Here is a 72,089-nt window from a genome sequence, read left to right on the forward strand (position 1 = left end):
AGGACACATGAGGTTAAGCAGAGATCAGATAAGTTACCCACAGCCTTTCTAGACTAGCTCATAGAGACATTCTGTCAGTGTAGACAAGGCTCCAGAGGCTACAGAGACTACAAGATAAGTCATTGAAAGATTTAGGAAGTATACTACATATTAATATTATTGATGGTAATAGCAAGTGAGAGAAGATTTAAAAGAAAGGAATAGAGAAGAGGAATAGAGAAGGTTTAGTGTAAGTCTAGGTGAGTCCAGAGGAATCGAGAGGAATAGAGGAGACTAGAGAGAGGTGAAGAAAGAGAAAGGTGACAGGAAAGAATTTACAGAAAGCAGAAAAAAGGGACTCCAATCAAAGAGAGATAAAACTCTTTGAAAAAGACCAGTGTGCGCATTGCAAGTAAAGGAGCCAGCTTCAGGGTCCAAGAGGGCCCTAACAAATAGAAGCCAGGGCCAGAAAATCCCAGGCCTTGAAAAACACCCCAAGTGGCGAAGATAACAGCTCTGTGTGAAGACGGCTATTGAGATAGATGGGGCAGCTTGGAGCCACCCAACTTTTGATAGACACAGGGACTTCCTCCAGGCCAATGGGTCAAAACGTATTCATGGACTACCCGAAAATGGTGGACTAAGAGATGGGCTGGGTATCCCATTCATTTATGGTCATCCTAGGCTGCTCCTATCCCCTGTCTGGTTGAGGGGATACTCCCTAGGATGGTCATCCAGATACAACACTTCCTGGGCTGCAACTAGCTGACAAGAATTCAACGGATAGAAGACTGACTTCAGCCAGGAGCCAAGGTAACCTGCTTTACAGACGGGAGCAGTTTTCTCCATGCTGGTCAGAGACAAGCCAGCGCTACTGTGGTGGACACATGCCATCTGGACTGACTCCCCACCCCTGAGATCATCAGTGCAGAGAACAACCTTGGAACTTGGGGCTGACAAGAAAGCCAACATCTGCATGGACAACAGGTATGCTTTTGCTACAGCCCATGTCTGCAGGACTATATACCAAGAAAGGAAACCCTGATGAAGCCAGGAACTGTGAGTATTCGTTACCCAGGACACCAAAAAGGGAGGAGACTCAGTGGCCTGAGGCAATAACTGGACAAATCAAGTGTCTTGATATGGGAGCCTGTTCCAGTTGTGGGCCTAAGAGATGGCCTCTCTTAAAGCACAGAATAAGAGAAAGAACTCAGATTGCTAGCCATCCTGCCAGATACTATCTAGAGAAAAAGAGAAAATGGTGCACACAAGAAGGGAGAACTAAACTCCCCAGAAAGCAAAGGATTTACCAGGCTAAATACACAGATGGACTCTTAAGATATGAGTGCAACCAAGCAGCCAAGAGACTTAAAGCGTATAAGGGACCTTAGGTTTTGAGCCAGAGAAATAATAAGACTTAGAATAAATAAGAAATACCTAGGAGAAAACAGCCTAGAATAGGGACCTTCTCGAGGTTTCAAGTGTCCTAGGTAATTAGATCAGAGAGCAGTTTTAAGGTAAGTCAGGAATTGTCAGAGATATTAGAAGATCCACTGTTTATACTGTCTCCAAAGCTCAGGACAGGTAGAGAGAATATACAGGACCCTAAAATTAAACTACCCTTGGGAACTGGCACTGGCTAGAGTGTCCCTTGCCCTTGCTCCATACCCAGAATGTCCCTTTTGTGTGAGAAATGATTTTTCAGGATGCTAAGAGACTTCCTGGTGCTGCTGACCATCCGACCTCCTTGAAATCCACCAACACATGCCTGAACATCCAGACACCAGAGCAACCTCCTGCTGTTTAGCTCAAGGTCGTCTGCTATTCTACAAGGCCAAAGAGCAGGCCCTGACTCCTGAGACATCCCACCCCAGAGGCACAGGGAAAATGCTGCCTTGGAGGGTGGGACTTAGTGTGTGTACACCCAAGGTTAAAAGCTTGTGATTACAAGATTGAAGTTGAAATGTGAATCTAGAGTTATATAGATTTGTTCCTTTTGCAATTTCTCTTTATTATATATGTGATTTTATATATATGTAGACAGCTATGTGCCACAAAATGTGGAAAAGTCAGAAGACAACTTTGAAAATGTGTTACAAAGAAAAAGAAATGTTTTGAAACCCCTAGTCAATAGAATAGAGCCCAAGAACCCCTGCTAACAGATACCTAGTGCCTAAAAATTGATAAATGGCAGACTTACAGCTCCGGGTTAACACCATGTGTTTCCACTGCTATCTTTGATGAGAACAAAGATTATTATATACTTGTCCAGCTAGTTCCCGCAGGTACTCTTGAACTGAGTTTGAGATACACCCTAGATGATTCTGCAGAGAGCCTATTTTCCTTGACTCTAGCTGTTACATTGTGGCTAGGAGTGGCCATAGGTATAGAGACAGGTGTAACTACATTGATACAGACACCTCATTATTTTCATCAGCTGAGAGCTGCCACTGATGTAGATTTGAGAGCCCTAGAACAGTCAGCAACAAACTTGTTACTAGACTTGCTGTTTCTTAAAGGAGAAACTCTGTGTGCTGCTCTAAGAAAAAATGTTACTATTATGTAGACCATTCAAGAGTGACCAGAGAGTAAATTCAGAAAAAGGTTAGACCAGAGACAAGATAGAGAGGCACAGCAACGTTGATTTGAGAGTTGGTTCAATCCTCCCTTGCTGAACCCCTTGTGATTTTACTTTTGCTTTTAACCATAGGCCCCTACATTTTAAATAGATTAGTAGCTTTTGTTAGAGAAAGGATAAATGCTGTTCAGCTTTTTGTGTTGCGTCACCAATATAAGACTTTGGGTCAAGAAAATGGTAATTATTATGACACTGGAGTTTAAACTTCTCTAAAGATCCAAATTGGAAAAAGTGGGGTGAAAATAGACTTATTAATAATTGAGTTTTTATGATTAAAAACATAAGCAAATTGGAAGAAGTGGGGATGTAGAGTGAAAAATTATAAAGGCCATTTTATGAAATATGTGTAGATTTTTCGCCTTACAGAACTGAAAATAAGATTTCAGGCCTTCACATTCCAGGTGAAGGACACTTGCTGGATTACATTCCCCAAGCCTTGCCCAAGGCAGGAAGGCATTCCTGACTACAGATAAAGATGCTATCATTTGGGCTAGATTCTCTGAAATGTTCCACTGTTCTTGGTTACCCCTCCCTTGGTCTTCCCAGTGCTATGTTCAAAATTTGTAAAACAACCAATCATGTGTAAGCGTGCGAAAATGCCTTCCTCCCCCGACCCCATGCTATAAAAGACCCTTTAACCCACCGCACGTGGCCAAAACCCTGCTCTTGGAGCTAAAGAGCTTGTCGTTTTTGACCGCCAGCTCCTCCCCTAATAAACCTCTGCTGATTGCATCCAGGTATGGTTTCTTGTGATTTTTGGGTGGTCGCAATTCCGGAGGCTTGAGGAAGGGTCTCCCGAGTATGGGGGTCTTCAGGTGCACGTGGGGAAGGACTGTTTTCTTTAAGTGGTTGGCCACTGGAACTTTGACCATGCTCCAGTGAGTATATGGACATCTTTCTTCTTTTCTGGGGGAGGGGGTCACAAGGGTGGGAGTGAACCTAGGGATCTAGGAAGTGACTGTGATTGGGATGCATGATATGAAATCCACAAGTAATAAAAATATTATGTGGGGGAAAATTATTTTGGGGTTATTTGCTATGGTGTCTCAGTGAGGATGTCACATTATAGATACATGCTAGACTGTTGTTTCATGAACCCTCACTTTATTGTACAACAGGCTCTTCATCTTTTGTCCTGAATTTTAATAATTCTCACTTAAGGACCCCCTAATATATAAAGCCTGTCTATTGAGGTTTTTTTGTTTGTTTTTTTAAATCCTATTTCTTTTTCTCTAAGTTCTACTTTGGCCTTTCAAACATGTGATGCTTTATTTCCTACAGGCATTTTAACTACCTTTTACTTGGAGATGTTCATTCTATATTGCCCATATGCTAATCCCAACGCCTGAGCTTCCATGTGGTCTGTCTCTGTTGTCTTATTTATGGGGCTAATTTACCCTATGGGTTTATTTAAACTTAAGGCGTTCCCTAGAACAATTATTTGCAGCTCTAGTATCTTCCCAAATGGTTTACATTTCTCAGGTACTTACAGGAGACCACTTCATACAAACTTTACAGTATGAAAGTTTTGTTTTAGCAACAAATTGAATCTGAAATGGCCCACATCTCTGGCCAAGTATTCAAAGGGTTTTCTTCTACTTTACTCTAACCGTTAGTGTATAGTCATAATGGTACTGGCTTCACGAAAAACCAAGTTCCTTGAGCTTTTCCACTTCAGCTTTGTGTTTGGCACACACTGTGTTCAGGGACAATCAAAATCACACCTGAAACACCCTCGGGCAGAAGCTTCAGCATTTCTACTTGTAGAAGTTGGCTTTCAAGTTCCTTCATCCCTTAGGATACCAGCCACTCACTGCTCCTTTCTATTCTACCTAAAAGTTTGAGTCTCCAGTAGGAAAGGTGATCAGCTGAATAGAATCCACCATGTAACTGAAAAGACAATCTAATGCTTTATGGAAATTCTATTTCAAAGCATCTTTTCTTGGCTACTAATAACACCAGAGGTTTTTCCATGCCTCAAAATGTCTTTGTAAGCCAAAATTTCAGTGGTCTTACTTATGGATCTGCTGCTGGCTGAGCTGGGCGGTTCAATCTCCCTCACAGGCTTGGGTCCTCTGGTAGGATAGCCCATGTGGGAGCCAGGAGAGCAAGTTTCTAATGACACTGGTGGAAGTGTGCCAGGCTTTAAAGTCTGGACCATACGTTTGTTCTTTTGAGCAAATCGAGTTCTTTCTTAAAGAAAAAGACACCTTTCTTTAGTCCATAAGTTAAATTCCACAAACTACATTCCACACCGCAAATAAATATGTCATTGCAATGGTGACATAGTGTGCCATTGTGGTCTTGATGCATATATCGTTCATACTGTCCAAAAATAAGAGACTATTCCATTAAAGCTGAAAGAATATATTTCAGAGAGTCGATGGTGGATGAGGTAACAGGTTATACATGTTGGCCACTGTGTTAAGACTGTTGTATCACAGCTGTGGTTTTGTAGACTCGGTGATACTAAACTGCCGATTGGGTTTAGTAGCTTCTTGCACCAGCTAGATGGATGAGGGAGGAAGGAGCTACATACTTACAGACAGAAATGGCTATCAAGGAGAGCAGAGAGCTAGTGCTACTGTGCAATCTACCACATGGTGTTATCTGAACTCTGTACAAGGAGGCCTGTAGGGAAATGTAACATATAAGCTGAATTGCAGATTAACTGATGAACTAGTATGTTAATATGATTCAGTTATTGAGAAGGGAGAAAATTAAGTTTAATTTTTACTATAGAAAGATCACATATAATTTGAAAAACAGGCATGAGTTTTAGAAATAAGGTTTAGTTCAGTGTAGGAGGTATGGAGATCCTTGTGCTCACAGAGAAGCACTAGGCAAACCTGGAATGTTAAACACACACGGCTGTTCCTTTGAAGGGATGCACACTCGCTGCTGCAGCTACACTGGCTGCTGAGCCGCAAGGATGCGCCTGTCTCTGCTTTCTCATCACTAGGATTAAAGACCTGAATCTCCATGGCTGCTTTTCATGTGGGTACCAGAAATCTGAACTCGGGTCCTCATGCTCTTGCTGCAAACACTTTACCAGTTGAGTTAGCTGCCCGTGTCACTTCTGTATCCAACAGGTTCCCCAACATAGATACAGGCTTTGATAGATAATTTATTTTTAAATGTATGAGAAATGTTGGAGAATCACAATACGTCCAATAATAAACTTACTGGAACTCCACATCTTCTGTTATTATGTTTACTTAACTGGGGAAGCTAGAGACAAATCAGGAGGCTAGTGCTTGATGGGAATAGAATTTAAAACACATTCAGATACAAAAAAAAAAAAAAATTCAGCATAATTCCAAAGTGTATCCTTTTTAACACCTTTCTTTAGTCCATAAGTTAAATTCCACAAACTACATTCCACACCGCAAATAAATACGTCATTGCAATGGTGACATAGTGTGCCATTGTGGTCTTGATGCATATATCGTTCATACTGTCCAAAAAATAAGAGACTATTCCATTAAAGCTGAAAGAATATATTTTAGAGAGTCGATGGTGGATGAGGTAACAGGTTATACATGTTGGCCACTGTGTTAAGACTGTTGTATCACAGCTGTGGTTTTGTAGACTCGGTGATACTAAACTGCCGATTGAGTTTAGTAGCTTCTTGCATCAGCTCTCGCAACTGTCCAATTTGCTCATCACGAAAGTCATTGAGTTTTTCTTCTGGGAGAGAGGTGCCAAAACATGCTTTTTCGGTTGAGCTCTGTCTGCTGTCCTTAGCTTGTTCCCACAACACTGCTGCGTATGTCTGGTAAAGACACACAGAGAAAGGAATGGTTAGATTAAAAACATTGATGCACACTTCCTGAGTCACTGAGTACTGCAGCTTCTCAATCCCAAGTCACCAGCTGGGCTCCATCACTAAATTTTCTGCAGTTGATTAAGAAAGATACAAACAGTCATGGTTTTAGTCTTCAGACATGATTTCAAGTGGATCTTACTTTAGGATTCTAAAGTGTTTTTTTTGTTTTATTTTGTTTTTTGTTTTTCTTGCAGAGATCAGGAAAGTCCTTAATCTGCAAGCGAGTGGTACAGCTCTGCTTTAGAAGTGTGCATGGCCACCAGCCAGACTGTGTGCAAAACCAGGGACACCTAAGTACACACATGTGTCTGGGGCTATGAATTTTCATCAGGTTTTCAAAAGGGAACCAACCATAGGTCTTAAAAGCTTAAAAGTGGGCCTCGGAATCCAGGAAGTGGTCCATTCCTCTCTCTGTCTTCACCTAAACATTGTAATCACTACACAGACAAACGCTTTAAACCCCTTAACATTTAACTTTCCTCATTGTGAAGAACTCTATGTTTAATAGTGTATTCAGCTCTTAGTTGCTGGCCTAGTATTCTGACCGTCACTGTCTGCACTGCTCTAAAGGGAGGCAGATGCACACACAGTTTCCACTTCACAAAGCTGACTGTCTGGTAATCATAGTAAGTGAATGAACTAGCTAAATCTGGGGCTGCTCAGCCTGGACTGGACATTTGAGTTGTTCACAACTGCTAGACTTGCCAACTCTTGGGGTCTGGAATTAGCTGTGCACTGGCCACTGAGACACCAGTCTCAGATATAATGAAAATGTATTGACTGCTGCATTCAGACTGCTCGATCGGGACCACAAAAAAGACTCAGAGCCTAAGTGCGGTACCAATCTTACAGAAATGTTAGAGGAAAAATCAGGTTCAAAAGTTTAAAAGGCAGGCAGGGAAGTGGCACAGCATGTTTGGCTAACTAGACAAAGTATCATCAGCTAACTTTTAAGCTGATAGTCACGATAGTCTTACTATGTGAAGTAAGAGGGGCAGTGCATAGATAGTAAATGGGGGGTGGGGGGGCTTCCCGTACCTTGAAATAACAGAGTATCAGTAATTCAACTGTAAGTTTTTGGGTTATTAGTAACATTCTTTAGTGTCAGCCAAAGTGATAACTCCTAAAGTGGATGAACTTAAATCCATCTGATGAGCAACACAGAAGTTACATACACAATGGCTGCAGTTATGTCAGACCGTATCACCAACTCTGAAGGAACTTTGGTTTTAATTCCATACATATCCTTACATTAGAAATATTTTTTTCTAGCCAGGCAGTGGTGGCACACGCCTTTAATCTCAGCACTTGGGAGGCAGAGGCAGGCGGATTTCTGAGTTTGAGGCCAGCCTGGTCTACAGAGTGAGTTCCAGGACAGCCAGGACTACACAGAGAAACCCTGTCTTGAAAAACAAAAAACAAAAAAAAAAAAAAAAAACAAAAAAAAATTGCTATACTTTACCAAAATTCATCTTATAAAATGCCACATACCATAAGCTTCATTAACTCTGCTTCTAAGTTTAGGCCACTAAACAGGATTTCTCAATTTGGGCAAAACTGAGGTTTTTGATAATTTGGTTAATTCTTTTGCTATGGGTAAGAGCTTTTTTATGTTGTTGGGTGCTTAGAACATCTCTGATTTCTAACCACTAATGTTAGTGGCACCCATCCCCCAATCAAAAATCTCTCTAAATACTACCTGTATCTTCTGGCAGGCAAAACAAATTCATGGTTGAAAACTGTTCCCGAGGATGCATAAGTAAATAGCGCACACATACATTTCCACAGAGACATCATTGGCTAAAGAAAAACACTAGAAATGGCCTATTTCTACTTCAAGAGAAGAAAAGTTCACTGAAACCATGTATTATAAAGAAGTAACAGCAATCAGGTAAGCAAAGAAGTACAGCTGTTACACACAAGGCTGTGTACAACTTGGACTAATCGCTTTAAGGGGGGGGGAGGGGACTCTGAAAAAAAGTCTGCCTAAGGAACTTAATCTGGAGGTTCCTCAAAAAAAATGGAAATAGATCTACCTGAAGACCCAGCTATATCACTCTTGGGCATATACCCAAAAGACGCCCCACCATACCACAGGGGCATGCTCCACTATGTTCATAGAGGCTTTGTCTGTGATAGCCAGAAGCTGGAAACAACCCAGATGTCCCACAATGGAAGAATGGATACAGGAAATGTGGTTCATTTACACAGTGGAATACTACTCAGCTATTAAGAACGAGGACATCATGAGTTTTGCAGGCAAATGGATGGAACTCGAAGGTATCATCCTGAGTGAGGTAACTCAGACAGACCCCAAAGGACATGCATAGTATGTACTCACTAATAAGTAGATATTAGCCAAAAAAGTACAGAATACCCAGGATACATCCCACAGAACTCAAAAAGGTTAACAAGCTGAAGGGCCCAAGTAAAGATGCCTCAATCCACTTGAGAAAACAATCATGGGGCAGAGGGAGGGACCTGGGTGGGAAAGAAAGAACATGCTCAGGGCGGGAAGGGAAACAGGACTGAAGCCCTGAGGGTCAGCAGAAAGAATGGAAACAGGCAACTTTGGGAGGTAGGAGGTGGGGGGACCCTCTAGAATGCACCAGAGACCTGGGAGGTGAGAGACTCTCAGGACCCAAAGGGAGGGACCTTAGATGAAATGCCTTACAGTGGGAAGAGAAAACTTGTGGAGGCCACTTACAGCAGAAAGACAGGACATCAAGTAGAGGGATGGGGTTGCCATCCCACAGTCAAAAACTCTGACTCTGAATTGTTCCTGTCTGAAAGAACTGCAGGGACAAAACTGGGGAAGAGCCTGAGGGAAAGGAGGTCTAGTGACAAGGCCCAAATTGAAATCTAGCTCAGGGGGAGGGCCCAAGGCCTGACACTATTACTGATGCTATGGTGGGCTTACAAACAGGGGCCTATCATGACTGCCCTCTGAAAGGCCCAACAAGCAGCTGAAAGAGTCAGATGCATATTCTTACACCCAACAATAGACAGAAGCTGATGACCCCTGTGGCTGAATTAGGGAAGGCTGGAAGAAGCTGAGGAGGAGGGCCACCCGATAGGAAGACCAGTAGTCTCAACTAACCTGGAACCCCAAGATGAGTGCAATCCTAGAATGCCTGAATACATTTTAGGGAGAGGCATTTTGCTCTAGATCCAATACTTTTCTTTCTGGCTGAGAGTAAAAGGAATCCAAACTATCAAAACTACTGAGAAATTGCTGGTATTTTAGCTTGCCAACAAACTGTGAGAGTGGTAGTACAATCTGTACTATGTTTTTGTCTTTTAAGGAAATTAGTAATGTGAGTACAGAACTCAAAAAAGAAAAAAAAATCGGAGCTGACTAAAAACCCAATGCAGAAAAACTGTGGAGCTGGGTGTAGTTGTGCACACCTTTAATTCCAGCACTTGGAAGGCAGAGACAGGCGGATCTCTGTGAGTTCCAGGACAACCAAGGCTACATACACAGAGAAACTCACAGAGCAGTACCACACCTCCATGAGGAGCAAAATCAATAGAAACATCTCTCCCCACAAGTTTGAAAGCCACCAGAATAGAATTACCATAACTATTCAAACACACCTTGGGGATTTAGAGCTCCTTGGTGATGTCACTTAGACAGACCAGTTCAGAAGAACACAAGGGGTCGTTGGTACTATGATAAATTTGAGTTTTGGTTCTTTCTGACCAGATTTTCAGTACTGTATGAATCAATAGTTATTTTTATAACCAAACAACATGCCAAGATATGTTAATATACTCCTAAGGGTTAATATACTCTTAAATATTTAAGTTGTTTCAAGTTCAAGTTATTACCAATAAAGCCACTGTGAATTTTAAATGTCATCCATAAATCAAAACAATGTTCCTTCTTCCATTGTGATTTGTTTGGTTTTTTTTTTTTTTTTCTTGGTTGTTCTGTCTAGGTTTTTTACTCTTTAAAGAAAGTGGTGAGAATGGCATTCTGTTCTTAGAGGAAGCACTGAGTTCTGGCATTGAGAAGCATTCCCTTTTGCGTACATGACCTACGTTATTAAGGGAAATTGAAGCTTTAAACAGATGGAAATGAGAACCACAGCAGACACTAAGTCTCAGATTCCTCCAATAACAACCCAAAGATGGCACAGGCTGGACTGCACGCATGAGCCCCAGAGTCCCAAGTGGAACCCCATCCCATTTCCTCATGGTCATGGTCCTGTAAGACAAGAACATCCAGGAATAGAGTACTAGAGTAAAGAGGGTTTATGCTGACCTAGCCCACAGCAAGTTTCTGTTTCATGCAGTTTAATGTACAGTGAGTGCAGGCACTGTTTTACTATCAGTCATAACGGCATAAGAATATTTTGAATACTATTAAATATTAAATACTCAGCCATAAGTAGAATTTTCTTAAAAATCGCTATTCTTCATTAGTAGTCATACGGATTATTAATGTTCTCTAAACCATGTGCTGGGAAACGTACTCACCATATCTTTCCTTGCAATGAATAGTCTACTCAGTGTCTTCCTTTTATATATGTTACTTGGTAAAATACTCTTAGGGAGCAATTAAAGTACTTTGATCACATCCTTCTTTTTCAAGTCCAATTATGGACAGATATTTAAAAGGATAATAATTTACAGATCACTAGATAAAATATTTTCAAATTGCCAAGAGGGCTACATTTTAAAACACACATTTTGAAACTGTATTTTAAAATATGGTGGGATATTTTTCCAGAGTTACAAATAACGATAGGCTTTGGTATGGAAATCAGCAGCACACGTGACGTTTAGCTACATTTCACCTCACCACTGGCCTCAGAATGTCTGCAAACCTGGACATGCACTGTTAAATATGTGAGGTGTGAAGGCCGAAGCGGAACAGGACTAAGAGGAGAAAGAGTGACAGAGGGTTAAGACAGCTTATTTTAAGGACTACACAGCAGGAATTTAATGCGGATCAAAGGGACTTGAACTGAATATGTTCAAGCTGACTCAGCAAAGATGAAAAACTCTAGTCCTGTGGTGACTGGAAAATAATCTGCCTGAGTGGGAGAGTAAGCTTTAGCAAATGGATAAGGACAGAATAATGGCCATGCTGAATACAGCCCTACCTGTGGGAATATAGAGATATAGAGGGAGGGGGAGGGAGGGAGGGAGGGAGGGAGGGAGGAAAGGAGAGAAGGAGGAGAAGGAGGAGGAGGAAGAAGAGAAAGAGGAGAGGGAGATGGAGAAGAAGAGGTAGAGGGGAGAGGGGAGAGGGGAGAGGGGGGGGAGGGGGGAGGGAGGGGAGGGGGAGATATCCCTGCATCTAACTTATTTCCTTTTGTTTCTTCTTTGACTGTGGCTTCTAACAAACTGCATCCAACCTCCCTAAATGACCAAAAACCACCCACCCGGGCTCCAGCACTTATGTACCTTCTGAAAAGTTCCCAGAATTCCAAACACTACGCAATTGCAGAAACTATCTGCAGCTGGCCAAACCATGCCTCAGCTACAGCACCAGACAAATCATAGTCCAGCTGCTGTGGACAGTCTGAAGCAAGCCCAAATCCCCACACCTGGGATTAAAACGAAAACACATTCTTATAATATTTCTGTGCTTTTTAAAGAAACCAAAATTCCAGGATTCTTAAAGCTTGTCACCATATATACCATTAGTGACAGGAACACTTCAGTGATTTCAGTGTTCTGCAAAGACCACCAATGCATTCACACCAACTAAGAGATTAGTCTCAACTAAAATGTCATTATGTAATACATAATTAGACTCAGTCCTTTCTTGTTTATTACATATATACATATCCATGGCATCCTATACTTATACTTTTTAAGATGGACTCTGACTATGTAGTCTTGACTGATCTGGAACTTACTATATATATAAGGCTGACCTCAAAGTCATTAGACATCTTCCTGTCTCTGCCTCCAAAGTGCTAAGATTAAAGGCATGTGCCACAACACCTGTCCTGTCATTTATTTAGAACATATTATTAGTTTTCTAATAAAACTTAAGTTTAAAAAATCAGTATGTTAATTATTCCTTCTTCTAAGCCAGACTAAAGTTGAGTCACACAGACTAAACACTTGGGTTTTTTTTTTTCCTAAAGAAATTATGAATTCAGGTGGGGGTATAGAAGATTATGTAGAATGTACCAGGCCCTGGGAGAAAGGAAGGGAGAGAAGGAAGTAAGGATAAAAAGAAGGAATGGAGGAATGGAGAGAGAAAGGGAGAAAGGGAGAAAGGGAAGGAGGTAGAGAAAGGGAGGGAAGGAGGTGGGGGAAGGGAGAGAGGGAGGTAGGGGAAGGGAGGGAGAAGGGAGGATAGAGGGATCCAGGGAGGGAGGAAGGGAGAAGAAACATCCCAGGGAGCAGCAGCAGTCACCGAACATTCTACAGAGTGACTGGTTAGAGCATCAGTCACAGTGGAAAGGGTGGAAGGCTGCAGGTCCATGTCATTATCTCCAGCTATCTCGGCTCTACTTAACAACCAGTGACTGAGTACTGGTGCCTGAACTAACACGCTCACAACTAGGGAATAGTTCCTCAACAGATTCCTAGCTCCCACCAACTCAAAAGCTAAACTTATGTCAACACTGAGGCCTTAGCAGACACTCCCCCTGCTCTGCTGCAACGCCTTTACCTGGTGGCTCAACCACTGTGTATGACGTGTCTTCACTTCTGACTTTCGCTCTTCTGTGTTCTAGGCTGTGTTCTGTGATGAAGATAAAACCCTGACCAGACTACAGAATGTCCAGACTCCATGGAACACAAATTACATGCCCCTTCTTCTAAAGCAGTGGTTTCTCAACCTTCCTAATGCTGAGACCCTTTAATACAGTTCTTCATCTTGTGGTGACCCCCAACCATAAAATTATTTTTCCTGCTACTTTATAACTGCAATTTCACTATTATGGATCATAATGCAAATATCTGCATTTTCCAATGGTCTTAGGTGATCCCTACAGAAGGGTCATTCAACCCCCCCCCCCCCAAAAAGGGGTCACCACCCATGGATTGAGAGCTGCTGCTCTAAGGGCTCAGAGAGCACTGCAGAAGAGGAGGCAGTGGGTAACTACACGGAAACAGTGTCTTCAGGACACAGTTGGACAGCTGCACATATGCACAACAGCTGTGACACTGGCACAAGACCTGTACAAGCATAAACCATATTAATTCCCAGCATGGAGAGGTGATTGAGACACAAAGTTCTACCCCTAGCTGAGGACCTACTGACAATTCTCACTCCTGGGAGAAAGGGTCTGTAGGACCGTGAAAGGCAGCCTGGTTTCTGGTTGAGCATAGGCTAGAAACCATCAGTGGCCCCAGGTGGGACCACGTGATCCTAGGGGACAGCAGGCATTTCACCACACCCCAGACTATAGGCTCCTAACTGGAGGCCATAGCCCTCCATATAATTGTGTCCTTTAGTCACTTAGAGCAACGCCCCTACCAGCCCCTCCACAGGTAGAGGGCGTGGCTACAGGCCACAGAGCCTCAAGACAGATCTCCATATTAATGAGGTACCTAAAGGCCAGAAGGGCTTAGCCAATTAAGTTTTCCTTCCCAACACCTCCTCCCTGCAAAAGATATTTACTCTCAGGCCTGCCCTGTGGAAAGGGGTGGGGGTGGGGGGGAGGGTGTACAGTTTCTCATCTTCTTTCCATCATGACAACAAATATCTTAAAACCATGGACTGTTTCTTTTCATCGGGATCCGCAGTGGGGAACAATGGAGCAGGCCTTCGCCTACCGAGCCACCATATAATGTCCCGCAGAAGACCTCCCTGCGATTCCAACCACAGTGACCACCAACCCAAGCAAGCCTACCACCACCACAGACCAAGGACTCTCCTCCCCGCCGGGTGCAGCCAGAGTTTCTCTCCCTTTCTCTCCCCTTCCTCTGCGGGCCAATCCAGCCCGTATGCCCCCACTTGGTTCTCAGCTCTATCCTGGCTCCCAACATGCCTAGAGGCCCAAGAGTCTGAGAACCAGCAGGTCCCTGGCTACTCCGGCAGTCCCGAGACCTCAGACTGTGCTCGCTACCCCCCAGAGCCGGGTCCAGTGCCTCCCCACAGCCTGATGCCCACCAGGAGCAGGCGTGGGGAGAGTGCAGTCACCTGGGGCCACTGATGGTTTCTAGCCTGTGCTTGACCAGAAACCAGGCTGCCTTTCGGTCCTACAGACCCTTTCTCCCAGTAGTAAAGAACTGTCAGTAGGTCCTCAGCTAGGGGTAGAACTTTGTGTCTTAATCGCCTCTCCATGCTGGGATTTAATGGAAACCTCCCATGCCTCTGTCTTCCCCAGCGGCCCTAGCCCCACGGCAGGGCAGACGCAGGACACACTTTAACCCAACAGGAGTCAGCTTTCTCTGAAAATGTACCCAATAAGTTGACCATGCTGCAGTGGAAAGTCACACATCCAAGAATATTTGGCAGCATAAATTGGTACTGACTGGGGGAAAGAGGACACAAAGTCGGGTGGGAAGGAAGTTGGGGTGAATCTAGGAAGATTCTGGGGAGGGATGACGAATACGATCAAAACACATTGTACAAAATTTTCAAACAATAAAAAAGTTAAAAAAACAAACAAACAAACAAAAAACAAGTAACAGAAAAAACAGTCTGACCAAAAGCAGCTTAGGGGAGGGAAGGGCTTCTTTCATGTCACCACCCCAGTGAGATTCATCTTCAAAGGAAGTCAGGAAGGCAGACTGCTTTCGGTTTGTTCCCCGGCTCATGCTCAGCCATCTTTCTGAAAGCCCAGGCCCACCTGGACAGTGCTGCCAGAAAGGGAAAGGGGCCAGGCCTTCCCACACCATCATCCAGACAACCAGTTCACAGATAGGGCCACAGGCGAAGCTCTTCTGGGCAATACCTCAATGAGCTTTTCTCTCCCTAGGTGACTGTAACTTGTATAAAGCTGACAATAAAAACAGGACATTCTTCTACTATGAATATCATAGTAGTTCTTGGGCCATAGTCAGCTCATATTTGGCTCAAGAATAAACTATTAATATACTATAATAGTCTATAAACTATATCTCTTAGTCTCTTTGAGGTGAGAGCTGTGGAGTTTTTGTTTTGTTCTGTCATTTGTTGAGAGGTTGCTTTGTGGTTGGGGGGGAGGGGGTGTTTTGTTTGAGACAGGGTCTCTCTATTTTGCCCTGGCTTTTCTGAAATTCTCTATGTAGACCAGGCTGGCCTTAAACTCACAAAGATCTGCCTGACTCTGCCTCCTGAGTGCTGGATTTAAAAGTATGTGCCACCAGACTCAGCTTTTATTTTACTTTTATTTTTTGCTTGTTTTTACCTCATCAGAAGAGAAGAAAGAAAAGAAGAATGTGAGGGAGATGAAAGGAAAGGAAGGCTTAAAGCAAGCAGAAATTAATGTGTTAATCTACAGTAAATTACAAATGACTTTATGCTTTAAAAAATAATAAAAAGGTCAACTGAGGCATAGGGCAGAAAGTAAGACACAGAGGGCCTGGTGTAAACTCTTACAAAATTAATACTTTAAAAAAAAAAAAAAAAAAACAGTTGGTAAAAAGCTGGAAGCATCTCCCCACCCCTGACAGGCAGCTAGGACAGGTTGGGAGCACTATGCAGACACTCCACAGTCTAAAGATGCCTGCTGCTCGTTATATAATAACACAAGAGACACATCCCTGAGGGAGGGCTAAGGATGCTAGTGAGTCATACGAAACATAAAGCTGTATGCTGAACTACACAGAGCAAATACACAGAGACAGAGACGGACAGACACAGAGAGAAGAGAGAGAGAGAGAGAGAGAGAGAGAGAGAGAGAGAGAGAGAGAGAGAGAGAATGTGTATAAAAAGCCCAAACTCTGTGACACATAAGCCCAATTCAGTGTACAGTAGGCCTCCTTGAGCTACTAACTCTCGTTGCTCTTCCTGCTGACTTCTTTAGAAACGTTCCTCCTCTGGGTGAGCTGTCTCTGCCCCTGCTGCAACTGTGTCTCTGCTCAGCCCCTTGGTCTGAGACACAGGAACCCAGACAGCCCTCTGTCTGGACGTGTCCTGCCTGACGCTAGCAGATGTTACTGATTCACAAATGTCTTAACACACCTTGACTCTAGTTGTTCTCCTAAGCTCAGTTTCCCCCACCCACCCCAGCCCCTTCAGTGTCTGCTCCAGGCCACCTCCAAATTCAATAGTCTAATTTCAGAGCAGAAGCCTCCCCTTTCACTGAAATACATATCTACAGTTACCCATAGAGTCTCTGCTGGACGGTTTCCCATTAGCCAACATTTAGCCCATCAAGACAGGACACAAAACCCTCGGCATTAGATACCAGCAAAACTGTCAGAGGAGAGGGTTTAGTGGGCTCTCTCCATAGAGGAATATAGCAAAACCGCCATAAACTGACAAAAGACACTGTCTCTGAATTTTAGGAATTAATGGAAAGTTTATCAAGTCACATATTTAGTCAAGAGGAAATAGCAGAATCTTGATTCCGGCTTTGTGATACTCCAAGTTTGACTTCTCATGATCCGCAGAGGTGCAGAGAACTTCAAAGACATGAGCCTACATTACAGACACAGTTTCCCGCTGCCAGAGGACACACAACAGACCTTATTCTCAAAGAACTGAAGTTGTCTGCTCTGGCCAGTTTGGTGGCTGCATGGGGGCAGCATAAAAAGACTGCCTTTCTCTTCCTTTCCTGGAACTTTCCCAGTGCTGAGGGCAAAACCACAGGGAAGTTCTGTGAAATCATGCCAGGCATATGGATGTCGCTGGTGCCTGGGGCAAGGGATAACTTCTGTGAATCAGCAGCCGCCTGTCCATGAATAAGGGCATGAAGGACTGTAGACCCCAGGCTTACAGAGTATGGGCTCGGAAATGCACCGACATGGTTCTGAGAGTCTACTGTCATGCTACATGTCTAAAAGACTTTAAGGAGTTAAGTCCAGTGCCACAGCCTAGAAAAGACTCACAGGAAGGCCACCAAAACAATAACATCTACAACACAGTTTATAAGAGGACATTAATTATTTTATCACTGTAAACCCAGATACTGGAATTGATAAAGAAGCTGGAACTAATTACATAAGTAGTGTACAAGAAAGTACAGAACTTGGAAGGCAGGTGTGTGCTTTTGCTAGGAATTTTGCTGTTTAATAGAAAATGGATGACTTTTTAATACTATATTCTATTAGTGTTTCAGCAAGCATATTTCCTTTATATTGTTTAATTAACAAAAACATTAAAGAAAAACCATATATATGGACTTCTTTTTCTTTTTTTCATTTTGTTATTGGATATTATATTTACATTTCAGATTTTATCCCCTTACCCCATTCCTCCCCCCTCCCCCCGGGAACCCCCTATCACATCCCCCCTCCTCCTGCCTCTATGAGGATGTGCCCCCACTTACCCTGGACTTCTTTTTCAATAAATTTTTTTAATACATGTTGGCCATACCCCATCAAATCTTAAATTTCATAATGTAAATACATAGGAAATTGAAGTATACATTCAATTTTAAGTTTTCTAGAATGTTTATTTCACTGAGTCAAAGAGAGTAGTATTATGTATGGATTTTCTGGAAAAAAAAAAAAACTATAGAAGCTAAAAGTAAACACACAAACCAGCCAATAGAAACCTAGGCAAACTGTATTCAAGTCTATGCGATTATTCTTCTGAATGATAATGCTTCCAATGGAGACTGTAAGATAAGGGAAGAGCCTTGAACAAGAAAGAGAATCACTTAAAACAGGAAGGTAAGCAAAAGAAATGCATACAGATGTTAAAGTCTAAAGTACAATGGTGAAAGCCACCCCTGCACATCATTCTAAGTACATATGCTTCAACAACACAACAACAGCCTCACAGAACAGCTAAAGGCCACACACAGACACAACAAAAAGAATTCAGGAAACAGACATATCAACAGCTATCAGACACAAAATACCAACTTCTATGAACTATGTTGCCACACCATACCCATACCGTACCATATTCCTTCACGGCCAAGATACATTCAAATGTCAGTTACTACATTTTGTAATATATTATCATTAAAGATTTGCCATCTAATAGGATTTAAGGTGTTTTCAATTTTCAGAATGTTACAATAAGCAATGTAAGCCTACAAGCACCGAAATTAGTAAGTAGACAATGCTAAAATGGAGGCTAACTGCAAAGGGTGCATATCTTCATTTAAAGATTATAGATCTCTACCCCAATAACCACATCAAAATTGGAACTGAATTCCTATCAGTAGTAACCACACTTAAGTGTAGTACCTCATCAAAGTGTAGACTACCCAAATATAGCCTTATAGAAAGTCTACCCACTAACATAGGAATCTGTCTGTCAAAGTGCCATGCCTAGCTATATGCCTCATTTATAACTATTTTCAGAAAATTCTATGAAACAAATTTCTACAAGTTGAAATAAAACTGCAGAATAAAATGATTTATCTCTAAAACTTTGTCAAAGTCAAAAAGCTCTTTGGAAAGAGGCAGGGGAAAACCATTTTGGAAACAAAACAATTGGTCTTAAGGGAGTCCAAATAGTCGAGGCTTAAAGTCACAGTCTGCACACTAATTTTCCTGGCAGAAACCGCCTCATTTTGCTAGTTAGACAAGTGTCTGTCTTCTGTTACCTTTTATTGGTGCTTGTATTAATTGTATCCATAGACATGGCAATATGAATGTGTTATAAAATGGCAGCACTTAAATGTGTTACAACTCATACTATTTAGGTTAAATGAACAATCAACGAAATGATTAAGAAGCCTTAAAAGGTGATCATCAGGAACAATCTGCAGCACCGAGGAAAAGCAGGAGATAGTCCTGGGCTACTTGGTGACACTGTCACACACAGACACACAAACACATATCTTTTGATTAAAAAAAAAATGATATAATTAATATAAGCACTAGTAAAAGATAAAGACAACAGAAGACAGGCATTTGTCCAATTACTAATATAAGCATTATTATAATATAATAATTATTAACCATTAACAAGGTTAAAACAATGGCAATAAGTTCCCTTGGTATCATGAGGAAATGACACTTTACATCTGTGGTCTTCTCAAACACTACACCTTTATGACATTCTATAAAGTACAGCTGAATAGTACTCCTGGATATTATCAAAGTCATTAAAAAAACACACAGAAAAATCAAAAAAAAAATCACAGTTCAGTAGAGGCTAAGGAGACATGACGGCTAAATATAAGTGGATGGGATTTTGAAGCAAAATAGGTCATCGTGTAAAAACCAGGCTAGTGTGAATAGTGAATTGTAGTTAAGAGTAATGAATGTATCAGCATTGAGTCAATACTCTTCATATGTGTACTATTTAGAAAATGGCTATATAATCAGATCTTTAAAAGACAAAAACAAAAAAACTCTCCATCTGTCTCCTGGGGAGATAGCTCACGCAGTACAGTAGTTTCTGCTCATATATGAGGAACTGAATTCTACCACCTCTTACAACCCATGCAGGCAAAAAAAAAAAAAAAAAACCAAGTGAAGCAACATGTATCTGAGATATCAGTTCTGGAGAGGGAGTGACAGAAGCTAACAGCCAGCCGGGCCACCAGAGTCAGTGAGCTTGAAGTTCAGTTTAAGTCCCATCTTAATAAATGTGGTGGAGGGCTGGAGAGATCTTAATGGTTAAAAGTACTGGCTATTCTTCTAGAAAACCTGGAAGATAGAGACTCCCATCTGTTCTAGAGGATCTGGTATACTCTTCTGACCACCACAGGTACCACACATGAAAGTGGTACATAGATATACATACAGGCAAAATATCCACACATGTAAATAATTAAAATAAAAATTAAGATGGAGAACTAGGAAAGGCACTGTGATCCATACATATGCACATGTGTACCTGACAAACACATGCTCACAAACACACACATACACAAAAATACACAGTTTAAAAAAAATGGTACCGCCACCTGAACATATGGCAGATTTGTAAGCCTGCCCTCCTTCCCAACCGTATAGCCTACTTATTTACCAGGAGGTCTGTCATAACTAGGAACATAGGTGAGGTCACCACCCCAATGTCCACACCATCTGGGACCCCCACAGAACCCAGCAAACATGGGATCTACCCCACCCTGCCCACGTATTATCCCTTTCTAGTCTGCACCTCCACCTGAACCTGTGGCAGATCAGCATGCCTGCCCCCTATCCCACAGCCTGACTCCCAGGAGGTCTGTTATAACCAGGAACACAGATCACCATGCCTGTCCCTGGACCCCAAACCCAACCTGTCTGCCAGGAGGTCTTCCCTAACAAGGGACACAAAGACACAGGGATACAGGAGGCCTGGTCTAACCCAGATCACACAGCTGTACCTGCCTCCAAAGAGGCATGCATGCTCTAGTCTGAGACACCCAGGCCAGTTAACACCAGAGATAACCAGATGGCAATTGCAAAAACATAAGCAAGAGAGGTCAATATAATTTGGCACCATTAGATCCCACTTCTCCTACCAGAGCAAGCCCTGGATACCCTAACATATCCAAAGGCCAAGATTACCACCTAAAAATCCCATCTCATGAGGATGATAGAGGCCTTTAAGCAGGATATAAATAACTCTCGTAAAGAAATATAGGAAAACACAGGCAAATAGGTAGGAACCTTTAAAGAGGAAACAAATAAATCCCTTAAAGAAACACAGGAAAATACAAATACATTGGCAGAGGGGAAAATTTCCTGAACAGACCTTAGGCTCTAAGATCACCAATTGACAAATGAGACCTCATGAAACTGCAAAGCTTTTGTAAGACAAGGAAACAGTCAATAGAACAAAAGCAGCAACTTACAAATTAAGAAAAGATCTTCACTAGCCCATTAACTACATTCATTAGAGGGCTAACATCCAAAATATATAAAGAACTCAAGAAGTTAGACTCCAAAAAAAAAAAAAAAAAAAAAAAAAAAAAAACCAAACAGCCCAATAATAAAATGGGATACAGAGCTAAACAGAGAATTCTTATCAAAGAAATCTCAAATGGCTGAGAAGCGTTTTAAAAAATGGTCAATATTCTTAGTGAGATTCCACTTCAACAATTAGAATGACTAAGATCAAAAACTCAAGTGACAGATGCTGGTGAGGATGTGAAGAAAGAGAACACTCCTCCATTGCTGGTGGGATTGCAAACTGGCACAACCAATCTGGAAATCAATCTGGCGGTTCCTCAGAAAATTAGAAATAGTTCTACCTGAAGACCCAGCAATACCGCTCTTGGGCATATACCCAAAAGATGCCTCACTAAACCACAAGAATATGGGCTCTACTATGTTCATAGCAGCCTTATTTGTAATAGCCAGAAGCTGGGAACAACCTCAAGTGAAGAATGGATACAGAAAATGTGGTTCATTTACACAATTCAGCTATTAAACATGAAAACATCATGCAATTTTTAAGGCAAATGGATAGAAATAGAAAATATCATTGTGAGCCAGGTAATACAGACCCAAAAGGAAATACATGCTATGCACTCACTGATAAGTGAATATTAGTTAGAAGGAACAGAATGCCCATGATACAGACTGTATGAAGTTTAACAAAAAGGAAGGCCCAAATGAGAATGCTTCAATCCCAGTTAGAAGGGGGAACAAAATAATCACAGGAGGCAGAGGAAGAGAGCAACCTGGGTGGGAGGGAAAGGGAAAGGAGGAGGGGAAATGGGGAGCAGGATCAAGTATGGGTGAAGAGAGGAGAGAGGCCCAGAGGACCAGGAGAATGAATGGAAATATTCGGCTGTGGGTTGGGATCTGGGACTTCTAGAAAGTCCCAGAGACCTGGGATATAAGAGGCTCCTAAGACTCAATGGTGATGACCTTAGCAGAAATGCTCAACAGTGGGGAGATGGGGTCACCTACCTACCCTCAAATTTTTTGACCCAGAATTGTTCCTGTCTAAAAGAAATACAGGGACAAAAATGGAACAAAGACTGAAGGAAAGGCCATCCAGAGATCAGCCCAACTTGGGATCCAACCCATGGGTAGGTACCAAATCCTGACACTATTACTGATGTCATCATGGGCTTGCAGACAGAATCCTAGCATAGCTGTCCTCCGAGAGGCTCTACCAGCAGCTGACTGAGACAGATACAAATACTTACAACCAACTATTGTACTGAGATCTGGGACCCCTCTGAAAGAGTTAGAGGAAGAATGAAAAGAGCTGAAGGGTATGATAACCCCATAGGAAAAACAAGTGTCAACTAACTTGGACCCCTCAGAGCTCCCAGAGACTAAGCTACCAACCAAAAAGCATATATGGGCTAGTCTATGGCCCCTGGCACATATGTAGCAGAGGATTTCCTTGTCTGGCCTCAGTGGGAGGAAGTGCCTAATCCTGTAGAGAGTTGATGCCCCAGGGAAAGATGGAGGTAGGTGGGTGGCTGGGTGGGTGGGTGGATGAGCACCCTCTCAGAGCTAAAGGAAAGGGAGAATGGGGTGAAGAACTCTGGAGGAAGGACCCGAAATGACAGCAACATTTGAAATGTAAATAAATAAAATAATTTTTTAAAAATGAGGAAAAAGAACCTCAGCCCGTTCTGAAACATTTGGATGCAAATTTACATTCACTATTGTTAATAACTTCCCTAGAGAGGATATTGATCTTTGATATTTCAGAATTTATAAAACAATAAATGTTCACACAAATGATATATGCTTCAAAAGTATGGAGATCATAACTTTGAAAATAATAGTCACTATAAAAACAAAGAGAAGGGTGCTATTGTCCATACATCAACAATTCTTTGCTGTGTGCATGCTCAATGTCAGAACAAGGGATACAAAATTAACTCATAACTTCTAGTTCAAAGCAGCTTATAATTTAGTGGTGCAGCAGACGAGGGGAGAAAGTAATTACCACCAAGGAATAATGAAAAAGAATGAGTATATAATAATTGCCATAAATAGAAATGAACACACAGTTCAATGGGAACTCTTTGGCTGAGAGACAAGACACAGAGCAGAAAATGTCTCCAGAACAAAGTGCCTTCTAACCTAAGTCTTTAAGGAAGTCAGGAAGGGAAATAAAGGAACAAACCTTCAAGAGGCGGGTGGAGGGCCCGGACTGGGGTGGGGAGTCAGGGAGGGAACAAACCATAGCAAAGCTAAGTGGCACATGTGAAGTGTCATAATAAAACACACTGCCGAACGTATGCCAACCTAAACAATTAATCTACGATTAAAACATATGGAGTGGGCGTGAAGACAGGGACCAGTTCATAGAGGCATTACAAGCTCCCTGGTCCAAGGCAGTGCCCATAACCCATGTGACCACTGAGCATTTAACACATCATCACTGAGACAAATTGGGAATTATGATTAATTTTGTTTTATCTTAATTTGACTAAACTTTCCACTAAATTACAAATGCAATTCAATGTAAGAGAAACAGTCTTCTCAACAGGGAAGACTGAGATTACTGGACACCTGGAGGAGTAAAGCAAAAAACCTTCAACTTAGACCCTAAACTACACACAAATTAACTGAAAATGAGCTGCATAAAATGTAAGCTATTGGGTATCAGGAGAGAACAGCAGCAAATCTTCAAGGCAAATGGAACACTGATAACTTGACACCAAAAGCCTGATAAACCAGATCATCAACACCAAACACTTGCTCTAAAAAGACTCCTTTTAAGAGAGGATGAACCGAAAACTGAGAAGACAATACAAGCCACATATACAACAGGACCGAAACTCTAAATGTAGAACCTCTGAACAGCAAAATACAATCTGGAAAAAGGGATGAAAAACACTTCACAAAAGAAAACATGCAGATGGCCAATGTGTATAAAAACACACTCATCATATTTAATGTTGGCACAGCAAACAACATCCCTATGTGATTAATCTTGAATTGGAAGCATGAAAAAGTCCAGGCTAGGTACACGTAAAATCTGTACAGCAAATTGAGTGTGCAGAAAGTAAGTACAACAAGCACTTTGTTCCTAGGACAATAATTTTGTCATTTTATATATGATGCAAAGCTGTTAACTATTTACTTATTGTTTGATAATGCTTCTAATTTTGTAATTCCTTTGGCACTCGTAATGAGCTAACACAAAAGGTTTCTCTTGAATGAAAAATATAAAATCTCTGTTAATAAACAATTTCATGATAAATATATAATATACTGCGAAATCACTGGTCACATACAAATGAATATATACGTATCTACTAAGCATCAATATTTACTTTGAAGGTAATCTGGAATTATTTTCAAGCTATACATACTCATCATGTATAGCTACTGTTCCGTGGCAAAGCATTTCCTGGGGCGATACAACATTCTCAGCTACTCATACACAACCTAAGATGGACCCAAAGTGCACATACCAGGGAAGTCCAACTTGGTAAACTAATGAGTTTTATTGGGGTTACTTACAGGAATATGGGTCAGGGATTACTTACAGAAGATTACTTATTAGAAACAAAGTGTTTGTTGTACTTACTTTATGCATACTCAATTTGCTATACATATTTTACATTTTGACAAAAGCGTTCCCAAGCATGGGTGAGAAAGCTTTAAAAAGCTGGGAACCTGAAGCACACTGCACAGCCTGCAGGTAGATCAGCCGGGTGAAGAGTGGTTTTTTTTGTTTTTTTTTTTGTTTTTGTTTTTTTTTAGGTGCCTCAGTTAATATCAATCTTTTCCAAGCAGCTCTGCTTGTTTCTGCTTCTTCCAGGCAACTTTGCTTATCTGGGAGTCTTTGGAGCTTTTCTCCTATGAGTGTCTTATATGCAGCTCAACTTAACTTTGCCTGAGGCAAGGACTCTTGGCTTTTATGGCATTAAGTAGAGTAGCCTAGTTAGTGAATCTGGTCAGTTTCAGGGACTTCCTGAAGCTATTTTGAATTGTTTCCCTTCCAGCTTAAGGAGCTTCCCTGCAGAGTGGATTGCTTCAATCTAAATGATCACTAAACAGGTACAAATAGTACACTCCTAGTACAGTGGGAAACATCTTTTAAGAATCAGATCAACTTACAACTTGTCATCTAAGTTAACTTCACTCATTTTTATCCCAGATACTTTGTGCACATATAAAAAATAAATCAAAAATTGTTAAATTGATAGCAAAAAGAACCACTTGGCAAACATTTAAATAATATATTGTATCAGTGCTACAAAAATGCTTAAATAAAAAGCCAATTAATTAGCTCTAATAATATCTTAATTTATTAAATTCATGGAATTGTAGTAAGGCTATTACAAATAGTACTCTTAATGTAAATTCAGTTTTTACAAGTTCAGTTGCGAAGACACATTATTTGGTTTTAAAGTGATAACACCAATACACATTTAAAGCAGAATGTTAAAGGAGGTAACAATGTTTCTACTAAACTGAGAGCCTTTAGAGAGGAATGTATGTCATCTGAGTTGCAGCATATGTATAATTCATACTGTGCCCAAACTGTCACAGCCCAAACAATCTGTTGTCAAACTGACACTTTCCTAAAAATCTGCCCTCTATTACAGCACAAGTAATCTGACAAGATCTTGCAGTAAGGCTGCCGTGGGGTGTCAGCCCTTCATCAAGATGGTGGATCCTATAGTATCTGCACAATTCATGTGTGAATCAACCTAAATGACCTACAAGGAGACTGGGCTTTTTGTAATCTAGCACCCTAAATTTTAGTTGCATTTTGTTCAAATCAGTCACCATAAGTCAAAGTATTGATCAAATAAAGAAATGAAAGCTGGTGATTTCAACAGTGTTTAAGAGGTAGCTTGTAAACTGGACACTGAAAGTCATGGCTAAGGAACCATCAGTCATGAAAGCACAGTCTATGAGGTTTCATCTTGAAAAACATCTGTGAGCATCCAGCCTCTGGAGTGCTATTAGGGGGCACAGGAATCTCCTGTTTAAAATGGGACATGTTCATACTGATGCCAAAGCATTCACAATAATCCGAAACAGGGACAACGATGGGACAAATGGTTTCACCAAACTTCGAAAGAAAGCTCACCCAACTGGGGACAAAAAGATAGTGCATTTAGGTTTAAATATTTAGTGCACTTAAACACACCAAACACGCCGAAGACATTAATATAAGAGCATCTTCTATTGTGCAGAATTTGCCCTGAGATTCCCTGCCTATCTCAGCACCCACATGGAGGTCAATTTTCACAAAATGCACCTTCAAAAAAGACTGCAGGCAATTTTAAGAGATTTTAAAAAATAAAACCAGATGTATATTCTTTAGGGAAAAAAGAAAAAGCTTTAGAGATATGAACAGCTAAAAGTACAGGGGTGTGGCATATGACTATTTTATGTTCTTTTTGCAATGGTCATGTAATCATTTTTTGTCATGAAGTACCCAAACATGTTTTAATAACTTGAAAACTTATATTCATAGCAACACCCATTCTAGATAACTATATTCCAGTTCTAACGATGAAGCCCGGTTTTCTAAGTCAATTGATTGGTATTTCAGACATGCAGGGAGATGGCGTCTTTGTACTTCGTTCATTCCCTACATGCACTGTAGCCTGATAACAAATTATGCACAAACATGATAGAAAGGGAAGAAGAGACAGCAGGAGGGTGAAGGGGACAGTTAGGAGAGCAGGTAGGGGCTGTGGTGATTTCAGTGAGAATGGCTCCCATAGGCTTACAGATCTGAATACTTGGTCACCAGGAATATTGAAAGGATCAGGAGGTGTGGCCTTGTTGGAAGAACTGTGTCACTGGGGCTGAGCTTTGAGGTTTCAAAAGCCCAGGCAAGCAGAGTCTCTCTATCTCCAGATCAGCATGTAGCTTTCAGCTACTTCTCCAGAAGCATCCGCCCACATGCCGCCTTGCTCCCACCATGAAGACAATGGATTAAAGCTCTGGAACTTCGAACAAGCCCCAATTACATGCATTCTTATATAAGTATTGCATTAGTTTTGATGGTTCTTCAGAGCAATAACACTGGGTCAGACAGTAGATGAATAGGTTCAAAATACATAATATAAAATTCTCAAATAATAAAAATACAAATACTGCTTTTTTTAAAAAAGGAAAGCATTAAGCTCACTGAAAAATGTCAAAATGTTACTGACTGAATGTAACCAATGTCTTTTTATACTGTAAGTCATTACCATCTACTATTCAAAAACAGAGAGAAAAAAATGTTTGACTTTTTTCAGAAGTTTTCTAAATCTCTAACTTGACATTTTAAGTCATCATACCATTCTTATTCTTATTCCCACACTCTCTTATCCCCAACAGTCTGTTCTGTCCATGTAAAAGTTATATGCTCTAAAAAAGGTCACAGACAGTATATTTTGTTCTAGAAACATGACAAACATTAATTCAAATACATTTGAGGCTGAAAGGTGTTTCAGGGATTGAGGGCTCTAACTGCTCTCCAGTCTCCAGCACCCATGCCAGGCAGCTTACAACTTCCTGCACCTCCAGCTGCAGGAGCTCTGACATCCTTTCTGATACTCCAAAGGTACCTGCACACTCGTCACACTAATGCACACAGACACATACAAATAACTCTAAAGCAAATAAACAAAACCCCCCTATCATGTTAGGGTTTGCTTTTCTTGTATTTTGTTTAGTTAATTTCTTATTAATTTATTGTGGTGTGTGTGTGTGTGTGTTGGGCATGTGGAGGTTAAAGAACAACTCTCAGGAACTGGTTCACACCTGCCCTCTTGTGGATCCAATATCAAATACAGTCTGACCACAGGCACCTTGGTCCACTGAGCAATTCTGCCAGTCTTTCTTGGTTTTGTTGTTGTTTATTTCTTTGCTACTACCTGCGGTCATCAGTACATAGGATGGTACCTTACATATAATGGGCATTTATATAGAATATACTGAATGAACTAATTTCTTTAGTTAAGAATGGAAAAAAATAGAGAGGTTTTTAAAAAGGTGCAAGAGAAAGAAGGCAAAAAAATCTAGTAACTTAATACAAAAGATCATATTGAACCAATTATTAATTTTTTAAATAAAATCATTTCAGACATTAGTTTTTACATTGGAGATAATAAGTAACTCGTCTCAATTTCTCCTAAGAAAACACAATTACATAAATCTTATTCAGAAATACTGAAGTGGATTAAAACTTCATAGAAGACACAAGACAAACAACTTTATTTTAAACTCAGTATGTACATAAGATATATAGGATGGCAACAGCATACTTAGCTTAAATAATTCATGAATATTGAAACTTAAATGAAAACAAAAAGTTTTTTGACTTTGGGCTGCAAAGTCTTTCTATAAATAAGGATTTTCTGCCACCAAGTGGAAGGTTGTAAAATTACACATAATTTAAAAACTATATGCCTAGAGTTTAGCCTCAGGTTCAAATATAAATAGCTAAATACAGTTATAAATCACTTCAAAGCAAATGTTAAATTCCGTGTAACCTGTGGGCATGTCCCATCTCTCTTCGTCCTGAGGACATTGGCGTTGACTGCAGCATAAGGAGACCACGTGGCCAGCACTCAGTTTCAGGTTTCCTCCATATTGCTCTAAATACTTATTTCTCCTTGCATGAGGCACTTAAAATACTACATTAAACAAAAGAAAAAGAATATTCTACTACTCAAACTTGTTCTGAATAATTAGAAATCTCAGGTCTCTGGTAGCAGGTCATTTTTTAATCAGGTTTATTTTATTTTATGTGTATGAATGGTTTGCCCGTGTGTGTGTGTGTGTGTGTGTGTGTGTGTGTGTGTGTGTGTACCATCTGTATTTCTGGTGCCTTGAAAGAATCAGAAATAACATTATATCCCTTAGAACTGGAGCTACAGATGGTTGTAAATGTGGATGCTGAGAATCAAACCTGGATTCTTTGGAAGAGAAACCAATGCTCTTAACCACTAAGCCACCTCTCTAGCCCCCGTGGTACCTAACATAAAATAATTGACACATAGCAAGACACTAAACAATGACCAAGTGTTCTCATATCTTATGAAGTACCATTTAAGAAGTTAAGCCTTGATGTGAGTTCCCAATTTTCATAAACACTATTGTAAATACACTTGACTAGTTAACTTTTGTGCAACTTGGACATCAGTATGGTCACCGACTTTTCTCCTAAGGCAGTGATTCTCAACTTGAGGCTCAAGAACCCTTGAGGGTTAAACAACCCTTTCATTAGGATTGCATATGTCCTGCATATCAGATATTTATATTAGGATTCATTACTGTGGCAGAATTTACAGTTAGGAAGTAGCAACAGAAATAATGTTATGGTTGGGGTCCCCACAATGAGGGACTGTATATTAAAGGGCCGCAGCATCAGGAAGGCTGGGACCACTGCCCCAAGGGAAGAAGAGGCTGCTGAACACTATGTGGGAGGTTGTTTCAAAGCAGACACAAGCAAAGCACTGTTCTTGTCCTCACAGAGCCACCAGATCCTGACGACAACACACACACACACACACACACACACACACACACACAACTGCAACACAACATTGGAAGCAGTAAAGACCAAAGGAAAATAGCACTTTCAGAAATTCGAAGACAGAGATGGTCACGGGAAGACATAAGAAAGACAGCATGGGACCATAGGATTGGGGCTGTTTTGAAACCATTTTTTACTCTGATTATGTAGAAAAGTCATATTATCCAACTGAATAAGTGAGAAACAAAACTACCAGGTCAATTTCAGAGCACAGTTCTCAAATGAATGACCACAGCACAGAATTTACAACAGCAAGCACTCGACCACAGGAGAGAAAATGCATTGGGATAAGACATGGCATACTTTTGAATTCCAGGGTCAAAAGAGGTCAATGGGAAAACAGAACCAGTTTTCAAAAAGGCAGTAATCTGATCAAAGCCACACAGGTGAAACAGAGTATTACAAGATTCCTTATCAACTTACCACCAGCCCTAGCAGGTGTCAGCAGCTGGGACAAGAATAATAGGTCATAAAAGGAAAGAGAGTCGACAGAATTTTACAACTAGTTGGATATGGAAGAGAAAACATGAGTAATAAAATTATATAATTTGCTTTCCTTTCAGGACCCTCAAATCTCTCATTTGCAAACTCTATCTTCTTATTAACCTTCCTACTCCTCATAAGAGACATCAGTAGTGCTCACTATACACCATGCTCAGGGTACGCAAATACTATCCTACTTAACCTTTAACCTTAGATGTCATGTTGATAGGAGCACTGTGGCTTGGAATGGTCTAATTATCCAACCACATACACTAAGTGACTGTTAACCAATGTCTCCCATCCAAGTACTAACCAGGCCAGAAACTACTTAATTTCCAAGATTAGACCCAATCAGGTGCGTTCGGGGTAGTCTGGCCATAGACTGTTAACCAATGTCAATGTCAACCAATGTTAATCACTGACCTAAGACTCTCTTCCTCTGCCTTGTAAGTAGCTAGGATAACAGGCTACCAACATATACATAGAAATTTAAGGCATGTGTTAATGGACATTTATGATATGTCAAGACTTCCAGTCAATAGCAAACCATTAGTAATTTGGTTTGGGGAAATCTAGACATTGTATGTAAGACTTTTGACCATAGGAAGGTAGTGTCCCTATAAGCTTGCCTTGTTCGAGGATTAACTATCTATACTTTAAAGGGGAAGTAAAAGATAATAGGGTTCAGTAAGTAAGAAATAGTAGGCTCCTAGATAAGCCTACAAAAACATAAGACAGCAACCTAAAACCAAAACTCCACTTAACATACAGCAGTTCAAAATTTACCATGACAGTTATATTTTATTTTTCCATTATAAATCTATCATACTCATGCTACATTGCTGATCAGTTGTAGCTGTCATGCTGGTACATGCCTTTAATCCCAGCACTTAGGAGCCAAGGGCAGGCTGATTTCTTCAAGTTCAAGGCCATCCAGGTTTACACATCAAGTTCCAAGTTCTAAGCCAGCCAGGGCTACATAGAGAAATCCTGTCTCCAAAAAGAAAGAGAGAGGCAGGGAGGGAGGGGGATGGGGAGGGGGACGGGAAAGGGGGGAGAGAGAGGGGAAAGAGAAGAGAAGAGAAGAGAAGAGAAGAGAAGAGAAGAGAAGAGAAGAGAAGAGAAGAGAAGAGAAGAGAAGAGAAGAAGAACAGGAAGGCTAGAGAAAAAAAACAGTTGTGCTGGGTGTGGTGGTATGGTAGTGCACATCTTTAACCCCAGCACTCAGAAGCCAGAAGCAAGCATCTCTCTTTTAGTCTGAGACCAATCTGGTCTATATAGTAAGTCTATATGTATATAGTATATATAGTGAGACCCTATCGTAAAAAAATAAAAGGAGCTCTTTCCAGCCGGCGCCGAGCGATGGGCATCTCTCGGGACAACTGGCACAAGCGCCGCAAGACCGGGGGTAAGAGAAAACCCTACCACAAGAAGCGGAAGTATGAGCTGGGACGGCCTGCTGCCAACACTAAGATTGGCCCTCGCCGCATGCACACAGTCCGAGTTCGAGGAGGCAATAAGAAGTACCATGCTCTGAGATTGGATGTGGGGAACTTTTCCTGGGGCTCTGAGTGTTGTACTCGAAAAACAAGGATCATTGATGTTGTCTACAATGCATCCAATAATGAGCTTGTCCGCACCAAGACCCTGGTGAAGAACTGCATTGTGCTTATTGACAGCACACCGTACCGGCAGTGGTACGAGCCCCACTATGCACTGCCCCTGGGCCGCAAGAAGGGGCCAAGCTGACTCCCGAGGAGGAGGAGATTTTAAACAAAAAACGATCAAAGAAGATTCAAAAGAAATACGATGAAAGGAAAAAGAATGCCAAAATCAGCAGTCTTCTGGAGGAGCAGTTCCAGCAGGGCAAGCTCTTCGCCTGTATTGCCTCAAGACCAGGCCAGTGTGGCAGAGCAGATGGCTATGTGCTCGAGGGCAAGGAGCTGGAGTTCTATCTGCGGAAGATCAAAGCCCGGAAAGGCAAATAAGCATCCTTCATAGCTCGAGTAATAAAGGTGTTTGCTGTTCTATATGTTAAAAAATAAATAAATAAATAAATAAATAAATAAAATAAAAGGAAAGAAAGGAATGAAGGAAGATAATAGTTACTTATGATGAATTACATTTCAGTACTCAAACTAAGAGAAGGATAAATTAACAATATCTTCCAAATGTTAAAAAAAATCAATAAACTCATGACTATAAGCAAACTGTTTTTACTAAACTGATAAACACATTCAAAAGTACCATACATATCCAATTAAATAACTGCAGACTAGGCTGAAAAGATGTCTCATCTTAGTAGTCAAGGGCACTGGCTGCTCTTCCAGAGGTCCTGAGTTCAATTCCCAGCAACCACATGGTGGCTCACAACCATCTGTAATGGGATCTGATGCCTTCTTCTGCCGTGTCTGAAGACAGCTACAGTTTACTCACATACATAAAAATAAATAATCTTCAAAAAAATACCTGCAGTCTAAACACAAAATTTTAAAGAAAAAGAAATTATGAACTCCTTCCCTCAGGCTCCATTTTCTGGCCCACAACTCCTCCTATTTTCCCAGAGGCTATGCCAGCACCAGAAATCCTAGACAAGACCTGTTCTATACCCTATGCCCACCAACTCCCCTTAAAGCACACTTACTGTACCCCATATCTCTTGGGCTCCATTTTCTGGCCCACAACTGCAGCAGAAGACCTCTGCTTTCCTGGAAGTCACACAAGTTCCAGAAACCCCAGAAGCAACATTGGCACACAAAATTCCAGAGACCATGCAGACCACAAACACTTCAGGAGAGACACTCTATTGGACCTGAAGACTTGCTAGTCACTGGAACCCCAGGCTACTCAACCAGAAGATGGACAAGAATCAGAAACCAAGGGGGAAAAAAATGTCCAAAGACTACCCATCTAACAAAGATAGACTCAGAAATCAGCATGTAAATCTATATTAACCTTAATGCCCACATGGCTAGAGGCCAGTGTAAGAACACAACCAACAAAAGCCAGGACAAAGCCGGGCAGTGGTGGCGCAAGCCTTTAATCCCAGCACTTGGGAGGCAGAGGCAGGCGGATTTCTGAGTTCGAGGCCAGCCTGGTCTACAGAGTAAGTTCCAGGACATCCAGGGCTATACAGAGAAACCCTGTCTCAAAAAACAAAAAACAAAACACAAAAACAAAAAAAAAAGCCAGGACAATATGTCAATATGGTACCACCAGACTCCAGCTATCTTACTACATACAGCAAGCCCTGGATATTCCAACACAGCTAAAACACAAGAAAATGACCCGAAATCCAATCTTATGAATGATATAAGCCTTTAAAGGGAAAATGAGTAAATTTCGTTAAAAAAAAATACAGGAGAATACAATAAAACAGGTAAAGGGAATGAATAAAAGCATTCAAGACCTGAAATAGAAACCATAAGAAAGAAAGAAAGAAAGAAAGAGAGAGAGAGAGAGAGAAAGAAGGAAGGAAAGAAAGATAAAAAGAAAGAAAGAAAGCACGCACCCACAAACTGAGGAAATCCTCGAGATGGAAAATCTAGGTAAGCAAACAGGAACTATTGACACAAGTATCACCAACAGAATAGAAGAGATTGAAGAGAGACTCTCAGTTGTAGAAGACAGGCTAGAAGAAATATAAATCAGTCAAAAAAATATTAAATTTTAAAAGTTCCTGACACAAAACATCCAGGGAATCTGAGACACTGTGAAAAAAAAACAAACCTAAGAATTATAGAAATAAAAGAAGGAGAAGATTCTCAGTTCTAAGGGCCAAGAAATATTCTCAGCTAACTCACAGAAGAAAATTTCCCTAGTCTAGAAGAAAGTGATGCCTATAAGCATACAAGAAGCTTAAAGAACACCAAACAGATTGGACCAGAAAAGAAAGTTCTCCTACCACATAATAATCAAAGCACTAATTGTTTGTAACAAAAATTTAAAAAAGAATATTAAAAGCTGCAAGGGACAAGGACCGTTAACATATAAAGTCAGACTTACCGGAATCACACCCGACTTCTCAACAGAGATTCTAAAAGCCAGAAAGTCCTGGACAGATGTCCTGCAGACTCCTAAGAGACTACAGATGCCAGCCCAGACTACTATATCCACCAAAACTTTCAATCACCATGAATGGAGAAAACAAGATATGACATGCCACAATCAGATTTAAACAACATCTACCCATAAATCCAGCCCTATAGAAGACACTAGAATGAAAAACTCCAACCCAAAAACGCTAACTACACCCCCAAAAAACACAGGAAATATTTTCACACCAGGGAATCCAAAAGAAGGGAAGCACACAGACACACCACCACCACCATCACCACCAATATTGAAGAAACAGGAATTTAAAATCATTGGTCATTAATGTCTCTCAACTTCAGTGGACTCAATTCCCAAATACAAATGAACAGAGCGGATGCATAAACAGGATCCATCATTCTGCTGCATAAAAGAAACATAACTCAACTTCAAAGTTAAGACATTACCTCAGAGTAAAGGGCTAACAAAAGATTTTCCAAGCAAAGAGACCCAAGAAGGAAACTGGTGTAGCCATTCTAATATCTAAGAAAACAGATGTTCAAGTAAAATTAATCAAAAGAGATGGGGACAAACAATTCATATTCACCAAAGGAAAATCCACCAAGATTTCAATTCTGAGTATTTATGCCCCAGATAGAAGAGCACCAACATGTATAAAAAAAAAAAAAATCACTAAAGTTTAAGCTACACATCAAACCTCACACATTAATAGTGGGGACTGCAACACCCCACTCTCACCAATGAACAGGTCATCCAGACAGAAACTAAACAGAGAGATAATGGAACTAACAGACACTGTGATTCAAATGAACCTACCATATCTACAGAACATTTCACCCAAACACAAAAGAATATACCTCCTTCTCAGCAACTCACGGAACCTTCTCCAAAATTAACCATGTATAGTAAAGCACAAAACAAGTCTCAACGGACACAAGAAAACTAAAATAACCCCCTGTATTGTATCAAACTACCATGGATTAAACCTGGACTTCAAGGACAACACAAAAGCCTACAGCTCATGGAAACTGAACAACTCTACTCAAAGACCACTGGGTCAAGGAAGAAATTAAAGACTTTCTAGAATGCAATGAAAATAAATGCACAACATTGTATGTTCATGGGAGACAAGGAAAGCAGTGCTACAATGAAAGATTATAATGCTGAGTCCCTTCATTGAAGAAATTAGTGTGATCTAATACTAAGGACTTAACAGCACACTTGAAAGCTCTAGAACAAAAAGAACCAAACACACCCAAGAGGTAGAGAGAGCAGGAAATAATGAAACTAAGGGTTGAAATCAATAAAACAAAGGAAGAGAACAATATAAAGAATCAAAGAAACCAAGAGTTGGTTCTTTGAGAAAATCAACAAGATAGATAAGACCTTTAATCAAACTAACTAAAAGACAGACAGAAAATATCCAAATTAACAAAACCAGAAATAAAAAGGAAGACATAATGACAGACACTGATGAAATCTAAAGACTCATTAGGGCATACCTCAAAAACCTAATTGGAATACTAAAAATTGGAAAATCTAAAAGAAATAGACAATTTTCTCAATAGATACCATTTAACCAAAGTTAAATCAAGGTCAGATAAATAATTTAAATAGACCTAATAACTCCTAAGGAAACAAAAGCAGTCATTAAAAGTCTCCCAACCAACAAAAAGCCCAGTGTCAGATGGCTTTAGCACAAAATTCTATCTGACTTTCAAAGAAAAGCTAATACCGATACTCCTCAAATTATTCCACAAAATAAAAACAGAAAAAACATTGTCAAATTCATTTTGATGACACTACAGTCACTCAGATACCTAAACCATACAAAGACTCAACAACAACAACAAAAAATTTCAGACCAATTTCCCTTATAAACACTAATGCAAAAAACATTCAATAGAACACTTGCAAACAAAATCCAAGAACACATCAAAAAGATCATCCACCATGATCAAGTAGGCTTCATCCTAAAGATGCAGAGATAGTTCGACATACAAAAATCTATTAATGTATTCACAATATAAACAAACTGAAAGGAAAACACATGATCATCTCATTAGATGCTGAAAAAGCCTTTGAAAGACTCTAACACCCCTTCATGATAAAAGTCTTACAAAATCAGGGATATAAGTCACATACCTAAACATATTAAAGGCAATATACAGCAAGTCTATAGCCAACATCAAAATAATGGAGAGAAACTTAAGAGCAATTCCACTAAAATGGGTAACAAGACAAGCTTGTCTATTTCCACCATATCTATTCAAAATAGTTAGTTCTTGGAGTCTTAGCTAGAACAATAAGACAACGAAGGAAGACTAAGGGGATACAAATTGGAATGGAAGAAGTCAAAGTACCAGTTCTCAGATATGTTATAACTAACCCCAAAAATTCTAACCAGAGAACTCCTACAGCTGATAAACACTATGGTGGTTTGAATATGCTTGGCCCAGGGAATGGCACTATTTGGAGGTGTGGCTTTGTTGGAGGATAACACTGTGGGCTTGGGCTTTAAGACCCTAGTCCTAGCTGCCTGGAAGCCAGTCTTCTCCTAGCAGCCTTCAGATCAAGATGTAGAACTCTCAGTGTTTCCTGCACCATGTCTGCCTGGATGATATTCTACTGAACCTCTGAACCTGTAAACCAGCCCCAATTAAATGATATCCTTATAAGAGTTACCTTGGTCATGGTGTTGTTCACAGCAGTGAAACCCTAAGACAGAAGTTGGTAGCAGGGACTGGGATATTACTGTGATAAGTCTGACCATGCTTTTGTATGGATTTGGGGACTTTGAATTTGTTAAGTAGTGGGATGTTTTAAGTAGGGCTTTATGGGTTATCCTAGTAGGAATATTGAAGACTTTGTTGCTGAGGGTGATTTGAACTGTAGAAGCTTGGCTCTAGGGGTTTCATAGGAGAAGACTTTTAATATGTGGCGAGAGACGGTTCCTGTGATATTTTAGTGAAGAATGTGGCTGCTTTTTGCCATTGTCCAAAGAGTCAGCCTGAAGCTAAGGTAAAAAAAGATTTTGATTAATTGCACTGACAAAGGAAATCTCAGAAATGCCAGCACAAACTTTGTCCTCTGGATTACTCTCATAAAGAGCTTTTTGATAAAGCGTAGCAAGCTTAAAAAGAAAAAGTATAAAATGTATGATTCAAGGGGCACCAGGAAGTGAAATGGACTTCAATCCTATGTTTAAGGAGATAAGAGAGTGGTGACTTTGGGGCAAGATCCCTCCCAGCTAAGCTTACGTCCAAGCATAGTGGTTACAGACTTTAATACCAAGACACAGAAGCAAGCAGATCTCTGAGTTCAAGGCCAATCTGGTATAGAGCAAGTTCCAAGTAGGGAAAAGCTTAAGTCCAGGAGTGGTGGTACATGCCTATGATCCCAGCATTAGGAGACAGAGCCATGCAGATCTATTGAGTTCAAGGCCAATCTACAGAGCAAGTTCCAGTACAGCCAAGCTTAGGCAGTAAAGAAATTGGAAAATGGAAGGGTGGTGATAATGTAATAGAATAATGGGCCATGTTCCAGGCCCAGCAAGCAGCAGAACTTGGCCGCTTCAGCTATGTGACTCTGGCTTTAGAGTCCAGAATACAAGGGACTACTGGGACAATGGATGCTGGTTAGCTGGAGCTAAAAAATTAGCAGTGATTAAGAAGAGACCAGCATCACTGAGATGAAACCTTCTGGGAAGTGTTTTCTGAGAGCACAAAGAAGCTGTGTTCCAGAGATAGCCAAGGTTGTACCTTGTGCTGTAGCTAGACTTGATAATGTGTAAGAGTCACCCAGATGGTGCTGGTTTTGAAGGCATGAAGGGGTCATGGAGAGCAGCTGAGGCTTGGCACTGTGAGGTAAGGGAAGGCCACTGGTGAAGGTGCAGCCTCAGGTGCATTGACAGCCCAGGACTCAAGGGGTCATGCAAAGAAGTTGAGGCTTGACACCATGAATAGAGCCTATGAGAGGTTACTGGTGAAGCTTAATTTCAATGGAAGACCCCAGCGTATTGGAGATGCCAGTACCATAGATGATCACCAAGAGCAGCAGCAGTGGAGTCAACTAGAGCCTGGAGTGCTAAAGAGGACAGAGCTGGAGATACGACCCAAGCCCTTTAGAGGAGCCCAGAGGATCATGTGTGAATCCCAGACACTGAAATAAGAAGCTGTAACATTGAAGTTACCTTGGAGACCCCAAGATGTTTGATATGCCAGAGCCATGGGAGATCTGCTGAGGAAAGCTGCTAACAGGAAACGGAACCAGCCCGGGAGAAAGAAGTTTGTTGCAGTCAACAATGATGAGAAATGATTGGAGACCTGAAGACCACATTGACATCAGACATGAAGATGCAGAGTTTGGAGTTTGCCCAGCTCATTTCCTGTCTTGCTTTGGGGATCACAGTTAAGTGATTGGATGAATTTCAGGAGAGACTTTGAAGTTCAGACTTTGAACACTGTTGACATTGGTATAGACAATGGGGACTTTCGAAGTTGGACTAAATGTATTTTGCAATATTTATGTTTAGGTATGGCCCCCATAGACTCACATGTTTGAACAAGCCTATGGAGACTAGAAAGTAGAATTATTAGGGGGTGTGGCCTTGGAGGAAATCTGTCCTTGTGGTGTTGGGCATTAAGACCCTAGTCCTAGCTGCCTGGAAGCCAGTCTTCTCCTAGCAGCCTTCAGATCAAGATGTAGAACTCTCAGCTCCTCCAGCACCATGCCTGCCTGGACACTGCCATGCTCCCCACCTTGATGATAATGGACTGAACCTCTGAACCTGTAAACCAGCCCCAATTAAATGTTGTTCTATAAGAGTTACCTTGGTCATGGTGTCTGTTCACAGCAGTAAAACCCTAAGATAAACACTATCAGTGAAGTGGCTGGACACAAAATTAACTCAAAAAAAAAAAAAAATCAGTAACCTTCCTATATACAAATAGGAAATATAAAAGGGTTGAGAAGGAAATTAGGGAAACAACACCCTTCACAACAGCTACAAATAATATAAAATATCTTGGTGTAACTAACCCAGCAAGTGAAAGACCCATATGGCAAAAACTTCAAGTCACTGAAGAAAGAAATTGAGGAAGCTATGGGAAGATGTAAATACCTCCCATGCTCATGGGTTGGTAGGATTAACATAGTGAAAATGGCCATCTTAACAAAGGCAATCTATGCAATTCCCATCAAAATTCCAACACAATTCTTTACATACCTTGAAAGAGCAATTCTTAATTTCATATGGAAAAACAAAAAACCCAGGATAGCTAAAAAACAATCCTGTATAATAAAAGAACTTCTAGAGATATCATCATGCCTGATTTCAAGCTGGACTGAAAAGCAATAACAACAAAAATCAAAACCAAACAAAGCAAACAAACAACAACAACATGCATGGTGTTTGCATAAAAATAGGTTAATAAATGCAATTGAATTGAAGACCCAGAAGTAAATTCACACATCTATGGACACTTGATTTTTGACAAAGAAGCCAAAACTATACAGTGGAAAAATGAAAACACCTCTAACAAATGTTGCTGGTCTAACCGGATGTCTGCATGTAGACGAATATAAATCTATCATCCTGCACAAAACTCAAGTCCAAGTGGACCAAAGACCTCAACATAAAACTCGATACACTAAACCTGATAGAAGGGGAATAGCCTTGAATGCACTGACACAGGAGACAACTTCCTGAACAGAACACGAACACCTCAGGCACTAAGATGAACAATTAATTAAATGAATTCTCACAAAACTGAAAAGCTTCTGTAAGGGTAAGGATACTATAAAAAGGATAAAACCACAGCCTACAGAATGGGAAAAGATCTTTACCAACCCTACATCTGAAAGAGGGCTAATATCCAAAATATACAAAGAACTCAAGAAGACACCAACAACCCAAATAACCCAATTTTAAAAATGGGGTACATATCTAAACAGAGGACATCACAAGAAAACCTATGGAATCAACTAACCTGGGCCCATAGGTGCTCACAGAGACTGAACCACCAACCAGGGAGCCTGCATGGAACAGAACTAGGCCCTCTGCACATATGTAACAGTTGTGCACCTTAGTCTTCATGTGGGACTCCTAACAGCAGGAACAAGGGCTGTCTCTGACTCTGTTGCCTGTCTTTGGATCCCTTTCTCCTAACATGGCTGTCTCTTCTAGCCTCTGCAACTTACTGCAACTAAGACTGGTTGATATCCATGGGAGGCCTCCTGTTTTCTGAGAAGTGGAGGAGGAGTGAATGGGGATAAGGGAAGGACTAGGAGGAGGGAAAGAAGGAAAAACTGTGGCCTGGATGTAACATAAAATAATTAACTAATTAAAATTCAGGCAAAAAGGGGTGGAGTTAAAATAATGTGGTGTGTCTCACTTATCAACTGCCAAATCTTAACTTGTTCTTTGCATCAAACAGAAATAAAATTTTGTTCTTTCTAGACACATGCATCAACTTGCAGGCATACCTTTAAAACAATTCTGACATATGCAAATGACTTTTATACAAAGAAAAACGGTATGGGATGATTATTAATTTTTAAAAAGATTCATAAACAACTTCCTTAAACAGTAATTATTCTAGTATACCTAGAAGTTCTATTCCTCCACAAAAAAATAATTTATAATCAACATTTCATAAATATGCTCCAGTATAAGTTATTTACATGCATATTAAGCTTCAAAAACTTCTACTAATACTCTTTGTTCTAACGCGGTGAGAAGGGTAGCAGCAGGAACTAATGGAATAGATACAAGGGCTGAAATGGCATAGAAATCTATACTTATGATGGTTTACTCCACACTCACATGACTATCCTACAGTCATCTTTATCAACCTACAAAATTCATCTTCAAAAATATGGTGGAGGAATATCAAGGAGTAGAGTCAATGTGGAAATTTGACCCCAAACAAGCAGGAAATACAGGGAAAAAAAAAAAAAAAAAAAAGAAACCCAGAGATTCCCCAGTTACTGTTCTTAAGAAACACTATGAAGAGGCAGAAGGCTATGCCTAGAAGAACAATCCAAATTTGATGATTCAGCAGTGAAGTATTGACGACCAACCTGCTAAAGAGAGACAAGAAGGATCCCGAGGACCCCAGATCACCACGCCTGGCTCCTTCCGGTTCTTTTCAGGATTCCAACCTCAGAACACATATACAATCTCCAATACATACTAAAGAGTTAGCAATACAAATGACAGCAAAACACGGCCATACAATAAGGAAGTGACATTGAAAACAAGTATGACAAGGACAAAACCACTGCAAACATAGATGTCCTGAGGACAACAGTGATGACAAGGACCAGCAAATGCCATGGCTGCCATAGCCTGAAAACCATGAGGACAAAGTCAAAAGATCTGGGGAAGTAGTTGTAAAGAAATAAAACAATTAGCTGTTTCCAGTAAGTATACTGAGTGAGCCCGCTGAAAAGGAGTTTCTGCTCACCTTAACTTTGTAATTTAAGTATGACCACACTACAGTTTCTAGACGTGTCCTAGAAATCATCAGTTTGCATCAAATGTGCCAGGTGTTATGAGTACCCTGAACTACCCTCAAAGGTGCACATCTATCCCAACATTTTACAGTAAGAAACTCTTCTGGCTTGTTTACCTTTCTCTTTGCCTTCTAAAGGCACTGAAAGACCATTACAGAGCTCCTTTAAAAGTGTTAACCACTGTTACTACCTACAAGTTCTAAAGTTATCAATGCAGTGTCTGTATCTTCAGCTAATAGTGTTAATTGCTGCTACTGCCTAAATGTTTTAAAGTCACCAACTGCTTGTGTGTATCTGCAGTTAAAATGGTGTTAAGCATTGTTACTGCCTGCAAGTTCTGAAATTACCAATGGATACATATACATTCGCAGGGTATCAAATGTCTAGGTGACACAAACAAACTCGCCAGGTTGTGCTGTAGATGGTTCACTAAACAAGATGGCTTTTAGAGAGTTCACAGTTCAAACTATACTGAAGCTGGACAAGTATTCATGACACTCATGTGACCGCTGTGGCTGTTTTTATAAGTATATGTTTGCTATGCCACCTACCACCATTCTGAGTTTTGTATACAAAGGCCGGATACAAAGTATTTGTTTTTGTTTGTTTGTATTATGTGGGCTAATTTTTAACCAATCTATAGACCTGTTCACTGGCAGCAAAGTGAAGTGGCCTGAAGTGACCAAAGTCCTGAAACTTCTGGTATTTTTAAAACCAATGCAAGTAAATCATAACAGTGTTTTAGAACTTAAAATACAAAGCATGCCTTTTCTTTAGACACACCTCAATTCCAGTGATTTAGGAGGAAAGAAGAGCACAAACTTGTAAACAAGGCAAATCTGATCTTCCCTTGGGAGTTAAGCTAATCAAATCTACACACAAAGAGAATAAGCTGATACCTCTTGGGCCCAGAAAGCTGAGTTAATTGGCTAAATCTATTAACAGATACAGCAATAATGTCAAGCAAAAGTGGCTGACATTAAAATACAGGACGGAAAGAAAACATCAGCATGGGTCCAGAACTGCCTAGGGAGAAGAGGGCACCAAGCCTACGGACCCTTCACTACTGCACATGCAGTGGGGCCCACTCTGCTTCTCTTCTCTGAATTTCTTGTTCATTAAGCAACTGTGTAGACACTAATCCTGTCTCCCAGGAAGCTTATCAGAGGTCCACAAACCCTCCTTTACTAGTTTAAAGTCAAAGAAATCCTGAAAAACAAAGATGCTTTAAATACAGCAGTAAATTCTGACATAACTGAACATGAGGTCTTTATTCACTACATTGAATGTGAACAGTCAATTTTTTTTTAACCAGCAAGCATATTAATGTATTTGATTACAGATAACATATGTGGCCCCAGATCCTGAAGGGCTGTTTTGTAACATTCATTGTATACTCATTAGTCTTTAGAAAATCTAAAATAATACTTTGTTTTGAGATACCTCTGAGAAAGGGTCCCCTGGAAGTGAAGGCAAACACTCTGATTCTAGAAAAGGATACATATCTCACAAGTTCCCCAGCACAAAGAGACAATTAGCAATTCAGTTTATCTTTCATTATTATATAAGCTCAATTAGCAGGAGTCTGAGACCAGCAATCCGACATCTTTGAGTATCTTTGTAAAGTCCAGTCTAGAATACAAGATCATTACTGGGCCTTGTAACCAGATCTTAGGGATGACATATGCCCATCTCATATCTCTTCCCTAAGCCTACTACCAGTTTCCAAGCCACAGAGGGAGCATGCTAACACATCTTCACAAGACAAAACGAATATTAGTGGGGAGCCCTCCCCCCATCCTACTTCACTGTTATCCTACAAAACTTTTTAAAAAATAAAACAACTAAATGCACTTATTACTAAACTAAATTATTGGGAGATCATGGAATACTTAAATATTATCTATATACTCTAAATACTTATTCTAATGATAAGGTAAACAGTGAAACAGTTTAATTTGAAGCCACACATATTTAGAATACCATTTCATTTCTAAAACTCAGCAAGAAATCATAAAACTATATAGCTGGCATCAATGTGTATACAAAATGAAGACTCCAAGATTAGCATATAAAATAAGAGGACAAAAGCAAGAAATATCTTATTGACTGCTGGTATTTGGTTCATTGAATGAGTCTGACTCAAGGCTTTAAAGAAATAAAAACTGGTTACAAAATTATTGAGTATATTTGACTGCATTTTAAAGTAAACACTTTTTTTTTCTTGAGACAGGGTTTCTCTGTGTAGCCCCGACTGTCTTGGAACTAGCTCTGTAGACCAGACTGGCCTCGAACTCACAGAGATTCTTTTACCCCCACTTCCTTAGTGCTAGTATTAAAGGCCTGCGCCACCACCAACACCTGGCTCAAGTAATACTTTCCTATGACTACCAGAGAAATGTGTGACTTGGAGACAATCTAGAAAATCTAAAGTTCAAAGAAAACCATTAAAAGCCTCCTTCATTTTATCAACCAGAGATAAACATTGTTTACATCTAATTACACCTTGAGCAGTTCCATGTTATTCATTCTTCATAAACCTTTTTTTAATAGCTGCCTTCTAACCCACCCAGCTTATAGCTACGTTAGAATTCTTTTCTACTCTTAAACAGCTGTATGGTTTCAACGTCTTATTGGTATTATATCCATGTAATACATTTACGCATTTGTATGGAAATGAAAATAGTCTGTTGGATCCGTTTTACCCATTTTTTTTATTTAAACTGCTTTTTTCTAATAAGTTAAATAAGCTTTTTGTTAATATTAATGCCATCGGCCACATATTAACTTCAACTATGTTCCATTTGCCTTTTTATTTTTAAATTCAAGAGTTACAAAATTTTACTACAATTGATTGTATCTTAAAATATATTTGATTATCAATCTATTGGCATAAAACATGTCCTGAAAATTAATAGAAAATATGAAAGAAAGATAAAAAACAAGACTGCCTATGAAGAGTGTACAGTAGATTAAGCCATTTAATTAAACAGGTTAAGACATCTCATGAGACTATTCTATAAGAAAAAACACACTTTCTGTTTTGCCACTAATTTCAAGCATAAAATATGTTGTTTTTCTACTGAGACAACAGAGGTTTAAAAAAAACTATTCAAAAATTTACACAAAACATATAGTGTCAATATAACAGTTTAACATTAATATGCCAGCAATTTCTTTCATTTCATTATTGAAAATATATCTTTAAAATGCAAATGTGAGGCAAAATCAACTCACAATACACACAAATAAAAAATTATTAAGGTATTTAAATATTGTTTATGATATATTATGTCAAATGTATAGAAAATAATGATTTTGAAATTACCTTTCCCTCAAGAAATAAAAAAAAAAAAAAAAAAAAAAAAAAAGACCCATTTTGGTGGATAAAAAGTCAAGGAAAAAAGCCACATTACACATTGTTTTATACTGCAAAAGTTCAATCATTTTTGAAAATATTAATTTCCAGAATCTGAGGTAGGCTTGAAGTGGAAACACAGCTCTTTATCATTAAGTCATTTTACTTCTCTAAGCCATACCATCTTCTTAAATGGAGCTTTATCTTCTTCACCATTAAAATGAAGACTCAAGGGAAAATGGCAGACTGGAGAAATGACGGGATCTTATTTCTCTTCTCTTTTACAAAATGACACAGAACCAGAAGACAGAAAATGTTCAAGAAAATCCATAGTGACTAACAACAAAAGCAAACTCACTCAGCCAAGAGAATTCAGCAAGCTGGAAGGCAGAATGCAGGTCGGTGGCGGAGAGGCAAGCAAAGGAGTCATGTCTCAGAGACAGCAGAGAGGAATGCAGCTGAGGGAAAGGTCAGCATACTGTAACCATCTGAGCTCAAACACCACACTTGTAACTGAATATGTAGGGAAAAGCCAACCAAAATGAGGTTCACCAAAACTCTGAAATCCAAAATAATTCCCGGTCAACCATGACTGCACACATGGAGAGTCCTACAGCAGCGTCTTAATACTTTACTCAAAAATATGGACAGATTACCAAAACTCACAATACACTGGACAGACAAAATAACACAAATGTCCCCAAAGAAGAGATGAATTAAATGATAATTTAATGTTCTTTTTAAAAGAGATTTTTATTTTGCATGTATGTCTGGGTACCACATGTGTGTGCAGCACCCATGTAGACCAGAAGAATTATAGATGATTGTAAGCCACCATGCGGATGCTAGGAACCAAGGATCTTCTGCAAGAGCAAGTGGTCAAGTGGTCTTACCCACTAGGCCATCTCTCCAGCCCCATATACTGTTTATTATCCTAAGGTTTCCTACACTGGTTTTTAACAGTTTGTACAAGGATTTTGTAAAGCTAAATGTCTGTCTTCGTTTGGGTTTTACTGCTGTGAAGAGACCATGACCGTGGCAATACTTGTAAAGGAAAACATTTAATCGGGGCTGGCTTACAGTTTCAGAGTTTTAGTCCATTATTATCATCCTGGCAGGACTCATGGCAGTACTTGGCAGACAGAATGCTGGAGGAGCTGAGAGTTCTATGTCTTGATCCAAAGACAGCAGGAGATTGTGTGCTACATTCAGCATAACTTGAGCATAGAAGACCTCAAAGCCACCTCCAAAGTAGCACATTCCCTCCAACAGGACCACACTTACTCCAACAAGGCCACACCTAATAATGTCACTCCCTACAGCCAAGTGCTCAAACACATGACTCTATGGGGAACAGTCTTATTTAACCACTACAATGTATTAAGTGAAACCATTTTTTATCCTTTTTTAAAAATTATTTGTGAATTTCACACTGTGTACCATAATCCCACTGTCCCTCCCTCAGCTTGCAGCTAAATAAAAAATAAAAATACAAAAAGAGGAAAATCTCACCCACCATGGAAGCTGCAGTGAGTAGCAGCACGTTACACTGTATCCCCATCTGTCCACACATCTTTACTTATGAATGTTCATTGCAAAAAGCATTGGTCTGGTTCGAGGCCTCTGGCTTCTGCTACACTATCAATACTGGATCCTCACCAGGACTCCTCAGATATCTTGTTGCCCTGTGTCATGGAGATCCTGCAGCTTTGGATCTGTAGTTCTGGCCCCTTCACAGCCTCCAACAGTTCACAGACGGGGTAGATGTTGAGTTGGCTAACTCAGAGTCTTGAAACTAGGCCTGGGTAGTAGCTGAGTTGGTCTTTGCAAAAGCTTTCCTTCACCCACGTTCCCTAACCCATGCCATCTCTGCTTTGCTCCGGCCAGGGATGGGGTTACCACTCCTGTCTGTCTGCAGTGGCTAGCAAGGGGCAAGACTGGCTCTCCTGCATCCATGCCATGAGGCCCAGCTCTCCTGCTCTCAGGTCATCTGCTGTTCACTCACAACTACACCACCAGGGTCAACTCTACTATGTTGTCCAGGCAAAGTGCGGGAGCTGCTATCCCTGCTATAGCCAGTGGTAACATGGGCCACCGACATTTATACAGACCCCTGCTGCAGGGCCACAGACCCAGATAAGGCCTCAGGGGGCAGCACAGGCTACTCATACTAGGCTAGTCTTCATCATCCCCAAGTCTCCAGTTCCAGCTCTCTTCATAGTCCACACTTCTCTTTCTCCCTAATCTCTCCATCACATACTTGCTCACTGTAGTGGTGCCTGCACTCACCACTGTCAGCGATGACTGACTTCATCTTTTGTAATGTAGGATGCTTAAATGTCTGTCTAACCCGAAGCTTCCAAAGGAAACAAATCTTAAACACAGCACAAAACAAACAAACAAACAACAACAACAAAAAAAAACCCTATAATTCAACATATAGTCTCATGGTTGAACGTCCACCACAATCAAACAGAATAAAATAAAATAATACACTAACAATGAGATGCCTATTATAAATACTGTTATTTTACAGACTGTAAGACTAGAAAATTTAACTGATGTGACATTTAGTAAATGCTGAGGTCTGAATTTAAATCTAGTTTTTCTGATTCCAATACCGACTACATTTTTAAAGAAAGTGTTTGGCAATTCAAAAGATTAAACCTCCCCAGCTCCTGGCAACCAAATCTAATAAACCGAGACCTTTAAGACAGTTCTAAGCTTCAGTATTATTCTAAAGTTCTCTCTTAAAACTTCAATAACTCTACAGTCGAGAATTACAGAATTCGATGAAAACTTTTTGACCCTAGCATAATCTTTATGTTGTTTTAAAGGTAAACGTCACTTCAGCCACTATCGGTACAAAAAAATCTACTTTATCAGAGCAGTTTCTTTAAAATTCCCAGAAGCACTCTGCTTCCCCAGTTCCTTTCAAATCCTGATATTTGTAAAGTGGAAGGGAATCCTGCAAGACTCTCTCAGCACCATGCAATACTCCTTTTTTCCCCCTTCATTCTTAAGAGGAAAAAAAAAAAAAAAAAAAAAACTATTAGGGTCGTAGAGATGGCCCTCTGAGAAAGGTGCTTGCTGCCAAGTGCACAACCTGAGTTTTGATCCCCAGGACCCATGTGGTGGAAGGAGAGAACAGACGCCCTTGGGTTAGCCTCTGACCTCAAGAATCCCCTACCCTCATACACACAAATAAATAAACATGTAATTAAAATAAATAATAAGAAAGAAATGGGAAAAGTAGTCAAACAAACTAAATCCAAATGCATGCGTCTGCTTAAGTTACCCAACAGAATAGTGCAATGTTAAAAGGTTACCAGGACTTTAGAGCCTGAAGAAAACAACTTTCACCTGGCTTAACTCCCGCCAGCGTTTTCCTCGTACCAAAATGTAATACTTAAATCTTTCCTATGTTATATAATTTATCTGTCAAGTGGAAAACTTACTAAGGCCCTACAATTAACAATTAACAAATGATCGAAACAAGCGTCTAAGTCTGGCAGCTAAGTAATGACATAATGTTAATTAGACGGCTGTCACCTACAAAGGCCACGCAAAGGACAAAAGCTGGCGAACTTCTGAAGCACTTAACAGTTAGTGGTGCAGAAACTTCGGAGACACCCCAACCTCATCTCTCCAACAGCTGCCACCCTCAGGACTCTGTTGATCAGAACGCCAGGGAAACTGTGCTCAACAGAGAGCCTGTGGGGGAAGCTGAGGGATTTACAACGGAGCTTTAAGTGATGCTTGACCAGCTGTAGGCTGTCTAATTCAGATGCCCTGTTGGGTCGTGCACGGCCACGGGGAGCAGCTTTGAAAGTGGTCTCTGAGCCGAAAACCACAGAGGAACCAAAGGTCCGGGACAAGGGGGCGGGGAGGGGGCATCACTTGCCTCCCATTCCTTCAAGAAACGCTGGGCCTCGCCAGGACCAACAGTCTTATGTCTCCTAAATTCGTCCTTCACGTACTGGTCACCCAGGGCTTTGAGGTCCGGGGGCAGAGCTCGGTGTAGCTGTAAGATTCGTCTATATAGAGACCGGACTCTGGAAACATGCTTCCCCGGCATTGCGCCGCGCGTGCTCGACCAACCGCGCCTGCGCTGAAAGTCGGCGCGGCTCCGCCCCAGTGGGAACCACAAAGCGTGCGGAAAAGAGCATGCGACCTTCATCCGGTTTGGTCCGTCATAGAATTCTGTTCTTCCGGAATCCCTTCCGGAATCCCGGTTTGTTTGGTTTTTTGTTTGTTTGTTTGTTTGTTTTTGTTTTTGTTTTAATGTTGACAGAAACCCTCCGCTCCCTCTGTTGAGGAGTCGTCGCAATTTTTCGAGTTTCCTAGAGAGACGCTGTATAAGACCAAAGTCTTGTGTGAGCAAGTTGTTTGTTACTTTCAGAGCTAATTTGTCGCGGTTTTTCATTCGCCAGGGTTTTTTTTATTAAAGATTTGGGAAAGACTTCATTAAACTCAGTCTCCTTCAAAAAGCTTTGCTTGGTTAATCCAAGTGTTGGAGCTTCTGAAACAGCGTGGGGTTCACCGCTCCCTCCCAACAGCCCGCGTTCTTTGCACAGTGCTGTACTTGGAGTTTATGCACTGCAAGCATAGCTTCTTCCAGGTAACGAACACAAGTGAGCTCTAGCTGGCGGACTTTGTTAGTCCAAGTCAGTGTAAGAATCTTGAGAGGAATTTTAAGTGTATTTTCCCCGCAAGGCCACAATTCTGAGGATTTTTATTAAACAATGTGAGATGAAAACGAGAAATCTAGGTGTTCACAAGTCCAAACTTGTGTGGGAACGATTTTTAAAGTAACTATTTTCAAGAGCTGATAGCTCCTTGTCCTTACTTTTTCATTCCCATTACATTTTTAATCCTTCTCTAAATCCTAATGGCTCCACCACCAAAGTCATGCAGGAATCAAGCATGGTTTCCACCACACCCTGTATCATAATTATCTCTTTCTACTGGATAGCTACTGTATCCGTGTTCTTGCCTCTGGCCATGTTAAACTTCAGTTATGATGTACCTAGCTGCAATTAGATAATGTCGTTCCTCTGCTTGACAAATCCTCCGTGGCATTCTGTTATTGAACAATTAAAAGTCTCTGTACCTCTAGAATTTAAATTTTCTATTTACTCACTCCCTAGTTAGTCAGTTCCAGTCACGTTGGCCGTTTGGTCCTTCACCTTTGAAAAGGCCAGGCACACTTCCAACCGGAGGCCTTGTTTAGAGCCCTTGACCCACAGAGGGCAGGGAGGAGGAGGCATCACTTGGCTTCCATTCCTGCAAGAAATACAGGGCCTTGACAAGACCAATGACTAATGAGTCTGCTCATTGTTGTAGGACCCTGTAAGTCAGACCTTTCCTAAGAGTGTTTGAAACTAACATAACCAAGCCAAAAACTCCCATGTTACTCCTGCATTATTTTGTCTCCATAATACTTAGCACACCATATTTTGCTTAGTTATTTAGTCTTGCTTCTCACTAGAATACTCAGGGGAAGGAGTTTTTCAGGAGAAGGGAGTGTTTCCCACTGGTGTATCTGTGCTCTAGACAAATAATAATCACATTACTGTTGCATTGGTGCAGAAAGTTTATTAAGGGTGTTGAGCACCTCCAGATTTACATGTTGGTAAAACACAAAAGAGTGTGCTGTGCTGTTGTCTCACAGACACAAGACTTTTTGCCTGGGTAACAACTATGAAATAAAAAAGACAATAGCCTAAGATATTTTGCTCATTTCCAGGTGTCACTATGTGCCACACAAATAAGAAGCACTCCAGGTTTTATTCCCTTGAATAGAGTTTTTCCTTTTACTTAACTTTAAGGAGACTATTTGCCTAAAATAATATTTTAATGGATTTAATTTGGTATTGTGACAAACCATATCAATGGCAAGGATTGAAGAGCAGCGTGGTTATTTTATTTCAGGACATTCTTGTTACCAAATTTCATCTGTTAATATCCCTGAAAATTGAAAATTATTTTATTCTAGTCTGGGTTTTTTTTTCCTGGTTTCTTTTCAGGTTAAATTAGCAAGTATAATAAATTTTTCTTTCAGAGCCAAAGCTCTTTAGTAAAATGTGGAAAAACATTTTGCCAATGAACTAATAAAAGAATTGGTTCAGCCTAAAAGGAACAGAAAAGATCCACAAAGCACTAGCAGGTCGATGGTCAGAAATGGAGATGATGGGCAGAAAGATGCTGAGATCGGTGGCATGGTTAGACCTTGAGAAGGAGTCAAGCCGTGATCCAGAGCATATGGCAGCTGATTTCCCCCAAAATGAACAGTGTACTATTTGGAGGATGAAACTTTCTGTTTCTCTGACTCTTCAACTCAGCTTTCCTCTTGTGGTCAAAGAATTCGTCAACTGAAAATAAGATTTAAGTTGAATTCATGACTATTGATGCAGATTAGTCACACTTTGTTTTGACCACAAGAGTAGTATTAGAATTGGAAGGTCATAGAAACAGGGAGGGCTTGTATGGATCCTCTCCAACACAAACAGAGGTGGAAGGAGCAGGTAGAAATGGTGTTTGACAAGCAGAGGGAGGTTTTAGCTGAAAAGAGATTTAAAATGATGAACAAGGAAAACAGCCCCAAACAAACAAGACTCAGAAAGGAAACACTTGCATATGGTATGCTGAATTGATACTTTATGTTATACTCCAGTCTCCATAATGAAATGTAGAAAATAGGTCTTGCAATCAATATCAACACATTTTCAAGGCTGCAAAGATGGCCCAGCAGTGAAGAGCACTTGCTGCTCTTACAGAGAATCTGGATTTGGTTCCCAGCACCCACATAGCAGCTCACAGCCATCCACTGCTGCTGCTCCAGGGATCCAACCCTCCCCTCTGGCCTCCATGAGCACCAGTCATACACATGGTGCGCAGACATGCATGCAGGCAAACATCCATACACACAAAACAAAAGTCGGGCCCAGTAATTTTTTTTCCTGTACTCGGGGCCTGATATTAAGCAAGCACTCATCCACTGAGCTACATTTCTTTCCTCCTTTTAAAAATGTTATATTCTGCTTGGCCTGTTGGCAGTGGTCAGCAGGCCCAGGGCTGGCCAACTCAGCTACCATCCAGGCCCAGAGTTGGTCCACCCCAACATCTACTCCATCTATGATCTGATGGAGTGTGTGAAGTATGTTCTACAGAACTAGAGCTACAAGATTTCCATAAGTCCGAGCAGCAGCAAGGGCAATCTCAGTATGACAGTATTTATGGTGTGACAGAAGCCAAGAGACCTTGAACCAGACCGATGACTCGTTGCAATGAACATTTGCATGTAAAGCTGTTTGGGGAAAAGAAATACCCTACAGCTTCCAGTGCCACTCTGATGAACGAATATATGCTGGAGAGGTGTGAACGATAGAGAAGAATGGAGCAGTGAAAGAGGCAGAACTAGACACTTAACAGCTGTGACAGGTGTTGAGAGAGAAGGCTGTAGCCAATGAAGGAACAGGTGGTTACCTGGTAGGGTTGGCAGGGCGGCATGCAGCAGTCTGAAACTTGTGCAGAGTTGCCCCTCACCACCGACAAGCTACCTGCCCACACAGCCACTTTGGTTCTGAACAACAACAGGATGTTCTAGATGAGGAACATCGTTGACTAGACTGAACCTCCTTGAGAGACCTCCATGGTCCATACTTCTCCTAGAGGCCATACTAGTCCTTGGCTGTGCACAGAGGGCCATGCTGATGTCCAAGGATCATACTGCCATTGGGAGACCAAGCAGAGGTCCTTGGCAGGTGCTAATGGTGGAGAACAGGTGGATGTTTGTGATCCATACTGTTGCCAGAAACCACGTAGAAGCCCAGGATCTGTGTTCTGCTGACAGTAAAGGTCAAGGAAGCTACTTTTGTAGTAGAATCGATGATTATTGACTCACAGTTGAGAAAGAGGGACATAGAAGACTTCAGTAACAACCCCTGCCTCCACTCCAACCACCACCTGGCTACAAAGGAAAAGGCCTTAAAAGGAAGCCATCGAAGAGAACTCTTAAAAATTGGAAATAGACCTACCGGAAGACCCAGCTGTACCACTCTTGGGTATATACCCAAAAGATGCCCCACCATGCCACAAGGATATGTTCATAGCAGCCTTATTTGTAATAGCCAGAAGCTGGAAACAACCCAAATGTCCCTCAAAGAATGGATACAGAAAAGGTGGTTCATTTACACAATGGAATACTATTCAGCTATTAAGAACAAGGACATCATGAGTTTTGCAGACAAATGAATGGAGCTAGAAAATATCATCCTGAGTGAGGTAACTCAGACCCCAGAGGACATGCATGGTATGTACTCACTAGTAAATGGCTATTAGACCAAAAAGGACAGAATACCTAGGATACAACCCACAGAATTTTAAAAGTTTAATGAGCAGAAAGGCCAAGTGAGGATGCATCAATCTCACTTAGAAGGGAGAAGAAAGTAATCACAAGAGGCAGACAGAGGGGGTGACTTGGGTAGGAGAGGGGAGGGGAGGGGAAATGGGGAGCAGGATCAAGTATGGGGGAAGACAGGAGAGAAGCCCAGAGGGCCAGCAGAATGAATGGAAATATGCAGCCTCAGAAGGTGAGAGGTAGAGAGAGCCTCTAGAAAGTATCAGAGACCAAGGAGGTGAAAGACACTCAGAAATCAATGGGCATGACCGTAAATGAAATGCCCAACCATGAGGAGAGGGAACTCAAAGAGTCAACCTCCAGTAGAAAGACAGGACCTCAAGAGGAGTAACGGTGTTACCAACCTGTGAGGAGCCGCATTTGCCATTAAAAGATGGCGCAGGCTTCTGCTTCCTGGTTCTTCACGGAAGCTTTACTTGAGAATGCGCCTGCGCATGGCGCGAAAACCGAGTATGACAATTGGATGAAAGATTTGAGCCAATGAGGGATCTGCACGTCTCACAAAGCTCTATTTAAGCAGCGGGCTTTCTGAGCTCTGCGTCCTTCGTCCTTCCCTCCACCTCACCATCTTGAAGAGCTATTCAATAAATGCTGTCAGAAGAATCCTGAGTGTGGCGTGCTCCTTATCGGCGAGGCTGTGCGCTACACCAACCCACAGTAAAAATTTCTGACCCAGAAGTATTTCTGCCGAAAAGAACTTCAGGGACAAAAATGGAGAAGAAACTAAGGGAAAGGCTCTCAGTGACTGTTCCAACTAGTTATCTATCTCATAGGGAGACACCAAGGCCTGACACTATTACTGGTACTATGGTTTGCTTACAGACAGGAGCTTGGCATGGCTGTCCTCTGAGAGGCCCAACCAGCCGCTGACTGAGACAGACCCAGATACCACCCAACTGAAGTCAGGGACCCCTATGGTTGAATTGGAGGAAGGATGGAAGAAGCTGAGGAGGAGGGTGGCCCCACAGAAAGACTAGCAGTCTCAGCTAACCCAGACCCCAGGGAGCTCCCAGACACTGAGCCACCAAGCAGGCAGTGTACATGAGCTGGTCCAAGGCCTCTGACACATACATAACAGAAGACTGCCTGGTCTGCCCTCAGTGGGAGATGTGCCTAATCCTCTAGAGACTTGAGGCCCTAGGGAGGGGAAGGCCTGGGGGTGGGGCAGCATCTTCTAGGAGACAGGGGGAGGAGGAATGGGATGAAGAATGGTGAGAATGGGGACCAAAATGGGGAGCGATGGCTGGGTTGTAAATAAATATTAATGATGATGATGATGATGATGACGACAACGATGATGATGATGATAAAGAACTCCTAAAAACAATGATAAAGATGCCGAAGTGTAGCTCTCCACTGTTGGAGGCTTCTGGCAGGGCTGTGTGGGTGGGGAAGAACTCAGTTTTCTTTAGGGGTTTGGCCATGCTCCAGTGAATATATGAACAACACAAAATGGACTTCTTTTTTTTCTTGGTTTTATATTCTCTCTCTCTCTCTCTCTCTCTCTCTCTCTCTCTCTCTCTCTCTCTCTCTCTCTCTTATTTATTTTTTACTTTTTTCTTCCTTTTTTGCCGGGGTGGACATATGTCACAAGTGTGGGGAGCAGGCATGGGAGGACCGGGACGTTAGTATGCTTGGATTACATAATGTGAAATTCCCAAATAATAAAGATATTATATTGAGGAAAGTGTTATATCCTGAAATGGTGTCTCACTAAGTTGCCCCGGACAGTTCTCCAACCCCCTACATATTCCAGTCTGACCTTGAACACCTGCCTCTGCCTGACAAGTGGCTGGAATTATAAATGTGTAACTGCTGGCAGCTACACATTTCACTAGAAAGTTCTCATGGACTTAAAGGCCAGAGAGGTGAATGAGGCTGGTGTACTCACAGTGACTCCTCATCGTCACCCCAGTCAGCACCAGAAACTTCAACCCCTGCCTTGAACGTCAAGTTTAGCATCATACTGGGGTGGCAGATGTAAAGGGAAGTATCTTTAGATACCTTTACTTGGCATCTGAATATTTCTAGTCATTGAAATGCAAGGATCGGGAAGTAAATGTAATTTCAAATTAAACATGAAGTTCAAAGGGTGAAAGAAGCAAATAATTTCATGGAAAATCTGTTCTCCAAAGCTACGCTTAGACAGTAGTTATTTTAGTATAGTCCCGAATCTCTAAAACATGTTACAGGAATAACAGCAAAGAGAAGTAAGTGCAGTTCTATCTGGAAGGGAAGACTCTAAGTGCATAAATGATGTTTTGAAATACAATTGTTTGTGGATGGGGATGAGGGAGTCAGCCAAAAATCTAGGTAAAATTTTATTCTTGCTAATTTAATAACTATCATCAGACTGTCTTGACCCACCAGTACACTAGTACTGACACAGAGACTTACTACTATTTATGAAAAGTTGGGTCTTAGTTTAGGCTATTTCCCAGCTAGCTCATGTAACTTAATTAACACGTTTATTCTAATCTTTGTTTGTCACGTAGCCTGTTACCACCAACTCCGTCCCAGCATATCCGACTTCCTCCCTGTCTGGCTGTTGAATGCCCTGCTTCTCAATTCTTCCCACAGTTCCTATCTGTGCTCGGAAATCCTGCCTTTCCTCTCCTGCTTTGCTATAAGCCATTCAGCTCTTTGTTAAACCAATCCTAAGGCGATGCAGAGGATGTTTATGAAACACTGAGACAGGGGACGCTTCAAAAAAAATCACAATACCAAAGTCCAGACAGTACTCAGCGCTCTGCTGGTACAGAAGTCAGCATTTGAATAACACGAAGACAACCGTACACAGTGCACAAAAAAGATTATCCCATCAAATAACAAATTATTAGATCTAAGGATAAAATGATCGTTGTCATATGTTACAGGACCTTTTCTGCCCATTGTATTTGCAGTAGAGTTCTGCCATTGGATAGAGAAGAGGTAGGCAGAGCTAGGAGTTGGGAGGAGGAAGGAACGAGGAGGAGGAAGAGGAGAGAGAGAGGAGAGAAGATGGCGGCAGATGTCCGAGTGTTTCCATCAGTCTAAGGTAGTTATAAATATCAATGTTAAGTAATTGGGTTAACAATTCTAATTGTGTGGGCAACTTGTGTATTGAATATTTGCTGATATATAAATCTATTGGATAATTTTTAAGCATTAAGAGTCTTCATTCTAATGGGTACCATGAGGATGGTGGATATTGTCTGGGGTTGAACCAAGAACTATGAGGGTGACAGAGTTGGCTCAAGGGCCATGCTTAGAGGCATGGAGTCCACGGAGCTGACCAGGGGAGGCAGTAGCCACACCAATGTCTTGCACGCCCCAAGCCAGCGCTCCTGGCTAGTTGGTGTGTTATTGCAAGAACTTAGAGCGGGAACGTGGCGGAGGCCAGGAGCTTGCAGGACCGCGCCACTGGCTGATTTTCTAACACCTCCTGCAACAGCCATAGACACTGATAAAAAAAAATTAACAAATTCTGAAGGATGGGGCCACTCACCCTTCTCAAAAATTTTAGGCCAGAATTGTTCCTGTCTAAAGGAAATACAGCGACAAAGAGGGGAGCAGAAACTGAAAGAAAGGCCATCCAGAGACTACCCCACCTGGGGATTCATCCCATATGCAGCCACCAAACCCAGTCACTATTGCTGATGCCAAGAAGTGCTTGCTGACAGGAGACTGATATAGCTATCTCCTAAGAGGCTCTGCCAGAGTCAGACCAACACAGATGCTTCTAGCCAACCATCAGACTGAGCACGGGAACCCCAGTGGATGAGTTACGGGAAGGACTGAAGGAGCTGAAGGGCTTTGCAACCCTAAAAGAAGAACAACAATATCTACCAACCAGACCCCACCAGAGCTCCCAGGAACTAAAGCCACCAACCAAACAGTACATATGGAGGGATGCATGACTCTAGCTGAATATGTAACAAAGGATGGCCTTATCGGGCATCAATGAGAGGGGAAGCCCTTGATCCTGTGAAGGCTTGATGCCCCAGCATAGAGGAATGCTAAGGTGGTGAGGTGAGGTGGAAGTAGGTGGATAGGTGAAGAAGTACCCTCTTAGAAGCAGGGAGTGGGGTGGTTTAGGGGAAAGGGGGAAACCGGGAAGGGGGATAACATTTGAAATGTAAATAAGTAAAATAACCAATAAAAAATTTTTAAAAATTAAAAAATTCAACATACTTCCTTGATAACAATATTTTTGCCTGATAATAAGAATAACAAAAGCTTTTTAATGAAAAGAGATGAATTCTGTAGCATAAATGCCAGTTAATGAGACATCACCTGACAGAGGCAAGATTTTGTAAAATAATAATAATAATGAAAAACTAATGTCTTTGTTTCCTCAGTTGGGCATAAAGGGATCACACTAAAATACTGATTTTTTAAAAACAAAATTTCCAATGGAGATAAAAGGAGTAAATGGAAAGAACGTAGGGAAGACAAGATGTTGCTGAGTTTGTACTTTATTTTTACTTTTTAAGCATAAAATGTTTTTTATTAAAACAAACATTTATTTATTTATTTACTTATTTATTTATTTGGCTGGGTTTTGTTTTTTCAAGACAGGGTTTCTCTGTATGGCCATGGTTGTCCTGGAACTCCCTCTGTAGACCAGGCTGGCCTTGAACACACAAATCCTCCTGCCTCTGCCTTCCAAGTGCTGGGATCAAACTCATGTACCACCCTGCCCTGATTAAATTTATTTTTAAAGCTTTAATAATATTGAAAATAGACATCTAGAACTATTCCCACCTGTTATTTTGGTCATATAATGCAAATTTTGTTCTAAAGTTTGCTGTTACATCTGTTTTCTCTATATCCAAAAGTTATTTAGTTAACATGAAAATAGATATTTTTGCTTTTATAATATCTAATTTTAGGGAATGATAAGTGAACCAACAATTACTGTAATGTTTGAACTCACAGGTAAAAGGAATTTCTTCAGATTCCTCTTGAAATCTATTGCAGAAATGCATGAGTTTCTGAAAAAGTTTTAAATATGCTGTCTTTATTTTGGGTGCTTTATATCAGTAAACTGTGTTTTAGTGCAATCTTAATATATCACTCCAATTGTCTCTCTGCCTTTTTTGACCTACATTTTTCATCTTAGTAGGCAGAGTCTTATGGGGTTGTGAATTTATCCATCATTATTATTTTCATTTTGTGGGTTTTGAAATTATAATTTGGGTACATGTGTACCTTTTGTCAATAGAAAACGATTTTAACACTTATCGGTACTTTTGTCTTCAGTTGTGTTTTATTACATATTAACACAATTGCGGCAGGATCTCCATTATACAGGGCAACAACAGGATAATCAGAAAGAAACCCAAAGAGGATCCAATATTAATAGAAAAACAGAAGCCAAAGAACTTGAACCAGATCAATGACTCATTGCAATGAACAATTGCAAGTGAAGATGTGTGGACAGAGGGATATACTGTGACACACTACAGCTTCCAGCATGAGATGTTTTCTGTGCTTTGTGTTGTTTAGTGTGTGTGTGTGTGTGTGTGTGTGTGTGTGTGTGTGTGTGTGTGTTTATAATTGGGAAGGAAGTTTGCAAGGGTGGCGGGCAGATCCAAGGAAACTGGGAGATGAGTGGGACTGGAGTGTATAGTGTGAAACTCAGAAAGGATCAATAAAAGTTCTTTTAAAAAAATAAACTAGTCCTCAGGAAAGGTAGGCATGTCCTTGTAGTGAGTTACCAATGTTTAATGAGAGGGGAAGTTTATGAGAGTTAAGGGTGTTGTGGAGAAGCCTTCATCCCAACACCATATTTCTATGAGGAATATACACAAACAAACAAACAGACTACTGAATATTGCATAAAGTTATGGCCCCTGGAACTTCAGTTATAGGTGTTTATGAGCTATCCAGTGTGGGTGCTGGGAACCAAACCCAGGTCCTTTGGAAGAAAAGGAAGCACTATTAACTACCAAGCCACCTCTACAGCCCCAGATCTTACTTGATCTTTTTGAGATAGAATCTTACTAAATTACCCAGAGACATACAGATATGTGTTTGTATCTAAAAATAACCATACATAACTAGACATAGATCAAAAAAGAATTTACAAGTCGACATGAACAGAACACATACATACATATATACATACAAATTATAAACATAGATGGATCATATGTGATCTCAGAGATGGTGGAACTAGGGGCAAAAGAAGCCAATTGACCTCCACATTGGGTGAATTTTGACCACAGAGAGTTCTAAAGCTCATATATGCAAGACTGAGCCAGTAGGACACAGAAAATATGACCTCTAAATCGAATAATCTGATGTTTATATGCAGAAGAGCCTATTAAATGGCTGAATAAATACGTATTTTCATAAAGGTTTTGCATGGTCCCATGAAGACAACACAGTGTGCACTGAAGATCATGATCCACTCAACCATCTGTGGCTGAACTACAAAGAAGAAAAAGATCTCCAGGACTTGATGGCCGCCAGCAGGTAGGAAGTGTTCCAGAGAACAGGCATGAAGCTATGAAGACACTACCTAAGAATTAATCAGATATGGGAGAATGTAGGACAGGAGTAAATCAATACCATTCCCATGGTTTTACTTTTGCAAATACTACTAACATACAGAAAAGATCAGAAGAAAACTGGTTTGTGGAAATGCATTCTATTTTGTTGATAAAGAGTTGGAGGGGGCAGCCTACACTACATGACATATTGAAAAGTTGACAAATGCTGTCAGGATTATCCCATGATGATCTAAATAAGCAGTTCTCACCTTTCATGGAGAATTATAATTACTTGGAAATTTTATTTTTAAAAATGGGCTTCACTCTAAGCCACTTGAATTAGGTTTCTCTCAGGACCTTCAAGGATGAGGCTGGGACATTGATATTGCTTACAGTTCCCCCAACTCGATTCTAATGATCAGCCAAAATTAAGAAGCAGTGGTTAAATCCCGGTCATAGAAATACTTGGGTTCTAAGAAAGATGGCTTGAATCTGATACATCCCTCAGAGCCTCGCGTTTTGAGTGCTTGTTTGTCCATTCAATATACTACTGGGGGAGACTGTCGATCTTCTAGGTGGGGCCGGACTGACAGAGCTGATCATCTTCAAAGTATATCTGCCTTGTGAGATTTGGCCCAATTATGTTCCCAGGTCTCCTATACTGTGCGGAGACTCCTCCACTAAACACTGTTGCTGTTGTGGACTCCCTTACTTTCTGTGCCACAATATGCACTATGGACTAGCCTGCACACTTCTCTCTCTCTCTCTCTCTCTCTCTCTCTCTCTCTCTCTCTCTCTCTCTCTCTCTCTCCCTCCCTCCCTCCCTCCCTCCCTCCCTTCTTTCCTCCCTCCCTCTCTCTCTTTCTTTCTTTTTCTCTCACCATGAGACAAAAATAAACCTTTCACTCTTAAGTCATTTTCAGCAGAGTAATTGTCTTAGCTATTTCTCTGTCATTGTAACAAAATATCATGACCAAAGCAACTTATAGAAGAAACAGATTTATTTGAGGCTTACAATTCTAGCAGGACAGGAGTCTGAGACAATCCATTATGTCTTGGACTTTGACAACAGGCAGGCAGGCAGGACACTGGAGCAATATCTGAGAACTAGCATTTTGATCTACAAACAATAAACACAGAGAGAGAACACAGGAAATAGAAGAATCTTTTGAAACCTCACAGCCTGCCCCTGGTGACACGCCTCCTCCAACAAGGCCACACCTCCTAATCGTTCCCAAACAGTTTCATCAACTCAATTGGGGACCAAGTACTCAAAAACACAAGCCTACAAGGGGAAAAAAGTATCTAAAATAATATCTAAAAAAATAAAAATAAAAACAAAAACCAAAAACCTAAGACATTGCTGAAAAGTAGTTATTAGGTGTTCTGCATTCTCAATTCTAAAGAATTCTTACAACAAAAGACAAAAATATTTTATATAATTAATATTTTAAGTGGTAAAAGAGTTAAGCCTAATGACACAAACCTGTATTTCTAGCTACTTGGAAGGCTGAGGTAGAAGGACCACAGTTCAAAGCTAACCCAGGAATCTTAGCAAGACCCTTTCTCAGAATCAAAGCTTTTTTTTTTTAAAGCTATCTGGAGGTGGGGTAGGTGGTGGGGCTGGAGAGATGGCTCAGCGACTAAGAGCACTGAATGCTCTTCCAGAGGTCCTGAGTTCAATTCCCAGCAACCAGATGATGGCTTACAACCATCTGGGATCTGATGCCCTCAGAGCAACAGGGTAATCATATGCATAACATAAATATATAAGTCTTTTTAAAAAAAACTGTTTGGGGAGATAACTCAATGGTTTCCATTTGCATAACATGCATGAGGCCCGGGTTCAATCCACTGCACCTAATTTAATATGCAAACAAAACATAAAAGTAACCCATGTCTGAGAAAGAGAGTGCAAAGTGACACTGTAACTCAGAATTACATGTTCATCTATAAGGTGATTAGCACATTAGGGGGTCTCTGGAGAGCTCACTTCATAATCTCTGTACACACCACATACACAATGCCACGTGTGTCTTGGGTAATGATTTAAGCTTTCTAAATAACTAGTGAATATTAAAATATAGTCTTATCCAATATAGTCTATCCAATATAGGTACTCTTTTTTTTTTTTTTTTAGAGTAGAATAAGTTTATATGAGTATACTGCAAGGAGAAGACTACACAGTGATTAGGACTGTGGGCCTATGAGTCAGACTTGGTATCTTACTAAAGAGCCACAAAATCTGTCCTATTGTTCTGCATACCTTCCACAGGTAGCCTTGTTCACAACCCAACTCCTCTCTGTCACCTGCCTGTATTCTCGTGGTATTATTCCACTTAACTCACGTTTAATAGAACGTTAAAGTTAAAAACAAAACAAAACAAAACAAAACAAAAAAACAACTCTCTGTCTCCCGTGCCTTCCTTGTAAACGACCATCCCACCATCGGCTTCTTTCCATTGTCATACTTCAATTTGTCTATCTCCACTTCTTCCGTGCCCATGCTCATTGCCCACTTATCCCCGCACACTGCTCCTCTGCATCTTTTCTCCAAAATCCCTTGTCTTTATCGTTCTAGAAATCTTGCATGATTGACTTCTATACATTTGTGCTGTCGAGATGATCCCATTACCAAGGCCCCATTGTTTACATCTCGGATGAGAACAACCATGGATTCAACCCAACTCTGTCAGAGCCCCTGCTGTTTCCGGCAATCAATGAGTATCTGCTGCCCCCACCTGGCCAAGCTTTCATTCACTCACTGCAGGGGCTCAGTGCATCCTTACCTGGAAAACAGCCGACCTGGTTCCAAACTTTCTCACTGGCTTCTACTCCCGCTTCAGTTTTAGCTTTCCTCTCTAGCTACAGGATTAATCTAAACAGACCGGCCTGTCATCCCTTCCTCGCTTCTATCCCAAGACACACTCATTTTCCTCCTGTGACCTGTTTCCTCTTCCGTGTCCTCCATCTTACCTCGATTCAAAACTTGGACAGCTTCTGTGTCATCTTTTTCTTATCATTTGTTGTTGCGGAATCCTCGCTGAGACTTCTTTTGTAAACCAGTAAACTTCCAACCTGCTTCTTTACTCCACCTGAATTCTATCTATCCTTTAAATGTGAAGGGACCCTAGCTGGCCTGAGTACAACAAAGATGGCTAGGGCAAGCTTTGCCCTTCCCCGACTCCCTCTCCCTTCCTAAAAACTATTAGATTGCATTCCTATAGCTAGTTATCAAGGTTTACGCCCTTATTTGGCCACTCCCTCTTCTTGAGGCTGACTACCAAGGTCCAGCTATCAAAGTATTGAAGTTTAGCAGCCAAAAGTCATCATTGCCTCACCTAATTAATATGCCCAATCAAAACAAACCAATTCACCCTAACACGGGCTTTCCCCCCTTTTATTTATTAACTGCCATTTGCCTATGGGCCACTGCTGTCTTCTCTCTATCCACAGTCCTTTGTCCTCCGGGGCAAATATCTCTTCTCCCTCTTCTTTGTTCCTTTCCCCATCTCCCTCATCCTCTATCTCCTGTCTCTTGTGCCCTGCCCTTTATTCTCTGGGACAAATAAAACTGCTTTGTGCTGAGAACTTGGTCTTGAGCTGTCTTGCGCCAGCACTTTTTTTTTCAAAAAAGATTCTATTATCTTCAGGTTAGATTTTTTTTTCTGGCTCTAATAGATCTATACCAATCAAATTCATGTTTGAAAAATCATCTCTCTTGGCAATGAGCTGTGCCACCTTGGAGGAGAAGAGGCGTAGGTAAAATAATAAAACTGATTTTCTTAGACTGCCTTTATATCTATTTTCTTTCCATTTATTAATAAGATTTAACGTTGCTGCTAGACAACCAGACTCTCATTTGTGGGAATTGTCGAAGTTCGATGCTTCTCCATAGAAACAGTTGTAGAACTTCTAATCTCTCATCTTGTTAATGCACTTAACCACGTGGATCCTTACACAGAAGTTATGCCCGAGCCCTTTACTCCACAAGAGCACAGTGCTTCTCCTTCCTGATTCCAGAAGAGTTGGTTTCGAAATTACAGTCCCATACACCAGTATGCACCTGTTGGGCATACTGAACCAGGATGTACCCTTCAGTATCTGATTGCCTCTCAGCATCAACAAGGGAATGAAACCTTTCAGTCAGATCTGTCTTATGAAAACTTTTGTTATTACTCAGACTGGCTGAGAAAAATATTACTGAAAAAAACTAAGTGAAACTTTTCAATTTGTTCATGATATAGGCATGATAACAATGAATAAAGATCACATATTTGGGGCTGAAGAGATGGCTCAGCGGTTAAGAGCACAGACTGCTCTTTCAGAGGTCCTGAGTTCACTTCCCAACAACCACATGATGGCTCACAATCATCTGTAATGGGATCTGATGCCCTCTTCTGGTGTGTATGAAGACAGCGGCAGTATACTCATGTACATAAAAAATAAATCTAAAAAGCTTATTTGTGGAATGAAGAGAAGACCCAAATAGTCCTGGAAACCACATTGTTTTGTGCCATCTCCACCATAGCTTGACTCCTGGAACCATGGCTATGGACAATGAGGGATGAAGTAAAGGCAGACACTGAAGAAACTATAGACATACAAGAAAATCTGGGGTCAGATAGTTTATCTGGTGGAGTATCACCAAGAACCACCTCAACCTAGGGCCTCACTGTATTTATTACTACAGCACAGGGACAAGGGTTAGCTAGTCTCTGTGGGAGAGCAGTCTCCAGCTGTAAAGATCCTCCAGGAGGAAGCTGCCATTGATAGTTTTAGGACATGCTGGGCAATCATTTATAAACATTGAAACTTGGACCAGAGGAAAACTCTGCTTTCCTTCCTCCTGTGTATTTCCTCAGCCCCAGCCCTCCTACTCTATTCTCAGTCCTAAGTGTCAGCTCCCAATACCTGGAAACACATTTTACCTGGAAGCTCCAGTGAGCACACCTATAAAGTACCTAAAAGAATTTGCTACCTGGCAACATACAGACACACATTCTTCTAAGAACCATAGAGGGCAACAACCAAGGAACAAACTGAGAGCAACAGAAACCAAGGAACAAAATACCCACCCAAAAAAAGACAAGACACAGATATCAGCACCTAGAATTACAATCTTCAAAATCCAGATTGTCAGCATTAAAAACAAAATCAGTAAGAGGACAACATGTCTCCACGAGAGCCCAGAAATCCTACCACAAGATCCTGAGCATTGTAACATAGCACAAGAAGGCACAAGAAAAAGACCATAAATAAACACTTTGTGAATATAATATAGGTCATTAAAAATAAATTAACAAACCCCTTAAAATCTATGAAAACACAAACAAATGGTAGAAGGAAAATAATAAAACCATTAAAGACTTGTAAGTGGAAATAGAATTTTAAAAAAATATCCCAAACTAGAAGAAATATGGAAATAAAAAAAATTGGAAGCTTGAACAGAAACCTCAGAGTCAAGCCTCACCAACAGAATACAAGAGATGTAAGAGAGAATCTGAGGCATTAAAAACAGGATAGAAAAAAATGGATACCTCTGTCAAAGAAAATGCTAAATCTAAAACACTCCTGGTACAATAGATGAGAAATTCTGGGACATTAGGAAAAGAGCAAATCTATGAATAATAGGAATAGAAGAAGGAGCAGAAACCCAGTTCAAAGACCCAGAAAACATTTTCAGCAAAATCATAGAAGAAAATTTCCCTAAACTTAAGAAGGAGCAGTCTATAAGGTACAAGAAGCATACAGAATACCAAATCAACTAAACCAAAACAAGAAATTAGCACATACAAATCAAAACATTAAACATAAACAACAAGCCAGCTTGGTCTACAGAGCAAGTTCCAGGACAGCCAGGGCTACACAGCAAAACCCTGTCTCAAAACAAAACAAAAACTAAAACCGTGAAATTTGCAAGGAAATGGTTGGTGTTAGAAAAATCATCCTGAGCGAGGTATCTCAGACCCAGAAAGACAAATATGGTATGAATTCACTCACTTGTGGATACTATCTGTGAAGGTAATGAAAACGGTAGCCATAATCCATAGACCTACAGAGGGTAAGGATCAAGGGAGACAGATTTTGTTAGGAAAGGGAAATAGAGTAGAGAGCTATGGATGGATGGATGGATGGATGGATGGATGGATGGATAGATGGATGGATAGATGGATGGATAGATGGATGGATGGGAGGGCCGGAACAGGAGGGTCAAGTGGAAAGAGAGAGAGAAGTTTGGCTTACAAGAGGGAATATGGAGAAAGACAGCTAAGATTAACAGTGCTAGGAATTGTACCTGGGACCTCTGAAAGGCCAGCCAGTGTTCCTAACCACTCAGCCATCTCTCCAGCCCCCATCTTTCAACCTGTCTGTCTGTCTGTCTGTCTGTCTGTCTGTCTATTTATGTGAGTGTAGAAGTGTGCTTGTGTGAATATATGTGCACCTACACATGCACACACATGGACACCATGACATGCGTCAGAGGACAACTCTGAAGAAGTCTTTCCTTTCACTGTGTCTTCTGTTGAACGCAGACCACGAGGCTTATCAACAAATGCTTTTACCCACTGAGCCATTTTCTTTGGGTCTGCAAGTTAATACAGAGAGCCACTACTGGCCACTGTAAAACAGCACACTGTGACGTGCTCAGCTATAGATGGGATATCTAGGTCACACGCTCTTCCGCAAGACTTGAAGATGATTGTAGAAGAGCAGAGGGAGCAGATGTCTGTAATGAAACACTGTTTACTAACTATGACAGGGCTGTTGCATACATAAAGTCACAGCAGCTGTGACTATGTACTCAAAACTGAGCAAGATTGAAAAAAAAAATCAGCATTGAGGGGGAAAGGTTCATGGGCTCCACCCTTAGTGGATGAGCCATTGGCAAGTAACAGCAGCTGGTGGACCAAGAGTCAGAAAGAATGTGTCTGTATTCTTCTTGTTGTTTCATCACTAGATGCCCATATTATAACATCCTTTTTAAAAAATCCTGCCTGAGAACTTTATTCTTGTACAAACATTTACATTAAACTCACTCAAATGTCCCCTATCAATTTCACATGCTTTGTTTTCAAACCCACAGCATTTACTTACTGCTACCTATGTGGGCACAGGTGTGGGATGCTCCACCGGATCCTGTGTAGCCTTTCTGTGAATATTCTTCATTTATGGATATATGATTGAATCACTGCCTTTAAAATAGCTCTGGTGGAACAAACATTCCAAAATTACTCTATTGTACCATCCATAAGCATATAATATGAAAGAAAGCTTTGTTCATAGGTACTCAATTTAAATGTGTACATTTAAAATTAGCTTAGAATTTTTTTTTAAAAAAATAATCCATGGGCTAGGGAGATAGTCCATTCAATATATCGCTTCCAGTACATGTGTAAGCCTGGGTTCAAACCACATAAATGCCAGGCATGGCAGCATCAAATCCCAGGAAAGAGAGTGGCAGAGACAGGTAGAGGCCTGTAAGTGTTCTGGAAAGATGCTTTAGCAATCAGTGAGCTCCAAGTACAATAAGCAACCCTTCCTCAAACAAATATAGTAAAATCCAGGTGGGTGGCACATGACTTTAGTCCCAGAACTCTGGAGGCACAGGCAAATGAATCTCTGAGTTCAAGGCAAGCCTGGTCTACAGAGTGAGTTCCAGAACAGCCAGGGCTACACAGAGAAACCCTATCTTGAATATATATATATATATATATATATATATATATATATATATGGAGGTAGGCTCCATGATGCATGCCTTCAGTCCTCAAGAGGCAGAGACAAATGAATCTGAGTTCAAGGGTAGCCTGGAATACAAAATAAGTTCCAGGATTGTCAGGAATACACAGAGAAACCCTGTCTGAAAAACTGTATATACATATGTATATGGTAGACCTGTGGAGCAAACACATTGGCACATGGACACAAAGATACACACACACTCACAACACACAAACACACACACACACACTTGCATGTACATGTGTACAGAGACATATGAACATATGTACACACACATATTTGCAAACACTATGAGACACACTCTGTCTGTATGTAGTTGATTACCTATATGGAATGTAAGATAAATACAGATAAAATTAAAGAAGAGGGTTGAAATTTATGTTGTGATTCCTTTTGTTCCCTTAGCTCCTAGTAAGGCCACTAGATTACAAAGGGCTGCTCAAGATGCCTAAGTAAAAGCCATCTCTCCTGATCATCAGAGAACCTATGAAAAACGTAATAAAGTAGCCCTGAGGGAAGAATGGTCTCTCTAAAAGGACTTCATTGTAAACTGATGCCTCTCACCTTTCATGAGCTCATGATCATCTGAGGTCCCTGATAAATGCAAATGCAGATTTGGTTAGGCCAAGAAGGAGCCTGCGGCTGCCTTTCTAACTGCCTTTCTGGGGCCGTTACTGTGGACAACATCCTGCAAGGAGCATAGTCCCAAAGCAGGCCTCACGTCGTGTGCTAACAAAAAGTGGCCTTTTGTGACTTTCAAATTCAATGCTCTTCATAATATTATATGAGTGGAGTGACATGGGTATTTTATGTTCTTTGTAAACAGAGTTCCTTCAAATGGAAATGCAATTTAAAATCTTCAAGGAAAAGAGCAAGAGTAAAACTCCAGAATATTCTTTGAGACAATGGTAGGAAAGAAAATAGTCTACAAGAGTACAGGGCATAATCAGTCCTGTGTGGGGAAGTTGGTCTTCAGTCTGGGCGCTTGCCCGGCCTGGGGAGATAGCTTTTATACCGGGTAACACAAGATGATTACTAAGTACTTAAAGCTGAAAGTATTTCTGAAGGTCCACAATTGCCTAGTTGGATTGCCTTTAATGCGCCTGGATCATCATTATATTACCCCACGAGGAATTTAAACAAAACATAAACATGTATCTAAATGGACTTAGAAGAAAGCTTGTTGTCCCGTCTCCTGTTTTAATTAGATATGTCTTATATAAGAAACATATAAATGCAGACTCTGTGGTTTCCCAGCAAGGCTGCAGCACTAAGTAAATCCACCAGAGTATTATTTTGTTTGCTTTTTCTCCCTTAATTAAGTTTTTAAAGTTTCCTTAGCTCGCTGTGTGGCTGCTTCAGCTTTGGCAGCTGGGTTTGTGGTGAAGGGCTGAGAGAACACACACCAGTCTCCCTCTCCTTTCCTAACTACACCTCCTATGCAGCTAGATGGGAAGGCAGAATAAACAGGAGGGGGAGACATCCATCTGCACACTAGATGCCTTCATAGAAATCCCCTCATGTCATGCTTAAGAAGAACTCATTATTAATGGTAACGGGTGAGGGGTATCTATGCCAACTGTGCAGAAAGCTTTCCAAGGCTTATGAAAGCCAGGGACAGTGTCCAATTCTACAATGCCAATGTATTCAAGTATTTAGCTGCCCCAGACGCTATCTCCACCATAGATCTCTGGACTAGAGGCTCCTTCGGAGGGCAGCTTCAGTGACTGCAGTGCTTGGATAGCCAAATAACCCAAAGGAGGCAACACGGGAGCCCTTGGGGTCTCTTTTTCCTTATAAAGGCCTCAGAGAAGAAATTCAGAGTTGGCAAAAGACTTAGGTAGGCTGCTAATGGCTTGTAAACGGGAAAACTGAATAATTTCAAAATTTTGTTTAATCTCACTTTTGTTTGGGTTGGTTTGGTTTCATATTAATTAATGATGTAATTAATGTAAAACTAAGAACAAACAGGGGCATATGTACAATAAAAAGTATGTTTACTAGTATAGCCAGTTCCTAATATATACACTTAAGCTGATATGACTCACACAACACACACACACTGTTTTGTTTTAAGACTATAGCAAGAAAGAAATCTTAGCAGACTCCTATGGCATCCTACAATTTATGATTCTGTTCTCTAGGTTATGTACTTGAGTTAGACGCCTAAAAATCCACATGTGAACTAACATATACATAGAAAAAGAAGAAGGAGAGAAATATCCCTAAATGCTAACGGTGATTACTTAAGAATAAAATTACAGTTGACTTTTTAAATTCTTTTCTTTGTGACTTTTCTGCTTTTATCTTTTAAATCTCTGAGTGTTTTAAAACACACTATATAAGGTCAGAGAGAAGACTCAGCAGTCCTGACATTTATTTCTAGCTCTTGGGTAGAAAAATCAGGGTGTGGTGACACTCGTCTATGATCTCAGTGCTCCCACTGCAGCACAGGGGGCTGACACAGAATTGACTGGAAGCTTCTAGACGGCAAGTCTGGAGTACACAGCCCAGTAGCAGAGACAACAAAAGAGACCCTGCCTCAATATGTCAGAAGGCAAGAACTGACCCCAAATGGTATCCTCTAACATGTACACACACACACACACACACACACACACACACACACACACACACACAATTAAATAAAAAAGGGGCAGGAACGACAGCTCGGAGATGAAGAACATTGACTGCTTGTCCAGAGGACTTGGATCCGATTCCCAGCACAAACATCATGGCTCACAGTCACCTGAAACACCCGTTCCAGGGGATCTGTCTGGCTCTTCTGGCCTCTGACAGTGTCAGGCATACGTGTGGGATATAGACGTCAATGCAGGCAAAACACCCACACATATGAAATTAAATCTGAAAAAATTTAACATATAAAACAATAAAAATTGCACGTGAAGACAATATTATAATCAAAAGCCTATGCTTTTCTTGTTGATTCAAACCTCATAATTGCTTTGCGCCGGTTTACTCAATTCAGTCGTTCAGTGCCATTTATTTTTGTCATCTCTTTGGCGTGGGGAATTCATGGACACACGTTTCATGGGTTTTGTTCGCCTCCTGGCTTGCTTGTTTTGATCTGAGGACTGAACCCTGTGCTTTCTGGGCTCTAGCCAAATGCTCTATCATGAAACTACACCCCAGTCCTTGCATTACATGGTTTACCTAACAAGTATCTCACCGAATGTTTCCCATTCGGCTGAGAGAAGGGCATAAGAAACACGGCTCCCAGAGACTCTTGCTCCTGTAGTAGCTCTTGTTCTCTTTGCTCTCCTGAGAAAGAGTCACTCTGGCACAGTGATCATTTTTGGTAGTTTGACCTTGAATGAAAAAGTATCATCACTTAAGGACACAGGGATAACTACCCACCTTAGCAAGGAAAACAGGTAGATATGTGCTGTAACTATTTTTTTTCAGAGCTTTTTCTCAAATTGCTTACAGCAGGGAAGCCTGCATACTCTTCTGGGACATTGGTAGGCCTGAAGAGCTGGTGGTAAGCCATTGCTTCCCTCCCTGTTGAAGAGCCTGATGTCTAGAATGTTCCAGAGAATGCTCCGAGAGGCTGAGCACCTCAAACAGATTAAACAAAAGTGATAAAATAATCAGAAGCCAAAGGCTAACAAACAGGTTTAGCTAGGTAAATATTAATCTTCAAAACAGAACTTCTGTGGATGCTCTGGGTTCCAGAAGAAATCACTATGATGAACATCTTCCATCTAACAGTTAAATTCTGGTGCTGCTAAAAGGTCTTCTCACACTGTCTAGGTGTAGGCTGTAATTGAAGAACAGAGCAGACAGACCCAGAGCTGTGTAGCTCAATCCTTCTTTATTTCTGGCTGAGAGAGAGAGAGAGAGAGAGAGAGAGAGAGAGAGAGAGAGAGAGAGAGAGGCAGAGAGAGAGCTTAAAACATCTATTATTGTTGTAAGCCACATTTGGGGCAGTTTCTCTACATAGCACAGATAATCAGGACAAATACCAAAAAGACAGATCCACAACCAATTTTGCCTGTGACCATGAGCCTTTTGCCTGACAAATTGGACATACACACGCCACAGAGTTTAGAATCAAGAATCCTAGTCATTATTTTTTTCATCTATCTTGATGTTAAAAGATGACTTTAAGAAATTCACTTTGAGGGGC

General features: G+C 40.8%; 1 protein-coding gene and 1 pseudogene across 2 annotated transcripts; one reads left to right on the plus strand and one right to left on the minus strand.

The window, feature by feature from the left end:
* Positions 1-5,328: 5,328 nt before the first annotated feature.
* On the minus strand, positions 5,329-49,414 carry Sdhaf3 (succinate dehydrogenase complex assembly factor 3). Of its 2 annotated transcripts, XM_076913710.1 has the most exons (3): positions 49,197-49,414; positions 48,233-48,310; positions 5,329-6,394 (listed from the first exon to the last, which is right to left on the minus strand). In XM_076913710.1, the coding sequence occupies exons 1-3, from the start codon at positions 49,368-49,370 to the stop codon at positions 6,254-6,256; spliced, it is 393 nt and encodes a 130-aa protein (XP_076769825.1). In that variant the 5' UTR covers positions 49,371-49,414; the 3' UTR covers positions 5,329-6,253. The 2 variants fall into 2 exon arrangements, with proteins under 2 accessions (XP_076769825.1, XP_034374635.1); XM_034518744.2 differs by lacking the exon at positions 48,233-48,310 and having other exon boundaries at positions 5,725-6,392; positions 49,197-49,411.
* On the plus strand, positions 31,708-32,395 carry LOC117720323 (small ribosomal subunit protein eS8 pseudogene; annotated as a pseudogene).
* Positions 49,415-72,089: the final 22,675 nt, after the last annotated feature.

This window comes from Arvicanthis niloticus, chromosome 15 (genome assembly GCF_011762505.2).
Source record: "Arvicanthis niloticus isolate mArvNil1 chromosome 15, mArvNil1.pat.X, whole genome shotgun sequence".
Lineage (NCBI taxonomy): Eukaryota > Metazoa > Chordata > Mammalia > Rodentia > Muridae > Arvicanthis > Arvicanthis niloticus.

Bases quoted from the DNA above. Each gene is read 5' to 3' on its own strand.
- Sdhaf3 (XM_076913710.1), bottom strand. From the start codon at position 49,370: ATGCCGGGGAAGCATGTTTCCAGAGTCCGGTCTCTATATAGACGAATC. The intron at 48,311-49,196 runs GCAAGTGATGCC...TTTCCTCTTAAG, and splicing joins GTTTCTTGAAGGAATGGGAG to AATGAAGGGGGAAAAAAGGA. The intron at 6,395-48,232 runs ATTTGAAAGGAA...TGTGTCTTTACC, and splicing joins TCCACTTTACAAATATCAGG to AGACATACGCAGCAGTGTTG.